The sequence below is a fragment of the Athene cunicularia genome, assembly GCF_003259725.1.
Source record: "Athene cunicularia isolate RWA chromosome 4 unlocalized genomic scaffold, athCun1 chr4_part2, whole genome shotgun sequence".
In the NCBI taxonomy this organism is placed as follows: domain Eukaryota; kingdom Metazoa; phylum Chordata; class Aves; order Strigiformes; family Strigidae; genus Athene; species Athene cunicularia.
In genome coordinates this window covers 15,173,759-15,245,847 of record NW_020799099.1, presented here as the reverse complement: position 1 = coordinate 15,245,847, position 72,089 = coordinate 15,173,759, and the positions used below count along the sequence as shown (strand labels likewise).

Sequence of the window (72,089 nt, the reverse complement as noted above, 5' to 3'; positions counted from 1 at the left end):
CCACTAATATTACCCTGGGGACTTCCTATTCATAGGGACATATATTCTGGGTCCAGATGAAGCCTTAAAGCTAAAATATTGTTATGTCCAAAATTAGAACACTGAAGAGATGAGGCTGAGATGAAAGTAACCAGTCCAAATGTCCTATGTAACAACTCAAACCAAACTTTCAGGTTAGTAGGAAAATGCGCATAGGACCAGGTTTAACAACATTATTGTAGTGGGAAATAAACAGGAAAAGTTGAAAGTGGAAGAAAAGCTCAGGGCACAGGCCAACAATCACAGATTCTTATTGTAAAGCCATTCCCATTTTAAGCATACTGAGATATACGTTACATAATATAGTATCATGCAGCTAGATGCCCACCTAATTCCTCTCAGGCTATGTTAGCATCCTCTTGCTAACTGGTTAAAGATAAACAAAATACATTAATAGTAATAGCAGTACAATGCAGTCATGGTCTAAATGAGGTCAGGTTCTGGGCTGTTCTGCTGGCTTTTGTGGTTGTCACAGTGTTACCCCTGACACACCACTGTGCCTTTTGCAGTGTCTTCCCTGTCCCCACAACTGTATCTAATTGCAGTCAGAGACCAATGAGGAAAAGAATGATCCAGGACTTTGTCTTGCATCGGCTGCTTTCTATCTAGCAGAATGGAGACCATCTCTTATTTGAGAACTCCTGGTATTCCTGGAGAAAATTGAACCAGCCATATTTAAAATTCTAAAAATCTCCAGACTTCAGGGCTGTCCTTGCTGGGTTCAGAGCACTGGCGTTTAGGCAGACCTAGCATGGGAATGAAACCATCAACATATTGACTGAAGCATATGTTTTACCTCATCTCTGAAATTGAGGATTGTAAAATTGACAGGAGACGGAGACCCATGGTGTTAAAAACGGGATACTCATGGACGCTTTGAAGAATTCAGATGTACATTTGAAAAGCCTAAAAGAACCCTAAGCTCATTATTTCCCTCTTCATCTGTAATTCCTATTGTTTATAGAGTTTTTTAATTTAGTTTTAAAAATCTTGCTACCTTATGAACATAGCTGAATCTACAGTTAACCTTTGGAAACTTTACTAGCTTCTAAATGATTTTGAATCTCAGAGATTTCCAGATGAAACACTTCATTTTTGTCACTATGTTTTCATTTTCTTGAAAGTGAGGCTGATTCTTTAAAAGTGTGGCCCAGGACTCTGGAAATCTGCATTTCTATTCTGCTCTAATACAGGTGATCTTTATGACGTTGGACAATTCATTTGATCTTTCCTTGGCCCATTTTTCCTTCTCTAAACTGAAGAAAATAATATTTCCATACTTCATAGAAGAGTTATAAGCATAAATTAATTCATATTTATGAGGTACTAAAGGGATTCTGATGAGTACCATAAAAAGGCTGACTTACAAATAAAAACCTCTCTGTGTTCTGGTTTTCCACTGATATAGCTCTTTTTCTCTGCTTCTTAAAGCAAGGACTTTTTTTTTCAGAATAATATTTTTCACTTGTGACACTTCTCGATTTTACTTCAGAACAATAAGTACTTGTACATTGCAGTTGCAGCTATTATTTTTATGCATGATATGCTATATATGAAACTTTCAGTGTCCTTTATAGCCAAACAGAACAGAATAGTTTCTTTTAAGATTTATTTTTAAAATCTGTGAAAAAGCTCCAGTCTTGCAGCTGATAAGGCTGAAGTATAGCACCTTTATACATAAAGCAGAGGGAGGATGGGAAGCAGAGAGAAGAACATCACTTATGATTGCTGTTCAGACCTAGGGAGGGTTGACTCATGGGTGAGACAGCAGAATAACATCCAGTGTGTATAAACTGTGTAAAACAGAGGTTTGTAGGGTGTCAATCCAGCTATTTTCAAACTTTGGGTGACAACCAACAAATAAACAAACCAGGCTGAAGTTTCTCAGAATAAAGCAGAGAAGACTATTCTTCTGTTCTTGACTTTTCATGGGTAAACTTTAACCACTTTTATTGGCATAAAACCCAGAAAATCTTTAGCGAAATCTATCACACAAATATTAATCCCTGCTGGTAAATTGGGCAATTGTCCACTTCTGCCCTACCTGAGGGTGGAGCTGCCCCTATGGAGAATAAGCAGTCTTGGTGTACCTGCCTTCTCCAGCTGATGAAAACTGTGCAGTGCTTGGATTGGTCCAATTTTCTCATCTCAGGGCTACAAGATGTCACTCTCACCTGGGAGCTACTTCAGCAACTCCTTATGGAAGAGCGGGCACAGATTATGTTCAGTAAGATTTAAAATATAGGGAGCAGTGTCATCTGTTTGCACTCAGTGCATTGTTATAGGATCTGACCAAACCCTACCACTGTCACGCTGGATCAGCAGAAAAGCTTGAGAAGTGTTGCCGAAATGCAAAAAGTTTATCCTGCTACCAAAACCGCAGATAATTTTAACACCAGCTTTGCAAAAAGAATTCATGCGCACGAGTTAAGTTTCTTTTGTTGACTGAATGTCCTTATTTCTCCATGTATATTTATGACACCCAAGCATTATGTAGAAATTAGCTACGCAGCACTATTTCAAAATTCACACAGGAAATGAAAGGCTTCAAAATATGCAGGAAAAAAAAATCTTCTGATTACTATGAAAAGCAGCTTTAAAACAACTTGAGAAAAGAAAGCAATTCAAAACCTTTTCCTATGCTTGAGCAGTATTAGGAATAATAGGGAGCTGCGTGACACCATTCAGACAAGACTAAGTAAACCCCTAGTCAGGGGAATTCTGTCAGCCCTCCAATTATCCTTCCCTCAGAATGACTTGGAGCTGGATGCGCAAGAACCATGGAAGAAGGAGGCATTTTAAGCCGTATACTGCCACTTGCAGGTCAAACGAAGTCCATGTCAGCTGCATACGGCAAGGATAGAAGCACACAAATCCACAGACATGTAATGCAGGGCTTCGGCGAGAGATCTGGTAAATGCACTCTGGAAGAATTTATCTGACATCCGTGAGAGAGAGAGCAAGTTTGAACAAAGCTAGCTTTGCCGCTGAGGAGCAAGCGCTTAGCAAGCACATCTCTCAGAGTGACTGGGGTTGTGTTCGGGTGACTGGCGGCACAGCAGGATGTCCCGATTTCCACAACGCGGAGATGAGTGCACAGAAACATCGGCATGCTGAGAAAGTGCTCTTGGAAGACAGAAATAACCAGTGTCACACAGCACGTGGTCAGCTTGGGACTGCGCCGCGGTGAGTCCTGGGCTTGGGGAAAGGCACACGTGTCTTTAAGCCATCTCAGTCTCTCTTCAGTGCCTCCCTGGCTCGCAGTGGCAGCCCCTGCTGCCTCAGGATAGGTCTACACCGCGCCGGGAGCAGCATTCCCCGCCGCGTGGTTGCACTGGCTTGGGTTTATGCCCCCTTCCTCCCCTCTGCCAAAGGAGAAGCCCTCATAGATTTGGCCATTGTAGGTTTGTACTCTGAGATACTTCTCGGTTAAAAAAAAAAAAAAAAAAAAAGGTGTCTGTGAGGTTACCCATGCAGAGAGTTTGACCCCTTAGCCAGAGGAAACGCAGCAGTTCAGGCTGTGGGAACCTTCTCCAGCCACCACGTCCAGAGACAGCAAGGGAGGACCAGCAGCCAGGAGGGGAAGGAGGGCAGCAGACCTGCCATCCCCAGCCCACCATGATGCCTGAAGCCTTGCAAACAGGCAGAAGGACTGGGAGGTGGCAGAGCCATGGTGACACTAGTTCGGTGTGTCCCACTTGGCACAGTCCCCAGGCTGAGGTCCAGCAGAGTTTCACCTCAGGTGGCACTTTGAAGCTGCTGGTTGCATTTGAGCAGTGCCGCCAAACTCCTGTGCTGTCCTGGGTTTGAGAAACAAAATACAGCAGTGTTGGCCTCTGGGTCTTCATCATAATTTATATTTTAAGGGAATTCATGGACTTTCTGCTGGTTTTGGAGGAGGCAGGGAGAGAAGAAAGCTGAGTTCAACACATGTAAGAGGTAGCCCTCATCTCACATCAAGGATGCATTCCTGCTGACATTTTAGATTAATAACTTGTCAATGGAGCCTGAATTACACTGCAAATATCATGTTAATGCACATCCGTATTATGCCTGCATGATTTCATCACAATAACATCCCAGCTGTAATTTGGGCTGATGTAAAAAAAATAAAAGTGGTAATAAGTGTGAGATTATGAAAATATTAATTGCTTTCCAGTTAGCAGGGTGACCACATGCTGTACCCCTTCAGTGAGGGAGGACAACCTGGGATCTGTGCTCTGGCTCATACACTGCTCTACTCTGACCCACTCAGACAAGTGAGAATTTTTTGATCATGTGGAAAGGGTGACTGAATCCTCTTCTCTTTGGTTTTTGCATGCAGGGCCATCTTATTGCACTATAGGAAAGAAATAATTGTCTACTGTTTCCATGAAGTATTTTGAATAACTGAGAAGCTAGGAAGCTTAAATAATGATATTCCCTGATTTAAGTGGAAGTGAGAAAAATGCTGTGGAGTTAATTGGTAATGGCAACTGAACATGCTCCTTGATGTAAAACTTAATTGCTGTTTTAGTAGTAGACTATACTACTGACATTTCACTCATTGACAGAGATAATAATCATTCAACTTAAGCTCAAAGTCATTACTCACTATTTTCAGATCCTTTCATTCTTGCAATTTTTGTAATTAGGGATTTTGTCTTAAGCTTCCTAGAACAGTTATAAATAGTTTATATTTGTATAGGATTCTCTCTGACAAATTTTTGTAGAATTTGCTAATTTGTACCATCAGTTAGAATCCTGCTGAAAAGGACTGAAATTATTTAAAAAGCAAATGTGCTACATGTACATGCATACAACATTAACTTGGGAACTCACAATATTGTGTATCTCCAAATTTATTTTGTTTGTTTATTATGACTGTAGTATTTATATTTCTAAGTATTTTGTCAAGTCTATATTAGCACAACAGCATCTTAGATTAAATCATATGCTGCATAGGAAATTATATTTGTAGATATTCAGTTTTAGTGGCCCAACACCCTGTGAGACAGAGAAGTCAGAGTTTCTTTTTGTTAGGTTAAACTTCACAGGATTTCTGTGCCATGAAGGGAGAGCCTGCTACTGACTAGAGAATCTGAAGTAAATGTACTCAGCACAAAATAATTTATTTATTGGGCAGATTTTGGCAGAAGCCTTCCCTGAAGCCCAAAGACACTTTGCTATAAAAATAAGCTGAACCCCCCGAAATACATTTTGATATTTCTTCATCCATGTTCAAGTCATGGCTGTTACATAGCCTCCTTTGGAGGGTTATGGAAATACTGATCTAAAGCCCCGGCTGATCTTGTCTGGGATGTGAAAGAGATGAGAACTTGAACCCAGAATTCCTCCAACCGCAGGGAAAGCTTGGAGCTGTCAATCACATCCAGGGAGGAGAAGGTTTTGTAGAAGAAATGTCAGAGGGCTTACAGCAAAGTAGAAGATTAAAGTTGAAAGTTGGACACTTTGCAGAAAGACCAGAAGATTTCCCACCCTGTTGCACTAACCCTGTTGCAGGAGGCACTCCCCGCACTCTTGGGTGCCCAATTTCTACCATTATATCTTTTCCTTCCTCATGGAGATTATGTCTGGCCCCAGCCCAGGACTGAGACAACATTTCAGTTTATTACATAGATGAGTAAAAGTTGAAATTAAAAAAAAAATGGAGGAAATACAGAGGAGACCTAACACCATGAAGTTTCAGTTTGAACTACAGAGGACAAAACCAAAACCACTATACCCCTCTTGAAAAATTGCTTAAACTCAGACTAAGATTTAAAAGCTTATGTCAGTTTTACAGTTTAAACACATGTCCAAATTACAGAAACCTAGGCCACTGACAAATAAAGATGCCAACAGCACCTGTATTAAGAAAACAAATTTGGTTCCAAAGGAAAATTTTAAAACATCAATAAAACAGGCTCCTAGTGTGAATATGCCCACAAATGAGAAATGCCTTAACCCCAGATAAATGTTTCAGAGACAATTCTTATGAATGATACGCAATTGCATGGGCACCATTTAAAGATAAAAATATAGTGGTGTAGTGTACAAATGACAAGAGCACTTAAAAGCCCTATTACCCAAGAGTGAAAGAAAAAAAAACCTGGAATTTTCCACAGATAACAGAAAGAACAGCTTAAGACAAATATAATATATTCTTGTATAGATAAGAACTAATTATTCACTTAGACTTCTAATGGCTAGAATGACGTAGCTGCATTTATTAAAGGAAAAAGTCATGGAAGGAAGGAACTTACTAAGTGTTTGGGGCCAAGAAGCAGCTTCATCCTTGTATGTATTTAATACAAAGACATTTTTCACAGTTTAGTTATTCACTTCTTGGACATTCTGAGTTAATTGTTATTTTGAAGACCACTATTATGAATGGGGAAAAATTCTGAAGAGTATAATTTTAAACAATGGAGAGTTTAAGTGAAATGATCCAGTATCTTAGTTTAGCATAGACATTGGCAAAAAAACCCACCAACAAACAAACCCTAGATCAAAACAAGAATGTTTTTCTTAAGTAGTTTAATGCCAAAGAAACATTTCTGATGCTATCACACCTACTGTATTAATAGAGCAAGGCATTTTGACAACTGTCTTTGACCTAGGCAGTTAAAGATCTCATATAAATGTTTCAAGGCAATCAGTAGAGCAGAAGTCTGGGACTATACAGGGTCATCAGTTCAGAAGGATGTGGTCCTGATTTTATTTCAAGTTTCACAAATGCATTACTTAGTACCCCAGTTACTGCTAACAGGAATGCCAATTTCAGTTGTATGACAAGAAAACCTGTAGCCTTTCTAGTTCTAGGGACAAGTCTGGAATTTCATCAAATACACCTGGAAGTTTCCAAAACCAAAGAGAACCTAACATACCTCAAAACACTGTTCTTTTTCTAAGCCAGACCCATGATGGTTGGAACCTGAACCCTGATGTTTGAACGTTTGCTTCTTCAGGCTAAATCTTGTAATTCAGTTTCTTTTTGCAGTGCAGAAGACTGTTACAGAGTGTATAATTTTCCTTCTGCATCCAGCAGGACAAGGAGACTGAGTTGCAGCGAGTGCTCCACTCTTTGCCTGACAGGGAGCCAAGTCCTCTGATTTCTTCTGTCCAGTTAACACAAGAGAACAGGTCAAAGACACAAAATCTCTCTGTGAGATGACCAGCTCCAACTCAGACCTAACAAATCCATCTGGACTTGTTCTGACTTCTGAAGAGCCCTTTGGGAGTAGCTCCATTGTGTCCCCCTAGGTTTGAGGCTATGGTCCCTCAAAGCTAGCTTTGGACCAGTGCTGCTTCATTTGATCTCTATCAAGGCTAAGCGAATAAACCCAGATGGACCTGAGCTGCTTTGCACAGTCTGATTTGCATCCAATTTATCAGTCCAAGGGTTAGCAGATGCAAGGGAGAGCTGAGTGTACTGGTACTAAATCCTGACAGGTACTCAGCATCCCCTCTCTTCTACACTGCTTTTAAGATCCCAAGTGTTTAGCCCTTTAAAGAACAGGACAATGTCCCATTTATTTTGTTCTTCTAGTTTCAAATCCTGTATTAATGCTGTACTTGCTTCTTGGCCAGCCAAATGAGACTGTGTCTATTATAACTTGATGGCTCAGAAGCCTGGGGTTTAATACTTCATATAAATTCTGGCATCACTCAATTTCCTCAACAACATGTTCTCAGAGTTGACTGAAATTCCAAGGGGGGGAAGAAGAGTATCCATACATTAATGGGATATGGGAAATGCTAGCTCTGCCTCTGACAAAGTTTCTTTAACCAGATGTAAAATATTTCTCATTAGCAAACTGAAGAGGTATACACTTCCTCTTACAGATGCAAATGCAACATTTGTATGGATCAGTAAATACTTTTCCACTCCAATGTAAACAGGCTTTACAGTTTGAATATGCCATGAATTTCAGTGATAATTATGCAAATGCCATACAATACCAAGGGAAAACAGTTTCTTAAATATTCATGGGGGAATATTTATGTTACAATTATCATAGCAAGATACATAAGATTCAAAGTGTATTGACTGTAAAATGTCTATGACAGCTCTATTCTGCATGAGTAGTAAGGAAAAACTCAGAGCCATCCTTCATAGTTGTGGCCTCCATGATTATTACAAATCATTCTTATTAATCTGTCTTCAGGGGCATGGCTGTGTAGTCCATCCACAAGAGCTCCAACAGCTAAGTATGTACTGCCATGTAGATTGCCAGAATATGTCACTATGTCACATCCGTGTATGCCATACAGGGTTCTTTGAGGACATGTTTGCTGTCATAACCTGAAGGAAAAGGCATTATCTGTGATAACAGCATTTTGCTTTTTCTGGGCTTTTCAGAGTTCTCGGAAAAATTCTCATCTCATTTGTATCACTGCAGATTAACAGCATTTACTGTCTTCAAGGGAATTTCATATCTAAAGGCCGGCTCACTGTGGAGCGTGACAAACCCCACACAGTACAAATGTTAGAAATGTCACATTTCTGTTATTGTAATAGTAGACCTTTTAGACTCACTCTTTTAGATGGTCATATGACCACCAGGTGCAGGTTGGTATTGGGCACAGCATTAACCACTTCTGCCTCTGCACTGTTGGGAAACCCAGTGTCAGACCATCTTCAACTGGCAATATTTGGGGATACACAAAAACTCTGCTCAGCCCCTTGTGACAAGGAAACTTAAGGATTCCTGGCATTTCAACAATAAAAAATAATAGTTTCTGGACTGGTCACAGTTTTTATTTTGAGGAAGGCCTGTCTGCAAGTAGTAAAGTATTCTCCATGTCACAGCAATAAGTCAAACGGAGCCATCTCCAATATCCTGAGATGGTGCTCTGAGGTAGCAATGAACCCCTTTCTTCTCAAATAACTGAACCAGGTCATCATTGTTAGCAAGAATGAGAAGAACTATGGATCCGGGCCCCAGCCTGAAGGCTAAGAGAACTCCTTAGGAATATACCAAAGTTAGCTGGCCTACGACTAACACCCACTGAAGTTTTCTGATTATGAGTGTATGAGAAAAAGCCTGTTTGTAAAATTTGTTGCAGGAATTGAATGTTTTAATAATTATTCAAACCTCTGAATCTTTTAAAAGCCTCGATAGACTTTAATAAAATTTTCTCGTTTATGTGCAAGAGGTTAATAGATGTAATAAGGAAAAGATCTCACTAAGATAAAATCCATTAGAATTGCAGAAGCAGATAAAACAAGGTAAAAAAGAGGGATGAGGTTAAAATAGTCCCTTTGTTCCAGTTTGGGGAGACTTTGCAGAGCCTTAAAGACAAAACGCTCCTGTTGTCCAGATCCTCCCTTGTCCCGGTCCTGTTAAGAGATGTTAAGGCAATATTAGACCCTGCTACCTAGAACCTCTTTCCACATACACGACAAGAACAATATTCCTTATGCCTAGTCTGAGTTTAAGACTAGTGACCTGAGGAAAAAAACTGTCTTTAAATGTTGTTAAAATTCCTCTTTGTAGGAGAAACATGCAAGTTTCAGACACACACAGCTTCCCAGGTTGATGTAGCTTTAGTATTTGTTATACAGCATTCTCTAAACAAGGTTTTCTTGTCTCTTAAAGTCGATGTGATGGTTGTCACTGAATTTTTGGCAATCTCAGAAAAAAAAAAAAAAATCAGTGACAATACACCACTAGTTATCGGCTCCTCTTTGGCTTTTTCCTAGCAAGGCCACAGTGCTGCTTGTTTCAGTGAGATCCCACTCTGAGTCCATTATTTCTGAAATACCTTCTAAAGATGTAGAAGCTGAGCAACTGCTAACAACCACTTTGAAGATAAGGAGAACGTTTTTCCCTGATGTCCCTGGAAACACAAGAATATTTACCTGTAATTTGTTCTCTGACCCTTTCATACCACTATGATCAGGTTTCCAGCTTTTTAGATTAATCCACAACTGAGGATAAGAAGCCTTGCCTCTGCACCGGGCCATTACCATAAGGAAGTGGCTGTATACTGTGAGTGATGTGAATGCAGCTCATGTGAGCCCTTAAACTGCAAAATCAGAGATCAGGAAGAAGAAAGTGGATTAACAAAGAAATAGACCCTTGCCACAGAATACTACCTACAATCCTCCTCTTTTATCTAAATTGGTCTTCACCAAAGAAAGTTGGTTAAAGGTTGTCACGCTAGGGAAAGAGTAAAAGAAATCACATAGATAGTATAATTTTTACTGCATTAATCCTGTTAATGATTATCTCCCTGCCAACTGTTGTCAGCAGCAAGCTACAGAACAGATGAATTCTCTAATTTCTGATCTGATCCCACCATTCCCTCTGTATTTCTTAGTATTGCAATAGTAGAGGTTATTCCTGAGATGAACTTCCTAAATTTACATTAAGGTTTCTATGGCTGCCTTTAAGTTTTGCAAGACAAACCTGTATTAGCAATAATACTGATCTTTAATGCAAGGATATCTAAGGAGCAGGACATACTCTGACTAAATTAAACATTATTGCATTCTTTAAACCTAGACTACATCTCTTTAAAGTAGGAAATAAGTAAATGGACTTTTCTGATATAAATCTCTACTATTTAGACAGAACAGAAAAATTTGATGCTACGAGTATCTTACTTCGCAACACATAGAAAATATCCTTCTGTATCTGTGAGTATCTCTGTATTTATTGTGCTGTAAGAGCATCTAAAGAATCTAATAAGCATTAGAACTTTAGTGTGACAACAACTGTACAAATTCAAACCTCTGCCTCCAGAAGATTTTCTTGCTACCCTTGCATTTGGATTCAGAGTTAATATGTCCCTCAGGTAGTCAACAGCTTAGGAGAGAGGACATTGCTCAAGAGGGATATAAAATACAGACAAGGGCAATGGAGTGCTCTGATCTCTTGAGGGAGCCCCCCTTTCACCTTTTACAAAAGAGCACATTCACAGCAGTACTAATAATCAGCAGCTGTCAGCTTTGTTAGCAAAAAGCAAATAGCCCCTGAACCTCTCTGGTGTTCACCTCCACCCAGAGATCTTCCTCACCTTTGGACAGTGACTGGCACCAGCAAGGAGTCTGCCCCAGCCCTGTATCAGTCACACAAGTGAATAGTACCCAGTGCTCATCTTATCCCTCAAGATCAGGTTGCCCACTTGCAGCACATGAAACCGTACCACCTCACCATAGTTAAATCCTTCTTCAGCCAAAGGAGAGCTGACAGCTGAATGAAAAGGGAAAATTTCTTGCCATTCAGCTGCATCACACTGTGACACTTTAGAAATGAGCAGTTAAGTAAGTAATTACAAATTTAAATAATAGAGAGCATCAAATGAAAATAGGTGTTGCAATTGGGCAGATATCTACCTAGGAACTTCCTATTTGAAAACCCAAGGTGAGGGTTATGTGAAGCTAAGATAATTTTCCCTTTCATATGAATCAGGAAGAACACTGTTGCAATAATTTTCCCAGAGACTAAATACGATTATAATATCCCAGCACAATTCTAAGGTAGCTGAGCACTAATAGCAGCTATCGAGTCTTTGCTGTCAAATGAGGAGAAACGCTCTTAGACACAGACACTCATGTGTGCGTATGTGGAACAAATAGCATTTTCCTTGCTCAAACCAACTTGCATACACAATGCAATTGATTGCACTTATTTGCTAACAGAAAGGTGGTAATAGAAAGAGCAATATCGTAACTAATTGTCTATCATATCAGCCTGATTACTGGTATCCAAGCTACAAATCTACAATGTGGCAAAACATCACATTACTTACAGTCACATCTGTAGGTCCCAGTCCAGTTTCCCCATGTATGTTTGTCTGACAGATTTCCAAGGAAACTTTACACATAGTTGAAGCCCTGAAATGTTGAGATATTCTACAATTTGTCCAGGCTCAAAGCAGATCTACAACTAAGCAGTTCATATAACCAAGACCTTCTGTGGGTTCATCCATCACTTTAGTCTTTAAGAATGGACAAGGTTTTCTCTAAGAATCTGTTTTTCCCAGTCACTGGGACTCTCCATAAGTTCATCAATAGAGGATCTCAATTAAACGTTAAGGTGCATAGGGTTGGTAGTCTAAACCTCGAGGCCATCGAGATATTGCCATTTATTAGCTAAAGATAAAGCTTAATTGATTGTTATTGTGAATATAGATGTGCCTAATATAGCAGTGCTGTCAGATTTGTCACTTCAGTATCTAAGATACCAAGATGGCAGTCATTAAATTTGCATGGTTATGTGTTATAACTTTTACATAGAACTCAGAAACTTACAAGCATGCTTTCAGGCAAAGTGGAGTAAACTTCAAGTATATCAGGGTGTAAGAGCTGTTGTTTCCAGAGGGGAGATGGTAAATAGAACTTTTTGTTGGAGACAGGTAAGAATCCCATTGAACAAGGAATAAGGTACTGGAACAAGGGAAATTTTAGTGGCATGGATAGCAAAATGGTAAGAGAGACTCTGAAGAATACAAAAAGTCAAGGAAGTCTAGTGTCCTTGGAAAACAGCTATTGCACTTAACTTCTAATAGTGGGAGTGATGTGAGCAGCTAGGCTCCTTTGGAAGAGCTGTCTAAGGATGGAAAATACATCCAGTCTTTCTGTTAAGGTTAGAGCTGACCTAGCTTATATTCATACTCACTGTAAGTACTAGTTATACCTTTCCTTTCTGTCTATTAAGTAGCAGACAGATGTCAAAGGCCAAGCTATTCCCAGCCGCCATGCGAGTGAGCAAATGAGGATGCACAAGAAGACTCTTCCCTCCCTTGATGCTTTTGTTCTATTTAGCTAGTCCCAGCACTGAATTCTAGAAAAAGTCCTACATCCAAGGTGGAAATGAAGCACCCAATTCAACTTTTAGGCAGGCAGCAGAGGTCAAATAAGCACCCTTTGGAACACATAGGATCTGTTTTCCTCCTCCTGCAGCTGCTGCATTTGGCTATCAAACGCACACTCCCCACAGGTCTCCTTTGAAAGGAACAATCTGTGCAGTCCTTGCAAGAGCTGAACAATTTCCTCCTTTCCAGGCCACGTTTCTAATAGAGTGCATGCCATATAGATCCCCAAAAGGTGTGTCCACATGTACAATTTAGAAGGTATATGGTCCTACTGCACCTGTGCACATTTTCTGCCTGTGGCCCTGAAGTCTTAACACACTCTAGGCCTTAAAAAGTGTTCTTTTTCCCCAGAACAGATGTCTTAGTCACTATTTATATGGTACACTCACAGAAGCTCTATGGTGCCTATGTCTTCCACATGCTTTCAACATCCTCACAACTTCCAAGGCTCCCTGATGAGACATACCTGAAAGCAGCTATTCTTTCAGCCACTTCTGCAGCCCAGCAAAAATTGCAGTGTGCATCCACACACTCTTTCAGCTCCACTGATGGTCCTGCTTTCTCAGCTGTTGTACCCAACTCTTTCTACTTATCCTGCAGTACCAAATCAAAAGCAGACTTTGTGGTGATTTCTAGATCTTCGAAGAGCACAAGACTAAAAAGAAGGAATCCTGAATTCCTATTCCTACTCTGACATGCCTCTCCTGGCTTCATTGTTGTGCCACACAAGTGGATAATCAAGGTAGTTCATTTGAAATGGGAACAATACAGTATATTAGGTAGGTGACTGCCTACCAGGTCATTCAGAACTGGCTTGAGTGTCCCTGTGCAGCTCTGTCAGTGCTTTACAATCCAATCCACCAAAAAATATCACCAAAGTGGGAATGCTAAGTTCCCAATTCACTGTGTTGTTATGAAGTTGAATCCTTCTGTAATGCTGCTCCACATATACGTCATTCAGAAATTGCTATAACTATCATACATTTTTCAAATAGTTATCAAAGTCATTTGAGCATCATACCTTTCCCTAACCTTGCTTCTTCTTATCCCTGGTGTGTGTCTCATCTTTAATTTAGATCTTGGCAGGTGGTGACTGGCTAAAGGTACTATGAATTTCTTAAGAGAGTCTCCAGCTAAGCACTTTCCTATTTGCTGCTAAACAAGCAACTTTTTTTTTTTCTTCCTTGTTTTGAAGTCATTGCTGCTGATCATGGTAATCAGCACTTTGCTATAGCTTCCCTTCATTCCTCATCAAAAAAAGTCCTCATCAGAGTCATTGTTCAAGATCTCTTGGCACTGTTAGAAACACTGAATGACTCTCCCACTCCCTTGCCCTGACACACTCTAGCCATTTCAATGCTTTGCAAGAAAAAAAGCCATTTTTGCACCTCTGTGTCAGGCTCTGAGTGCACTAACAGGCCTTTATGGCCCTGACCAGCCTTGTGTAGGACCCCCACCCACACTCCTACTCATTGGGGCCCTATTTAGGATCAGGTTGAGCTTTTACTCCCTTCAGGCTCTGTAACAGCCTGTGCCTGGCCAAGGATTCTCACACTGTGGACTGACTTCCCAACTAGACCCCAGCCCTGCCTCATCACTCTAGGCACCCATGTGGTGCCCTGGTGATCTGTCAGAAATCTCACTTTTAAGGATGAGGACTTTCCTCAAAGGATGCTAAGCTTTTGGTGTTGCAACCTTCCATTTGAGAAAAGGCAGCTCCTTCCTTGACACCAAAAGCAGCCTAGTCTGAAGTCCAAAATTGGAGCAAAGGAAATAAATAGGGTTTGAGAAAAAACTATCAGTCGTGAAACATGTTAAATATCTGTTTTGTGGCTGTGCAAAGTTTTGCAGACCTTCTATTAGAGATGGAAGAGGGAGGGAGGGAAGATTTCAATCTTAAATCTAAAATGCTTCCAGATTGAAGAAATGCTTTCAGCCATACTTACCTGTGGTCAAACTCCAAGGCTATGTTCTTATGTTCTGTTTTATTATACAATATAGCATTTTATTGTTTTGTCTTCACTTAACACTTCTTAAGAATTTGAAGATGTCATTGGTTTGCTTGTTTTTAAGTACCTTCCATAAAAATATCCAATCTCAGTAGAAGCCTTCATATGCTGAGCTGAAAGCTAACAGTAATGGGTGTGACATCTCATGATGCTGCCACACATACACTGTGGAAAAAAGTATTAATTCAAAAGTCACATTGCTGTACAGATTTTATGAGTAGTTTAAAGTATGTTGGCTCCTCTGTTTATAGTGTTAATGGGAGTTCTTGTATACTTCTGATGGAAAGTTAGGCAGTGAAGGGGCTGGACAGAGGTTAAATACTAATCCAGAAACTTTCTTGTCATCAAAATTGAAGTCTTGTAGCATCTATCTTGTACCCAGACATAGTAATACATGAGAATATCTTATAGGAGCATTGGATTTGATTTTTATCAAGAGGTTACTGTACTCAGGTCTCCTAAATTATGAATGTTTCTTTAATAACTATCAACATGCTTATGGCAAACTGATTTATTTTTTGCACTGAAACTCCCAGAATATGAAAAGTAAGCATTGTACTAATTATCATTAGCTAAACTTTAGAAAACACAGCATGTCAAGTAACTTCATTATTTCTTTAAAGCAACGAAAGAAAAGAGGTCTCACATAACTCCTATGAAATGCACATTGCCTTTGTTCACAGCACTCTTTCCTTCTACTCATTGCTAAAGTTATACTCTCATTCAGCATCATATCAGTTGGTCAAAGTGAACATGAGTATTTCTTGATTTGACATCCTTCTTCCCCCAGAAAAAAATAATCTACTTACGATAGGTCTGATTTGCTAACCCAGAGTACCAGCATGTTTTCCCAGCTTGGAGCCCAGCATTTCATAGCAAGGCAAGCTGTACTACCTGCTGTGGAGTCTGATATGAAAAGCCTGCAGACTTTTCCTGCTAACTCCTCCCTAAAGAATATGAGCTTTATCATTTTACCACGTGCCATGCAGAAAGTGCCACTAACGATAGTACTTTAGCCTTGTGCATGGAGAAGGGCTTCTAAGCATCTCCACTAAACATCTCTCTTCTGCAGGTTCTCCCTCCTGAAAGCTCATTGAAAGAAACATTAACATTGCCTACCGGAAAATACCACCTTAACAAGTACAACATAGGTATATTGTTGACCAGGACTCAAAGATTGAACAATGACAGTCATGGCCCAATGGAGTTGAGGAGAACAACTTCAGATTAGTTGTGAAAATAATGGACACAAACGTACCTCTTACCACTTTGGAAAAATGACCTCAACAGTGTCAGCAAAGTGTGAACTGTGACCTCACAGTCACGTTCTAGAAAGTACAGCCCTTCTCTTGGATGGCACCAGAATAAGTATGAAGGATCTGAACAGCTAAACTTTTGGGTGCCTGTATATTGCCTTGCCAATGAATCCTGTGTATGTCAGCAGTTTGAGCATTTTAATGGAGAAGGTTCCCTTTTCATTCCAGAGTAGTAACTTATAGCTACCAGACACAAGCAGTGGCACAGTCTCAGTCTAAGTTACATAGTAATGAAATGTTGGAGTCTGGCTGTAAAACCAGCTAGATTGTAAAAGGAAGTAGCACAGTTAACTTCATAAAAAGTTTATTTCAGAACCAGAATGACCAAGTGCACCTTAAATATTAACAATATTAAATATCTAAACTTAGAATAGGATGGCAAGCTGTTTACCTGAGTAGAAGGAGGTCATATAGATGTAGTAGAGCCTGCCCTTTTAGCTTGCTGGGTTTTTTTTAACAAAAACTATCACTGAGGGATGCACCTAAAGCACAGAAGTTAACAGTCATGTGCTGGGTAAACTCACAAACAAATTAGCATTTGAAACTTAGGTCCTTGTTCATAAAACTTTGAGGTTGCTTAGCTGAAGGTGACTTTTTAAAATCTTTCTGTAGTAATAAACATTCATATCAGTCTATTTTTTATAGCTGTTCTGCTTTCCATATGAGAACACTAATGCTATTTCTGTGTAATTTAACAACCATTAAAGCCACTCCTGATGAAAGAATAAAGTCCAACTACATGTAATGATAGAACCATTTCTAGCATTTCAAAAGATACCAGTGAATCCTAAGTAAACTATTAACCTATTTAACTAAAAGACTAATTGCAGTACTGTAGTATAGGAATCCCTCCAAAAATGAATACCCAGTTTCCATTTAAGCAACATGCTACTCTTAGAGCCAACAGCTGTGGCTACCTGTACTCAAAATACTACAAATCTGTCAGCACAAGTCTAAAACAGGACAGTACCTTGACACCATTTACATAATCAGGCATATTGATTCCAGTTCCCTCACTGCCACCTTCATACAGCTGCAGAAAGTCATCTCTTGTACTTCTAGGCATTGAAGAGAACAGAAGTGTTAAATCCATATGTCCTCAGGGCAACATGTATGGCAGGGAGCACAGTCTAGCTCTTCCACTCGAGCCTGAGTGGCTGACTAACAGAAGAGTAGATTATCTTCACAGAGAAACTTGTGTGAAGAAAGGGAAACAATACTAAATCAGGAGGAAATAATTTTATTCTCCACACCTGTTCTTCATTGGTACATGAGTGAAACATCTGTTCCTATTTATAAATGTGCAATGAAGTTGCCACAGAGTAAGACAATAGAAGCTTGTCCTCATGAGAATAGTAAAAGTACCTTTTCAAGATAGGCAGCTCAGGAAAGCAGCATGGGTTTCCACTTGCTGGAACAGGAAAGTAAATCATAATCTGATACAAAAATCCCTCAGAGCCGCATTTCCCTTTTTGCCAGGTCACTTAGCTCACAGTTTTTGGAATTTGATTATCTAAAGTATAAAAATAATCACAGTTTTGGGGACAGGCTAAAGACAGTCTGGTTCTGGCTGCTTTTATATTGATGAGAGATGGACACAAGAGGCTGCATGTGTAATGTTAGCACAAGGAAATTGAATCCGAAGTGTTATGCTGTCATTGAGTCACGCAGGTGATAAAAATAAACCAACTAAAACCAACCAGATTGCTCCATTAACTGCCTATCCAGGGAAATATTTTTACCTACATCCATCCTCCACAGCAGATATATGGAAATCTCACTCAGTCATCAGGCTCACCTTGGAAAGCAAGTTCCCTTAGCCACTACCTCCTTTGACCACTCTTTTTCCAGCCCTTTTATTCAGAGCAGTTGAGGTCATTTCCTCTGCTCCCTGGTCATTGCCTGGGTTCACCCCTTGCGTTCTGGGTGAGGTTGTAAATCCCAGCAGATCAAAGGATTTGGTACTGTATTTAAGAGACTAGTTCATGCTGTTCCCGAGGTGGGGGTGGGGGGCAGCTTTAGTGATTTTCTGCATAGAATCACTTTCTTTCCCTGTTACAGTGATTACTGACACTCTTAAAGCTGCAAACATGCTGGAAAACACACAAGAAACTGAATTTTAGAATTCTCCCCGGACAAAAGGCATTGATGGTTGAAGGTCTACTGATCCCAAAAGAGGAACGCACAGGCTTTGAGGAGACACTGTATTTAGCATTGAGAAATGAATCAGAGACTGCAGAAATGATGGTCTGTCTGAATCGAGCTAGCTCCCAAGGACTTGGTTAGCAGACAGTATGGACAGACAGTACCCCTTGTTGGGACAGACAGTATCCCACTTGGCTACTCAGAGGGGCTGTGATACAGGGCTGAACGTGAGATCAGCACCACTTGGGAGAATCGTTGTAATCCCTGCCATGCTGAGTGCTCTGCCCTGGGTGAAGCTCCAGGATTAGTGCCGAATTCTATTTTCTGGTGGAATGACAGATCCGGATATCAGAGTCCTCCTCTGAGCCCTACAGTCATCAGATAAAAGGCACCAATAAGCCATAGAGAGAATTTACTTGGACACCACTGTTGGTCATGTGCATGACCTGAAGCAACATAACAATGTTACCATCTGTGAGACTTTTTCAGTATATCACAGGAGTCAGAAAGCCTTGAGTCCTACTGTACTGCAGGGAAGGACTAGCACGACGTAAGTGCAGACACCCAGCTCAATGTGGTGATGGCAATAATTCAAATGATCACAGAAACATAACCAGAACTCGTCTTTTTGTTAAAATGAGGCTGTATTTCTGCCTGCAAGTCTAAATATAGTAGGGGTATAAGACTGGTTTTGATAGGATTCTGGGAGTGCAAAGCTGTAGCATGTAATGCATATAATCTTTCAGGATAACCTTGGAAAGCAGGTGATGACTTATCTTTTACTACTTACCTTCTTTCTTCTTTTATCTTCACAAAAATATTAAATTACAATTTTGGACTTTTTTTTTTTTTTTTTTTCCCCTGAAGATTCAGAGTTAAATTGGATGCTTAAGTTCACTAGGAAGCACTTGAAAAACTGGGCCACTTGTTTAAATGCTTCATGTGAATCTGGGAGTCTCAGCTGAATGTGTGCCAAAATATTGCCATGGGACAATAGAGAACTGCTTGTGCAGCATGTTAAACTGCAGTGAGTCTGTCTGAAGGCAAGGCTATGAACTCTGCTTTCTCTCCAGCACTAACTGTGCAGCTACGTCTTAGAGGAAAATAAGAGTTAAGACTCACCTTGGCAAAGCAGAAAAAGCCCTTTCTGTTTCTCTGTCTAGAACATTTAGAGGTTTTTTACTCAGTACTATTAAAATACCACTGTCAAAATGTTCCTCGTAGTCATAAGAATTCATTTCTATCAATCTAGCAATCTAATCAAAGTATCCCCAGAATATCAGCAATTCCAAGTATCTGCCCTGGTCTGGGATAACGGACAATTGGAATCGTAAGGAGGGAGGACTGAGGAACGAAAATAGGTTTCACTGTCCTTTTACATAAACAACTTTGTAGTTCACTACAAACACAGTATTGTTTTGAGCCTTTCTGTAACTTGTGATTAGCTTTAGCCACTTTTCCCATTTTTTCCCTCCTACATACCACGTATGAAGAGCTGAACATCTCTGTCAATAATAGAGATATTATAGACCAAACAAGATGGAAGGAAGAGTGTGGCATAGCTTGGGGAAAAAAGAGGCTGGCCCTCCAACTGGAGTAGACAGATTCATATTTTGTACAGAGATGCCTTTATGTCATAGTCAACTTGACGTACAAAAATATTTTATAAACTTAAGAAAATTATTAAGGTTGTGTCTCTGAGAGAGCTTTTTGTTGCTGTGTATCACTGTAGTAGTGTATCTTCCTCAAAAAAAAGTTATTTCCATTCTAAAAATCACATGGAACTTAAAGGTGTGAGAAGGAGTTAAGTAGACTGCACCTTGCTTTATTGTTACCCTAAGTATATGATTAGAAACAACTTTCTTTTCTTGGAAAAGTAAGATGTAATCATTGTAAAACTATGCTGAACAGTTTGTCCTTTGACTTTTTAATCTTTAGACTGACTCACCAGAATTGAAAAACACTGTTGATTGCACCACAGATATGAGTTCTGATAATTCAGCTGGCAATTGCTTTGTCTGAGAGTCCAATAAGTGCTCTTCTCAGCTGAGCAGATATTTTAATGGAATTCTTTAATTTAAAAGAACTTCATTTGAAGTCTGTGTCATTGTGAGAAGCAAGCCAACAGAATGAGACCCTGTTATGTAATATGAATTACATGTAATATGAATTACATATTTTGGATTACAAATAATCAAGATGGGTAACCCATACCTACCTGCCTACATAGCTATGCCAATCTAATTGTCCTATCACTTCATTTCATTCTCCTATTCCATTTTTTAGGGCCCTACTGTTTTTTTTGTGTCTAATACCAGCACATGCACTCTGGGCAAGGACCAAGGCTCTACTCAGTCTAAAACCATTAGGCTGCTCTTGAATGGAAGTGTATAAATAGAAAAAAGTTCCGTGACGAAGAAGCATCAAACATCCTATGTCTAAACGTTCCCCTCAGACACAGCAATAAATGTAAGCCTGCACTTCTCTGCTCTACTTCTCGGTCTCTCCGCAGTGAATGGAAACATTATTATTAACTTCAGAAGGAAACAAGAATAGCCTGAAAACAACATATACAAGTAGTAGCATTAGACAAGTAGGCATTAGGAGAGAAGCTGAAAAGTTGTCTTTTATATCCATTTTCATTTATTAGGTTTTGGTATTTTTGTGGCTCTTGGAAGGAAGTTCTTTTTAGTAAAAGATTCCTGCTAAAGTCTATCACTGGAGTTTGAGGAAAATGAAAAGAAAAAAAATTAATTAAAGTGAGAAGGGAAAGAAGCCTCTGCAGAAAATACCTGGCTGTACAACAGTATTCCATCCTGTAGCTTATCCTGTAAAATACCAATGCTTAAACATCTCCAGGGACAGCAGAAGCAGCGATCTTACAAACTTAAAAGTGAATTGGTACGTAAGATCCAATCTCATTTCATCTGATTATCAGTGGAGAAGGTCTTGGACAAGGGGTTAAAACCTTGAATTGGATCCAGATAGCCCAAGACACCATTTAATTGTTTCCCCAACTCCAAGTCTCTTTGGCTCCATTTGATGTTGGATACAAAGGATGCAACTCCTTAGCTGGTTTTAAAAGGAAGATGAAATATTGCTTTGATCATCTATAATATCTGAAATTTCTGAATTTCTTTGATTTTGCTTGTGTTGCTTTTTCTTCGATGCAATCTTTACCAAGTGCTAAATTTTGCTGGTCTGTTTCTGCTCTTGGCAACATGTACTGCTGCATAAAGCTCAAAACCCCCTGTGACTGAAGAATACAGATGTCCTCATCCTTGTGTAGAAACACCTACTGTTTTGTTTGCTGCTGCTCGTAATAAAAAGTTATTAGATATGTGGACTTACTGTTGGCCAATAAAATTTTACTTCCAGATCAGCTTGGGTTTGCTAAAATAGAATAAAATATTTTATAGTATTCTTTCTGTATGAAAACATTGGCCTGGCTGTTGCTCTGAAAACCATGACTCCCAGATAACATCAAATAAATATTAATTGTGTCAGACCCCGCCTTCTAATGTGACACCTCCTTTCAGGCAAACTTGCTAACTGGTACTCCAGTGCATATACCTCACCGCTGCTCACATACACCTGTTTGTGAAAGTGTGTGTGGTGAATGGTTTAGGAACTCGCCTGGGAAAGAATCAACTGATCCCTATCTCCTGCTCTACACAACCACTGCAGCAGCTGTTGGCAGTGGCTGTGAGGAGGTAAGGACTGAGCAAAACAGAGCTAGTCCTTGAAAGAGAGAGATATTTCATGCGGGGCAAAACAGATGAAATATATATACCAAAGACATAGCTTGTTCTATTTCCATTTTGCAAGTAAATAGATTCAGCTGGGGGGCAGGAAGAGAAGGAAGCCAGATCTATAATTGTCGACTTTCTTTCATTCCTCCAATCTCTTGATTAGTTTTCAAATGCCTTATTATAACTACAATCCTGTTTACAAAGGGGAAAAAAAATTATTTTTTTATATAATAGTCAATGAAACGTTTATGTCACTGCAATTGTTTTCTCTTTTATCAGCTTCATCACTCTGGCCAAGAAAATGAAACAGGTAACAGACTTGGAAGTAATCTAAATACGTTTTGACAGACAATTCCCCTGAGATTAAATCTCCAACTGATCAAAACTGTTTACTGTCGTTTCCTCTTTCATTAACTTGGTTTCATTTATGAGACTTCTAATGTTGGAAATCATGTGAGCAATTATTTTTCTATGATTTCTGATGCACCTTCATCAGCAAAAGACGTCATGAATTTATATAGCAGAACAGATCAGAAATATTCTGGTCCACTGTTCTGCTTCTCTGTGGCTTGCGTTAGATTCTTCATAAACAGCATCTATGGCCCCTCAGTATGAATGCCACTATGAATGAGATATACGTGAAATTAATATGAAAGGTTTTCTTCTAATCTGTGTCAAATTTACTGCCTTTTAAAGCTCTGTGAGTTTCCTTGCTATTATATTATGGGATAGGTAAACTATCTTAATCTAAGCTACCCATTAATTTTACACTGTTATCATATCCTATTGCTTTTTTTTCAGATTCTCAAGCACTTTGCTATTGACTGTTATGGAAATGCTCCCAACCCACACAGCTGTAAGAAAGCAAGATTCAGTGCCTTAATCTCTTTTAGTAATTAAAAAGACGATTGATCTTTCCATTCTGTTTGTCTTGCCAGTTAGTTTGATGCCTTATTTTATGTCCACTATATCTTTTTCAGTACGATGAGAAACCCATTACTGTAAATGAAAACATGCCTTCAGCTGAAAATACTGTTTTCCACAGTAACCTCCATTACCTGTTCAATCATGCTTGGATTTAGTACTATGACTGCATGCTGAGCAGACATCATTACTGGGCTGACTAATGCTTTGTTTTCATTTTTTCAGCCTCTGGACATCCCCCTATTTCTAAAGAAGAAAGCAGTACAAAGAAGCTTGCCCTGAAGGTTAACAGTTTCAGGCTGGGAACAGTCAAGGTAGGAAGGAGATTTTACACCTCTCCTCCATCAAAATGCTTTTATTCCCATGCCCTGCTATCTAGACATAGAAACAGATCAATATAACTGCGTACCAAATGACACAGTAGTGCTCAAGGGCAGAGGTGGCACCTCAGGGAACTGCAACTCATACCAGATAGATTAAAAGTAGTGCCCTGAATTGCAAGTGGACAGAAGAGGTCTTCTAAGGTATCCCTCTCACTCACAAAAAAAAAAGTAAAGAGTGTGGAAAGTAAGTTTTCCATTCTAAGAGGATAAAATGCCTCCAGAAGTTCATCAAGGAATTTCCCACTGAATTTCTAAACTGCAGCATTTGGTTTTCCTGTGGGCCTGCTGGTGACCCAACATATCCTAGAGGTTACACTATAAAAGCACGCTGCTTTTCTCACTTTTGCTTAGGAAGTTGTTAAACAAGATGTATGTTGAGTGACTTTGAAAAAATATCTGTATAAATTAAACTGTGTTTTGTTGATACAGTAGAACTCTCCTCAGGCACGTTTTTAAAGACAAAAAGGAAATTTCATATTGGAAGCTAGACTTTGAAGTGCAGAGCCATAAACAACTATTTTAATGACCAGTGATACCAAGAAATAGGGTACTAAAATGTAAAATTAATAAAACACATTAGAATTGGAAAGATGGAATTGTATTTGCCAGGATCCAGAGTATTCTGGTTTTGTATTAAAGGTTAATGATTAGAATGAAAGAACCCAGGTAAGCCTGTCTTGGTAGCAGTGCAGTGGAAGATTAAATGATATGATGATATGATATGATATGATATGATATGATATGATATGATATGATATGATATGATATGATATGATGAAGCAAATTAATACAGTTTAACTTGCTTTGTTTACACAAATATTATAAGAGATGGCACATTTTGAGGCACAGAATCTACATCCAGGAATTTGAAACAGGAAAAAAAGAAAGGAAGGAAATAAAGCCTCTACTAAAGGTAACTGACAGTGCTTCCTTGTGAAGAGTCTTTGAGGTAACTCCCTTCAACCTTGACCCTAGTGATAAATAAAACATCCAGCACTGACCTGCTGAGGGAATACAGCAGATCCCAGAATAGGTGGTGGGACTGCACTGCGCTTCAACCAGCGTGTTATACAAGGAGCTCGTCAGTCTGCAGCAAGTAATAATAACACAGTCCTCCCAAGGCACCACAGCTGACAGCACTCCACAGGTGGGGCCAGATTTTAAAGATCTAAATGGGGAAACAATTATGACTGAAGAAATCTTGACTGCCTTTCTCAAATCAGTTCAAAACATTTGCATTTCCAAACAACACAAACGCAAAAGTACTTGTTTTGTCGTTGAAAACTGTCATAGAAAAGATTGTGAGTCAAACAAGGACCACTGCAAGCCAGTAATTGCTAAGGCTTGTGAACTCTAGGGAATTAATGATTGCTAGAGGATGTTCAAAGCCAAAGATGGAGACAAAATCAGTCATTATAGACGTAGGAAAACACTGGACAAGGGAATTATTTCTGACACAGTTCATTTGTGACCTGGTGGAACTCCACAATTAGTTTCACATTTTTCAGATTAATGTCCTAAAATTTTTTTTGGTAGAGGGTCACAGGGGAGAAGTCTACAAGTGCAGCTCTGCAGAAAGCAGTCACTCCAGCAGATTGCTTCATGCCTTCTTTTTTTGCAATGACATATCTAACAAGGAGTGTTAGTTTAGCATAAAGAGAGCCAAATTCCTTCTGATAAAGACAGAGAGGCTCCATTTATTATCCCTAAGTCTTGTAGCAGGGGCAGCTCAGAGAACAGAAGGAAATCAGAGGTCCTTAGACTGCTGCCTTCATGTTGCCTTGGTGTCCCTGGACACAGAGAGCCAAAGACCTCCTTGGCATAGGCCCAGTAAGTGTTACATGTTATTCCAAGGAAGGACTTGGCTCAGAGAAGTTTCATTTGTTATGAGTTGCAGTGGAGGGTTTTTTCTTTTTTTTTTAAATATATTTCATTTATTTCCATGTCTTTGATGCTTTCCAGAGCAGCTCTTTTCTCATTGTCAGATTCAATTAAGAATTTCCTGGGTCTGTGTGACTTCTCCCTGAATGCCTACAGCCGGCCTGTGCTAGTGCTGATCCTGGTGGTCACTTGTGGAAATTTTATTCCATTTTCCAAACTTGAAATTGGAAATTATATTGGAAATGAATGTCTGACAATTTGCAGATAAAAATTAGTATTCATTTATATTCCTGGTAGTTGTCAGAAAAGATAACTGGATATTGCTGCTACAGGCACATACATGTCCCCACCAGCAATGTTATGACAGAGCAGGGTGACTTCATACCCCCTCCTTTTTAGGTAGCCAAAGGGACAGGGTTAAGCTAGTGTGATAATTCTGGTGCAGACTGAGAACTAAATCCTAACTTAAGGTGAAATTGCTTCAATTAAAAATCTACACCAAACAAATTCTAGCAGGTGTTTGTGTTGTCCAGGTGACCGATAAGGCTGTTTTAATCTCTTTTCAGTTTTCTAAAAAATTAAACTAAAGCAATTTAAACCCCTCCAGGCTTGGCTAGTACGAGTCTGCAGTCATGCGTGTGGTTTATGCTGGAGCAGCTTAGCGTGAGCTTTCCATATGGGGATTCATCATTTTATGCCTGTGGGGAGAGGGCAGACAAAGTATCTATACCTTGTTGATGAAGGCCATGGTGCTTTCCTTGCTGGGGAGGTAGATACTGTTCCCTGACCCTTTCTACCTGGAGACACCCAAGCAGAGAGAGCACTGGCATTGCCTTTGGGGGTTCTGCCCTCCTTTATTGCTCCTGTGTAGAGGAATTAATAGTTTCAGCCCTGTTTTATTCTTGGACATGTACACTGGGTCATTGGCAGCTAGGCAGCTTCCTAACATAGCTAGGAACAAAGCATATCTCTGATATGGGAGAGATAAGTCTGCTCATAGCTACCACTATCAGAAATATATTATATGTATTTTTGGCTGCAACTAGGCTTGAACCTCAGTTTTTATACAGACAAGATCAATGCTAGAGTTTGCATATAACTGCTCTACTGCTCTTGACTGTCAGAAGACACCAATAATCTCTGCTACTCTTTAGCTAATTCATTTGTCACTCCTCATTAGCTTGTAATGGCTTTTACTGCTAGTCTTGTTTTTAAGGCTTAGGATAAGAAATACATATATTTTTGACGTTTAGGACCAGCTTGTCCACATGTGTTTTCTAGCGCTTCCAGAAGGAGGTAATTGTTACCGGTGAAGAAATCTTCAAGTTTTTTCATAATTACAGTAAATGACCTGCTCTGCAGTCATATAAATTCAAACAGCATCTTCAGATTAAAAATGCAACAGAAAACCTCATGGCTAAGGAGAATGAAAATGGCAGTGATGTAGAAAGCATGCCTGAAATCAGGATGCATTTGATATCAGTTATGGCCTGCTCTGGCTTAAGATGTCTTATTTAAAACCTATTCTCACTCTTTTTCCATGTCCTGTCCAATCAGAACAAAAGAAAAGATGAAATGGTTTTAAATGTTAAGACCATGATCTTCAATGCTGGCTCTGTTGCTAGAAGTTAAATTCTTACTCAATCCATTAAAGGGCACTGGTTTCCCATGTCATATCTAGTTTTGATCACAGCGGAGAAATGGGAAACAATAAAAACAGACATAATGTGAAACAGATTTTTAGCTTTCTACTTGATTTTTTTTGCATTAGTTTTTCACTTTTGAAAATATCCAAGTAATAGTTAACTTGATGCTCTGCAAAAAAGACCTTTTCTTTTTTCAGTTCTTGTTGGAAAACCTTGCCTTTAAAACAGGATGCTATATAAATAGTAGCGTGCTCTAAGAGTGCTGATGTTGACTGGGTGGCTAAAGTTCCCCATGGTAGCTGGCAATATTTCAAAGGGAGATATACAGCTTGTGAGCTGATCCATTGCTGAAGAGACTGGATGAAGTCTATCCTGGAAAAGCTCCTTCACTGATTCAGTGCATTTCACTTGTAGCATGTGTTGACTGATTCTAGGGCTTAAGTCAACCCATCCAGGTGAAGATTCATCCATCTCAAAGAAAAAAATAAAAGAGAAAAGGAGGCTAAGTAGCAGAAGGTTGTTACTGATGTGAAGAGTGATGTTAATCTGTCTCCTAATAAACTAAAATGGGAAGCACGAAGCCAAACTGATGTGCTTGATTAAAAATCTACTCAAGTGGGCTCCATAAATAGAGAAAAAAGGTTAAGAGATCCAGGGACTGAGGTTTCTATTCTACACTGTTTTCCTTTAGTTCAGCATCAAACAAGGTCAAGACTACTGCTGTGTTCAGTTTCATACTGCTTAGCAACATCTTGCTTGCAGACTTAGCAAGGCCTCACTTACAATGAGTTGTCCCAAGCAGAATCAAGCTCTATTCAATTAACTTGTTTCGACAAAGTGACATATCGTGATGACATGCAGTAAATTCTAAATTAGATCTTTAGTACATAGATCATATAACTGCATATTTAGAAGTTTCCTTCACAGCAAGGGTTCACAGGCAGCACTGTAATTGTGCTGCCCAACAAGGCAATGCTATCCCAGGCTACCAGCTTGCATGCGTCGTTATGAGCAGTCTCCTGGAAAACTGACACTATGAGAGGGGGAGAGGAATTAGACGTGTTTTAAAGTCTGAAGTCAGTGATCAAAATTTATTGTTCCACTGTGCATTCTTCTGCCTCAAATTACTCGGCAAAGGTAAATGAGCCTAGAAATGAGGGGAAACAGTTGAAAAGGTCTTGAAAGATGTATATGATTTTTGCTGGATTTTTGAGACTTTGGAGATGTCATTTTACAAACTATAGGGTGGAAGTTCAAGGCAATCTTTGCTAGTAAGTGGAAAAAGTAAAAAAACCTCAAACCTCAAAAACCCAAACAGGACAGCAGGGAAAAAAAGGAAAGAGGTAGTGGCAAAGGTTGAGGGTTTGGAGCAGTTACACCTCTATCTGCAAACTCTTTCTGAAAGCTGCTGACAGAGCTTTGGCATCTGATCATCTCCTAACTGCTGATTAACATAGCACTGTTTTATATTTAACTCAGGCCAGAGCAGGAGCGGCTGGGGGTGGGGTTGTGATGCTTATAAGGGGAGCACGGCAGGAACAATGTTCTTCTGTGTCGGTTCCCTCCGTCTCCCAGCCCAGCTGTACTCCTTTTGATCATTCACATTTCCTCCAAATGCGTGTTGTCTTTAATTAATTGAGTGTCTTGTGGAAAGCGAGGTGGGGGAGACAAGCAGAGAACAGCTATAACTACACAATTAAAATACAAACCAAGTCTGCTGAGTTTACTGAATGCAACTGCTGAAGTGACTAATAAGCTTTTTTACAGCTAATGTTTTGCTGTGAGAACAGACCCAGGAGCAGAGATGGAGGGCATGGATTTTGAGGATAAGAAGTCCAAGAGATACTGCATGAAGACAAAGCATGTGGCTGTCATCTGTGGCGTCGTGGTTGTTGTAGGTCTTGCTGTGGGGCTTGGTGTAGGATTGAGCAGACCTAAACCTCAACAACCTTCAGGGGGAACAGATCAGCCAACAACCCCTCCTCCCACAGTGGATTTGGGTCCCTGTCCTCCCAAAAATGATGAGACTGGAGACTGGCAGCATTTTAGGTTACCTACTTATGTCAAGCCTGTCCACTATGATCTGGAAATGAAGCCTGAAATGGAGAGAGACATTTACACTGGGACAGTCAGTATTTCTATTGCTTTGGAAAAATCTACCAGATACCTGTGGCTCCACCTGCGAGAGACCAAGATTACAGAAATGCCCACGCTTCGGAAATCCTCAGGACAGCAGATTGCTCTGAATGACTGCTTTGGATACAAGCCACAAGAGTACATAGTGATGAAGGCAGAAACAGAGCTCTCTGTCACTAATGAAAATGATCCCTATATACTCACCCTGAAGTTTCAAGGCTGGCTGAACGGTTCCCTGGTTGGGTTTTATAGGACCACCTACAATGACAGTGGACAGATCAAGTAAAGCAGTTTTTCTTTTATTTATTAAACTTTCTTCTCTGTTTCTACTTTCTCAGGCCTGCTCTATTCCTGTTTCAGCTTCTCAGTCTTGTCTCTCACCAACTTGCTGACATTTCTGGGCTGTTCTTTAATTTTCTCATTCCCCTAAGGAAGAAGCTGTATTCAAAACCATTTGGCTGTTGACAACTGAATGTGGGCTGGAGAGATGAGGGGTTTGTTGTTATTATTCTGAAAAACTTTTTCAAACTCTACTGGTTCCAGGTTACCTTTACAAATGGCTCCCTCAGAGAGCTGGAGAGATCGAAGCTGGGTTTTATCTCTGTGGTACAATAAATAGCATATAGCTCTCACCACTCTCTCCTATCACTCTACAAGGTAACAGTTGCATTGTAAAATGCTCTTGTGATAGTTTTCCTGACATCATGCCTCCTTGATGTTATAAACCTGAGGACTATCCAAACCAGAACTTCCCTATCCCTCCTGCAGCTGATATAAATTATGAATAGGAAAGTCCAAACGATAAAGGTTATCTTTGACTTGGACTTTTTGTGCTCTAGCTCTTCCTTTTTAATATATGAATAGTTATTGAAAGATTATAAAGCCTCTGACAGTTCACTTAACCCATTCAATTTCCTAGGTTTTCTTGCACTACTTCAGGGTGGAAGCTTGAAGAAGCCATTGCCCACTGCTCAGAGGCATTTCTTTGCAGTTAACATATATAGAGAGGACACTCATCCATTTTCCAATATTTATGTTTCTGAAGTGACTCATTCCAGCCTTTACGTCTAGAAGATAAACTTGGCTAGATTTTTCTAAGACCCTGTAACAGGAACATGGAGACAAACACTGGTGTGTTTTCATGGCACTTGTTTGCCCTTCTGGGAAAATGGTGACATGAGTGAGAGTCACATCAGCTCCTTTCAGCAGCTGACACGCAATGCCAAGAGTAGCAGCGGTGGCAGGCACCAGCAGCAGAAAATCCATAAAGCAGAGGAAAAAGCAAGCATGATTTTTCATATTTAAACATAGTTATCTGATCTGGGAAGAAGCCATGTAAAGAACAGCTCGAACCCCAGCCAAGCTTTTTCCCTTATGTTTACCTCTATCTACCCCCTCAGTATTACTCTGACTTGGAGGGTGTTTTGGTTTTATACTTTGAGCATCTGACATCCCCAGAGCAGTTTTAAAGTGTAACCTTTTAGCATCTTTCTAAGCTGAGATGTATTAATTCCTTTCTATTGGTGAAGGATACCTAGATATTAAATGAGTCGCCTCAGGTCTCCTGAGTCACAGAGCAGGAGAGGTGAGTGCCCATCCCTCACATTCAGACACTGTAGGTAGACAAGGACCAAACATCTGACGTCAGAAAGAAAGGAGAGCTTCATAAGCTAGAGAAAGTATAAAATGTTAGCTCACTTTGAGAGGGTTCCTACTTCTTGATTTGTATGATGGAAGCTACAGTTGCAAGGATGATCCTAGCCAGCAGTCTGAAAACATTCAATGCAGATAGGAACTTGAGCATGTGAGTTTGTTGGGCTTGAGGGGGGCTCTAGTAAGAATGAGTGAATGGTGATTTCTGAAATGCTTTTCATGTGATTAAGTTTGGGCAGATTGTTTGTGGGGATGGAAGAGGCAATGTACGTGACAGTGATAAGTACAGCCTTCAAACAAAAGCAACCACCAGCCAAGTGGTGCTGCAACCACCAGCCAAGTTGTTGCTATGCATCGTGAGAGTAGGTGATAGGATGGGGTGAGGAAGGATGGTGAAGGAAGGGGTTTATCACTTATTAAAACTGCATTTTCCCTAGCTTTCTACTCAAAAATAATGCTGACCGTAATTAGCTTTTTAATTTCACCTTTGGCTGATGCAGACATCACCCTTGGATAATTTCAACCCAAATAGTTCCTTTTTTGTCATGTTGTAAGTAAATACAAATTAGATCAGGTAATAGCAAAAGTCAAGCAAGTCTATTTATAGCAGATATTAGAGAGAAGGGGGCTGAGGTGAAAATGAGAGCCAACATGTAATTGACCGACTTCGCCATCCCTTCTGGGCAGTGTTAGAAGCAGTGGGACCTTTTGAGAGAATTAATAACACTGGAAAGTCAGCTTCCAGGGCTGAGCTGCTCCCCAGCTGTCTATCTGCACAGGCAAAGGTTTGCCAAAGCATTGCTATAATGTCTTTTGTTTACAAACTGGGCACACGTCCAGGCTCTGCTGTTGCTTAGTTTCAAATCTCCCACCACATTTTGTGGAAAACAGGTAGACATGTGCTGAACATGCCTCTAAGTCTAGGATCTTTGGGAGGCTTAGGGAAAAGCACGCCTCATTTGGGAATCCTGTTCAGACAGATCACACAATCCCCGTCAGGACAAAGGTGCTTTTGGACATGCCCAGAAGCATATCTTGAGATACCTTGGGAACACAACTATTTAAACTGACATGCGCGTGCAAGTAGGGAGCAGGAAAGCAGAAACTGAGAATGCAGATTTTAGACATAGACTTGCCTAGATCCTCCTGTGGGTGCCTGAATCCAGCTGTAATCACTGAAGTCCTTTGGTAAAACTGCTCCTCCCTCTGTGCATTTTATTTCCCTGTTGATGAAAGGGGAATGGCAGTCCTTCCCTACTTTGCATGATGCAGTGAGCATAAGCACATTTCAATTGTGTTATTTTCAGGTATTAGGAAAAATAGCGCAAGAGTCCTTGCCTGGTGTAATAGGGTTTTTTGACTCATTAGTTCCTCTCAAGGAATGTGCTAAACCCCCCCTTTTATTTTCTCCTTAATATTACAGATAACACAAACATGTCACAGCAGCTGGTTTTGATTTTGCTTTACTATTAGTGACAAGGTATGACTTCCCTTTTATAGGAATTCTCTCTGTCTCCTGTAAGAGAGCAAGAGGCTTGTAAAAGATACCCAGCTGGGCACATCTCTAACAGGGAGACTTGCATTTAGGTTTTATTGTTTAGGAAAATGCAAAATAATCTTTAGTGTACAGAATTAGCACTCCTCAGAAGCAGCAATGAATCTGAATTTAGGGAAAGACTAGAAGAAAAATGCTTTAATTAGTTCAAGAGGAAGGGTTTTTACACTAACCCCCTGTGCTTTGGGGGGAAAAAAAAAAAAAAGAAAAAAAATTAAAAAGGAGGAAATTCATCATGGTTCTAAATGCAGCAGTTTTCTTTTCGGAAAAACAGCTGGATGCAGTCTCAGCCAGATCTTCACTTCTTATTACTATGATACTTACAGCTGTCACCTCTAGTTCACATTTAAAGGTTCACACAGCAACAACAAGTAGAAGCAGAAGTCACCAAGCCGTGAAGAAAATCTTATCTAAAAACTACATTATACATTTTGAAAAGAAATGACAACATTTCATGTTTCTAATGCCACTTCTATGCATGCCATGGCCTGGCGCTCCCATCATCTGCCCCATAGGAATGGTAGTGCTAAGGTTTTGCACTGCTGATGTCTGTCTGCCTCCACAAATATATGAGCATAGATGGATTATCACCTTATAAATCAACAGAGATATCACAGTGTTATCAGTCTGTAGGAACAAGATATAAATGTGTCAAAATATAGAGCCAATTTTTTAAGCAATAGCTGTGAAGCATTGCCCTGGGGACTTGAAGTTAACTTAATTGTGAAATAGCTTTCAAATCCTACAAAAAGTAGAGAGTGACATCAGACAATTTAACAAGCAAAAGAAGCTGTGTTGAGCCTGAAGTTATGTTAAGGTGAATGTTCATTATGCTTTCTGCCCATGAACTTCTGCGTTACTATTCCAATGAACATGAATGGTAAGAACTCAGACATATTACCTCCATCAGGTTTGTAAATGACCCTTGCTGCTACAAGCTCCTAATGACCAGCTTAGTATTTAACCATCACAGGAAAATGCCAAGGGCAACAGAAACACTGAAAAATTGGTTGTCAAGTGAGTTTGTAGGATTGCTGCAGATCTGTAATTTATGATGTACTCTTTTAATTACTTTTTGGAAAGAAAAACTACCTTAATATAGTTGGAGCAGCTGTAGAAGTGTTGTCAGAAAATGCTCAACATTCCAGATTAATTGAAGAAGCATCTGTGATCCCTTTCACCATCAATCACTGGAGAAAATGTTCTGTCACTGTATGGTACATTAATGGTGGAGCCCAATGTCACTGTGAGAAGCAAGCACATGATATGAATGTTCACAACCTTCACCTTATTTTCTGACATGACCCCTATTGTCTAGCTTCTCCAGTAGCTTTTGCATAGCTGACATGACTTTCTGAACCCCCCAACATGGCTAGCATAGCATCAGTTATGTGCTGGGATGTTCACATGAACTTTCCATGCTTTCTCCAGCAGTTTCTTTAATGGAGTCAGGGGACCATAGCAGAGCCACTGAAAAAACTCTATGTGGTAACTGCAGAAAAAGAAATACACAAGCAGGATGTTATTTTTAGGGGCACTTACACAATTCCAAGGTGTCTTCTCAGGAGATGTTCATGACTCCAACCCCAAGACATGCTCTAGTAGGTAAAAAACACATGGAGTGACTTAAGTAAACATCCCTATACCAGGACCTTAATTTCCTTTCAGATGATAATACCAGTAGTTTATTTTAGGCACATAAGCCATCATCATCAGGAAGGTGAGCAAAATTTTTACCATCCATGAGGGGTCATTCCTGTCTTATTGCCTGGGTCCTAATAATATTTGATGATACACAAATGGCTTTAGCTTTTGCTCTGAAACATAGAGGATGTTGATGACAGATTTCAAGGTATACTTGTTACACATGCCTATACGATGCCAGCTTGTGCATTTCTGACACCACCTACTTTTATGAATGGACAAATGCTGACAAATATTTGTCGTTGACTTTAGTTTGTGAAATTGCCAAAAAAATATGCTTTAAAATTGCAGATAAGATTTAAAAGGTGTATAATGAAAGCTTGCCAATGTGTTGTTTGTTTAAGGAGCATTGCAGCTACTGATCATGAACCAACAGATGCACGGAAATCATTTCCTTGCTTTGATGAACCCAACAAAAAGGCAACTTACAACATATCTATCATCCATCAAGATGAGTACCAAGCACTTTCAAACATGCCAGTACAGGTATGTATTTCCCAACTCTGCTGCCTAAATGGAATGGTTCTGTAAAGCCACCAGAAAGATAGCAATAGATTGCAAGGTCCTTGCACGTTCACAGAATCTACCACCCAGAAACTGTAAAGCTAATGGTTAATAAATATGCCATAAAACAGGATTGGTTGGTTGATTAGGACTCCCAGTGGTCCACCAGCACACAACATGACAATACAGAGCCAAATCCTAAGCAGAAAAGAAACGTCTCTTCTGTCTTTAGCTAGCTGGCCCTCTATTCAGATATTCTAGATGAGCATCACCTACTAATTATAAATAGGCAATGGAAGGTTCTTCAGTCAAACCAGATGAACTCTGAGCAGGAATACTTTGGAAGACAGCTGCTTCCCAGATGGGAAGTCTAAAATAATCACTGAAACTACATAACGTTCCAAAGTGAAGGTCTGCTGATCATTATATAGTGGCAAAGGGTCTTGCTAACAAGTCTAGGATTCTTCTTCTTAATAATACATGATCTGAAATCCCATCTGTCAGCGCATGGGTGTGTACACTTGTCAGTCCAACATGACTGTAATTTCCTAAATAACCTATTTCTGGACCTGGTGGGTCAAATTCCAAATTTTGTATGAAATTCAGTGGCATCAATTATCTACCTCTGAGCCGTCTGGAAGAAGCTTGAATGTCTTTCAGCTGAGAAAGTTTCTAATGAATAGTTTAACTGCATGTGTATTCCAATGTATATTTTCTAATGAATGTGTTCTGAAGTGGGGGATAAAGTGACAAGATTTTTAAAAAAGAAGAAAAAATTAAAAAGAGCTTCCAGCCTCCAGGCTTTTGACATTTACATCTTCGCAATCATTCCTCCACCCAGAAAACAAAGGTCCGCTTTACCGTGTACTATTTTGTTTAGAGTCCCCCAGAACCTTAACTATCCCCTAGCAATGCAGCTGAGAGAACTATTACCAATCTGATACAGTTGCCTCCCAGACACTTTGCAAATTTAAAGCTCTGACCTATTGTTATTAAAAACATTTCTATGATACCTAAAAGAGCATCAGGCACTTTGATGAACAACACATGAAAGAAGAACGTTTGCTGTACCTTTCCTCACAGACCTCAGTTAAGTGAGGGTACCAGCAATGAAGGTGAAGGGATGAGACTAGATGTTATCAAGATTCAGTGGGTTTTGACATTTACTTTACACCTTTACACATGGACCTTGCCTCCATTATGGACATAGAAAAATAAGCATTCAAAGGGCTAGCTGCAGCTTGTTAATTAATTTGCTAAAATCCAAGTACAGGCAGGGAAATGTAGATTATGCTGGGCTTGTGCTCAGGTTTGAGCACAGATGATAGCAGGGCACTTTTTCATCTGGTGTGCTCAGGTCAGTAGCACTGTTCTTAGTAGTGAAAGATCTTTGGGAAATCTTTTCAAGGGATGGAAAAGTAATAGTTTGTTAATGCAAGGCATATTGTGCATTACACATCCTGTAGTAGTTTTGGTGCTGTGGAGCTTTATAATCAACCTGGTAAAATCAGAAACTTATACACTTCATTTGCATTTTTCACTGGAGTGATTATTTTTTTAAATTCTTTTCCACTGAAGTTCTGACTTTGTTGAAAGAACAAAAGATATCAAAATAGAATCAAATAATGGAAAAGTAGATTGTGAATATCTCTCTGAAAAGGAGTCTGTGAATATATCTATGAAAAGGCTTTTTTTGCTCACAGACTCATATTACCTGTAACATTCACTATCTCTATTTATATTGACAAATCTCATGAAGTATTGTATCTCTAGTAGAAGGTTAGTGTCTTTTGTATGCTTTTTGCTTTTGTCTTATTTAAGTTAGTCATCCAGTCAGAAGCACAAAAGCTATCAGACAAGCAATAGTAGATAATAAATAGCAGAAATAAATATTTAGAGGATGAATCACATACAACAGGTTGAAGGTTTGGTCAGACAATTCAGCTGAGAGTTAATGACATTTGGGAAAATCAAGAATTTTATTAATTTACAAAATAAAAACTATGATCAGCACTAAAGCTTATGTACATTTAAACAACCCACCAATTAGCAGTGCTAATCTGTATCTGAATGAGTTACGGATAGATCCATTAGACTGATCTTTATTTTAAGTAATATCTCTGCAATCCCTGACTCCTTCATGATGCATGTATTTAAGAAAGGGGAGAATCCAGTCTCTTCTCTGATCTGTCCAAAGTGATGTATTTTATGCAACTATTCCAAGAACAAAACACACTAGCATGCACTGGAAAACTCCTGTTGGCAAAATTCCTGTGCGTGTGAATGATTTCAAGTCCTTGATGGAAATTAGAACCAGGTAAACTTAGTTAGCACAGAAAAACAAAGTCCCATTTCATGTATTGCAGAAAAAAACATTTCATCTGTTCTCATGCCATCAGCAATGGGATGCCAAAAGAGGTGAACTTGGAGAGGTGATTTATCATTCCTATGTAGTTGCAGCCTTCATAGAAATATTGTACCCTCTTCTGCATGTGTCTGCAATTCCAAAAATCAAATTAATTGTTTCTCCATTTCTGCAGAAAACTGTACAGCTGGGCAATGGCTGGACTCGGACAACTTTTGAGAAGTCAGTTCCCATGAGCACTTACTTGGTATGCTTTGCAGTGCACCAGTTTCAGTGGGTAGAGACAATCTCTGCTAGTGGAAAACCTGTAAGTCCTGTTGAGCCTGGACATGGTTCAGATGACAGATGTACTGTGTTTTGCTTTTTTTGTGTTTGGTTTGGCTTTGTTTTGGGTTGGGTTTTTTTGTTTTTTTTTTTTTTTTTAATGAAACATCTTTTTATAATACAAACAGGAACATATTTTTCCCCTTCCTATGGCCTATTTTATGCAGCCTATTTTATCAGATTAGGCAGTCACAGTACTCCCTCTGACCTTGACTACATATGGTGTTTTGCAGTCCTTTCCTGGCTCCCGTCTTGGTGAGGTCCCAGTCAGTATCTCTCATACAGACACATGGGTGAGGAAGGACTATTTCTCCAACCTCATCCCTGACTTGAAGCCCAGAGTCTGAGGGGATGTACAAGTCCAGGGGTACAAGAGATTCACAGACCATGAATACAAATGCTTTACCATTTTCTGTGGGTTAAAAGGTGTGAAACTATTCCTATTTACAGTCATGGGAGACATAAAACTACAATGCTATGTGCCAGTATTTATTGAGTCTAATATTCTTTATTTAACAACAGTGGTTAAAAGGGACTGCCCAGTGTAAGTTCTTTACAAATAAGTGTGGAAGTGATAGTACCTGCTTAAGCAGCTGGATATTAGTAGAGACCATAATGAACAGAGTATGTAACTCCTTTATTTCAATGCAACAAGCATCAGAACAATCCAGTTCTCACTTATATTCAAATCTCCTGAAGGTGCAGCTGTGCAAGCATAAGGAGATCACAAGACATTATGTTGAATCACAACCTGAAATCCTATATACAATTTGCCCCTCAACATGAACTCCTCATTTAGCCTAAACCTAGTCAGGAATGCTCAGTCCACTGTTAATTTTCATCTGAGACAGAAGGTAACCCCAGGGCTGTATGCTCTTGCCGCTTCCCCTTCCTTTCTCCTTAGGGGTGTATCACATGGTCTTGTAGTTCAGCTGAGCTGGCAGCACTTTCCTCCTCTTCTGGAGGCAGTGACACCAATGGACAGGGAATCTAGAGCAAACCTGCAGCCAGACTATTGTTCCCCTAGCAGGTAACCTCTTCCCGAGTTTCCTTATCCAAAAAAGCTCAGACAATCCTTCCCTACTGAAGGCTGTCCACTGATGTGAAAATCTGCCTTGTATCAGTCTTCAAGGTTCTTAGTAAAGACATCCTGGCATAGCACTGTGCTTGAGGCCTCCCTCCTCTACGCCCTCGCTAGCATCATGCTGTACATTTATATTATATCTTACTGTAACTAAGGCTAAATTACACTTAACCAAGCAATTGGAGCCTCGTTTGAGATAGCAATGCAGTAGTGTGTGTGTGTGTGTGTGTGTGTGTGTGTGTGTAAGCAGGGGTATTCAGTGTCAGTACAGAGGTTGCCTGAAGAAACATCTTCTAACTCAGGTCTTGGTTACTACATATTTTATTAACACTATTCACTAAACAATAACTGAGGACTTGCCTTGACTAAAAGACTTGGTTTTTAAGTGAGGTTAAAATCATAACCATTTCCTTTCTCTTAGCATGGACATAGTTTTACCAATATAACATATATGTGTCAGATTTTTTTTAATTAAAGGAGCCATATAAACTCTGTCACTAAAAATTACCTTTTCCTAAAGAAAACTAAACTATCTTTAATCAGATATTTAGAATGTCCTTCTTCTAACCAAACAGTTCTTTTCCAAAATGTTTGAAGCCCAGCTGAGCAATGAGGTATTTAAATTCACCAGTTGCTGAAAAGAACATTCCATAGTTTGCTGTATAAATTGCTAGCAATAAATCCCTCATCCAACAGAAAGTATCCATGTGATCCATATATTGCTTTCATAAACAACAGCAACAGCATGCAGCTCACATGACACGGTAAATTATTTAAAATCTCTGCTGTTCTCTCTGAAAGCTATCACCCTAACAAAGACTTTAATGGAATCAATGGTGGGAAATGTGGCTACAGCTGGAAACAACGCTCCTGAGCTGATTACCTGTCAGGTACCATATGCCCTGTTTAGAAAATCACAGAGGAGATCATACAAATTAAACCCAAAGTAAGTTCCAGTGCATGCTGAAGGTTTTGGAAACCATTAATATGGATCAGCTAGGGGACCGAAGACTGCTAAATTGGGTAAAGAGCTTACTGAAGTGGAAATTGCAGACTGTAATTGCAAACTGACCCTGAGGGAAATCCCCTGGCTGGAATGGATTCCCAATTGAATTTCATAAGCTTTTTTTGGTTTTGTTTTTTCATTCCAGCTTTATTTCTGACCACTTTCCCATCCTCCCCTCTCGTTGGAGGAAGTGTGATTTCATGGTATTGAAATCGATGTGTTGTCAGGCTCCAAGAGGGCTCCTAGAGTAGGCTAGCCCCTTTGCTCAGTTTGGATCCTAAACTGCTGGCTGTAAGACGACATCGAGGAGTAAACAAGCCACACCAACACAATCAGAAGAATGTGGCCCATTCATAAGAGACACAGAGCCTGCAAAATGAGATGGATCAGTTTTCCTAAAGCCAGAAACTTCACTCCCTATAAAGATCTCTTACTTCCCACGCAGGAGATTTTCACTGACGGTGAAGAGAACAGTTTACAGCTCCTTCCAGTTGACACACCAGTGCTATGGCTCTGCTTTGGGGCAGAGATCTGTGTGAGCTTTGGGACAAAGAGATTGAGGGAAAGACCCTCAAAAGACTCCATAAATTCTGCACTCAAACTTCGTCTTCACGATGTGCAGATAACATCCCAAAAGGCTTTTTCAAGGTGTAGGCCTCTTCATCATGGTTGCGGATGCCATAAGGACTCTAGTCCTCCAGGGCCTGAGGTTTTATATTGCTTGACAGTAATAGTCAAAACAGTCCCAGGCACCAAGCTGCAGGGATGGAAAGGTCAGCACTCAACACACCATTTTTTGCATTCAAGGAAAAAGCATGCTTAGATATGCAAGGGGATCACAGAGATGGTCACTCATTGCACACAGGGCTAGCAAACGTGCCAGTTTTCCTGGACTTGCCTGGTGGGAAAAGAGAGATGATTTTTGTCTGGGATATCCAGAGGCACAGCAGTCCAGGCTGTATGGCCTGAGGTCCTGGGCAAACAGCCACTTGACCTGCATGGGCCAGCATGTCCAGGAGGAGTTACAGATCTGGTAAACACACTGTCTTCAGAGGGTCCGAGATCTTCAAACATACAAAGGACAAGAGGAAATTATGATGATAATAGGTTGGAAAGGTAGGAAGATATTGAAAAAAATAAGGTGTTATGGACTTCAGACACATTTCAGGACAGATGGACTCCTAAAAATTGTTCTGGTGGGATCAGTTCAGACCCATGAACTGCTTGGAACAACTGGATTCCTTTTGATTGTGCTTACCCAGGCTTCCATCTTGAGAAAACCAGTCCTTGAAGAAGGAGGGGCCAGCATGCACCCAGGCTCCAAGCTCCTGCTCCAAGCTTGGCCAGTGTGAGCTTCTTGGGTCTTGCCAGTTTTACAATTTACGCATACTGTGGAAAGTGCACAGATTATGTTGATTTGGTCTCTCTTATGTACAACATTTGAATACCTTTGTTGAATAAATGTGTTAGGAAACAGAATTCAGTGTTCAGGTCAGTCTCTTAGAGAAAACACCTGCAGTGTTATAGGTATATGTGTTAAATGACTTTTCAGTGCTTGCCATCTCCTAATTTCTTTTAACTGAAGACTGCTCTAATTGTCTCCCTGTATTTTACAGCTGAGAGTTTACGCCCAGCCACTGCAAATACACACGGCAGAATATGCAGCAAATGTAACAAAAATTGTATTTGACTTCTTTGAAGAGTACTTTGGTTTGAACTATTCTCTTCCAAAACTAGGTGATTATTCATACTTACATTTCTCATTTTGTTAATTCACTGTCATAGTTATGTTTCTCCTACAGGTCTCTGTGCTTTGGTGGAAAACAGCATGAAAGGATTGGGTTGCTAACCAATGATACTATGTCACAATGTTTTAAAACTGTACCCATGTAGTTCAGATGTTCTTGATGGTGTCATGATGGGAGAGTTGGTCTCAACAGTTTAGTTACCAGTTCTCACAGTTCAGTTTGCTGAACTGAAGCACTGGTCCTGGCATGGTTATTTTAAAGTGTCTTGTGGAAAATCAGTGGAAGCATTGGTGTCATCAACAAAGGAACACCATGAGCTAAAATAGAGCCAGAAGAATTTTGAGAAAAATACGTACCACTTCCATGGGAACTTCTGGACAAAAGTCAGCAGTGAGATAAGTGAAGATGTAAACTGCCAGAGAGTATGTCATACCATTTATTAACCTTAGTGCAAAGTGGGTGTGTATCCACTTCTTAGAAAGATGAATGTGGTCCAGCATATAATTTGTAGTTTTTACTGCTGGACTAAATAAATAGCCAGAGCTAAACAAGAGTGGACACACTATCAGATTTTGCCCATGGTTACAAAACAAGCAAAGAAAAAGTAGTGCAGCTGGGCATCCTTTAGATTGGACTAATCTGGATTGTGGATCTGATCTGTGCAGTTTGAACGAAGAAAGTTGGGAATGTAATCAGAGTTTTGGAAATGTCCCCTCCTAAATCCTCCAAAGAGGTAATTCTGTTAGGTTCATGAACTTAAAAGGATGGAAAAATATTAACTACAAACAAATTAAGGCAATGTAATGGGGAATTAAATGTGGAAGTTAATGGGGAAAAATCCCAAACTTTGAAGATGATTAACAATGTTATGCAGACCTTTTATTGGCTATTCGTACATGCATCTATCAGGCTAACCTGTATTACATCATCTGAGTTTACTGTAAATAACCGTTTGCATTTCAGTGACAACTGAATTAGGGAAATGAGTACAAAATGTTGTTCTTCCACACACTAGTCCCCAGTAAGATTGGGACTATATCTCACCTACACTTCAAATTCAAACTTTCATTTCCATAGAATCCTGATGACTTTGCCATGTCAGTGTATGGATAGGGTCCGTGCTACAGGGTGGACTGGTAACCCCGGATCAGTAGTATCAGAGGATAGTTGCTCTTTTAGATTTTACACTGTTTTTCTCAGAATGTCTATTTGTTGGATCACAAATCTTGGCTTACTATGTTGTTCCCTCAGTATTAGAAGTTATCTGGATCAAACGTGATGAATCAAATATGTTTCTGCATATATTGTATTTCACGTTGATTTAAGACTTCTGGCATTGCCATTCTCCTTGTGATCCTCATTTTGACTGTCACTGAAGCCCTTGCCAGACTATCAGCTTTGATTCTGTAATCAAGTTGTTTACATTAAAATAAGTAATCCCCATTTTCTGTTAGGGTGGAGTGAGGGTTGTTTGTTCTATTCAGTTTGAAATCTATCTACTTTTTCACTAACCCACATAGAAAGGCTGTGGTCATTATTTGGAGAAGAAAATGTCAGTCCAATTGAGTTTGCAATTCTCATTTATTGATTACTGACCGTAAATGAGTGACCCCCACAAATTGCCAGGAGTAGAAGCAGATGTTGTTCATTGCATGGGGGATTTACTTCAGTTAACATGTCAATAAATATTTTTAATACAGCAGTGGGACAAACAATGACATGCCTCATTATGTTACAGATAGTTTCAGGAGGTTTACTGCCTCCAGCACATCCCCAGACAATACTATTAATTTCTAGACCCCAAATTAAGTAATGTATGATATGCACACTCCCAGGAGGATGCATAGCATCACCTCGCAGGATGGATCCTCAGCTAGTGCAACTGATCCTAGCTCTATTAATCTCAGCAGAGCCAGGGTGCTTGCTATCAGCTGCTGTAGGCCAGTTCCCTGCTGCTTAAACACAGATTATAGACTGCAGTCTACAGCAGTAAAATAGAACCACAAATGGTAAACCGAACAGGCCGTGAATACACAGAAAGAGGACGAGCTAAGTGGCTTAAAGGATACAGTGGTAATCATGTTCTCTTTCTTTCAATATAGATAAAATAGCTATTCCAGATTTTGGGACGGGTGCTATGGAGAACTGGGGGCTGATCACATACAGAGAAACAAACCTGCTGTATGATCCAGACGAGTCGGCCACTTCCAACAAACAGAGAGTAGCTGCTGTGATAGCCCATGAGCTCGTTCATCAGGTACATTTTAGGACACGATTCATTTTTACAAGTGTTTCAAATGTCTGGTTGCAACATTTTAATCTTGAAAATACTGTCATTAACTCTGTCTCGGGATCTTCTACATGTGCTCACAATTTGGTTGCAAAATACCATGTTAAAACTGTTCCCTGTTAGAGCTTTAAAGTACCATCACTACTGCCTTTTAAATTTTCTCAGGAAGCTAGATGCTTGGGTCCAGACTGTGAGCCAACTTATGAAAATCTGTCGAAATATCTTAAAGGAAGTAATTTGTGTGTGCAGATGTCTCTTTTGGGCAAGCAAATAGGGAAAACTATATACTGTGGAGGCTGTCTGAAAACATATCCTTACAAGCACAAATCATCAAATCAAGAGGCAGAAGCTAAAAATATTTTTAGTGGCACATGAATTATTATCAATCTCCCCAGTAATATGCAATTTTATAATAAAAGTGACGTTTTAACACAAGGCAAGGCCTGAATTCCTATTTAAACCCCCAAATTATGGTAATTTTCATCTGGCAACAGGAAGAAAAGTGAACAAATGAATGTTCTATGTGGAGATATGAGATACTGAAATGTACATTTACCATTTAACTAACACTACATCTTTCAATGTTTATAATTGTAGTGGTTTGGAAATATTGTGACCATGGACTGGTGGGATGACTTGTGGTTAAATGAAGGATTTGCCAGCTATTTTGAGTTCCTGGGAGTAAATGCTACAGAACCAGACTGGCAAATGGTAATTATTTCTGTCTTTTGGAGGGTTGGTGGGGCTGGGAGGAGCATTTTGGAAGGGAGTAAAAATTAGACGAGGACGATGAAGACCTATTTATAGAAAACTAACACAGTGCAGCGCAACATAAAGAAAAAGTTGGTTTAAGCTTTTCCACCTACTTATGCTCTGAAACTAGTCAAAGTAAACTTTGTAAAGTTTTAGTCTGCAGGGAAGAGGCATACTTTTTTAACAAGTGAGTCAAGTGTTTGGTTGTAATTATGGCAAATAATACCTAGGTGGATTCTGGACAGAGCCTTAGCAATTTTGCGAGGTTGTTTAAAGATCTAACCCTGGAATATGGAGATTCCCCGTTGTTTGTTTAGTTGGGCTGTAGTGGTTCTTCAAGGGACTTGTCTTAGGATCCTTATCTGGCCTGGTGAGGGTTGGGAACCTGGGCCTGTCTCCAGAGCTTAGGCTATCCATCAAGATAAATATCAGATCCCCCATTCATCTGCTGCCAGCATTTTAAGAGTCATTTCAAATGATCCAACTCAGACAATCTCTACTTGCAGCATGAAAATGGTTAGTGATAGTGGACAGCCCACAGCTCTAACTGTGCAGCAAAACCAACTCCAGTCACTTTAAGGGGGTCTCAGACAAAGAGGGTAGCCTTAAATATGCATTATCCTCTGAGGAATAACAGTGCACGAATAAAGGGAGGTTTCTTGCTTTCTCGTTCCTCCCCTCCCAAACAGATGTGATGGCACATAGCATGCATATTTCCCCCAGCTGTCCAGATGTAATGAGATTCTCGCTACTAGAAAATTTATAACATGCCAGAAGAAGGAAGCAAGATAGGTTTTGCATAGGTTGAGCCCATTGTCAAAATATACAAGCTCCCGAGCCTAGTGACTTTAGAAGCAGGCAGTGCCTACTCGGTACTTCCCCTGCCTCACTCCCTGCTCCCTATAAATATCTCTTCTCATCTGCATTACATGAAGCTGAGAAGAAAATAATTCCTGGGTCACTTTTTTTACACTTTGAAGTAGAAGATCTGTTGTGCTAGCTACATGAGAAAAATGTTAAGTACGAGCCTAAAAAAGACTTTTTGTATGTAGATACCATGGTTTTTAAGAGCTAGAGCCATGTCAGTGTTATCATCCTAGTGAGTATTAGAAGAAAACTAAATAGAAATTTAGTCTTTTTTTGTCAGTATTGATCAAGAAGTAAGAGAATTTTGACTGCAGGCTACTTTTAGAAAACTTTAAAAAACTATAAACTTTGGGATGGGGAACACTGCCCCCTTTCCTCCCTCCTTCCCTTCCTCCCTCCTTCCTTACCTCCCTCCTTCCCTTCCTCCCCAGCTCCATTTTTGCAAGAGAAGCCCATAATGTTTTGCAGATATTGTCACACTGCTGAAATTGGTTTTTTTTTTTTTTTTTTTTGCCTACTGCGGGGGTTTTTGTGTTATGTTACACACGGGAAAACAGGACTTGCAAAAGGCAATTTATCTTAGTTAAGGAAAAAATTTATCCCTCCCCTCTCAGACATAAAGCAAGAGTTTGCAAGCCCTTCATTAGTGGTAGTGAAATTTCATTCCATTTCCAACTTTCTCCCCCTAGAGAAGCTGCAATTCAAGCTACTTATTTTGTGAAGTTACATGTATAGTTCTGCCTTTGTTCCTATTCTAAAATCTTTGCTTTCTCAGATTGAACAGGTTTTAATTGATGATGTGCTTCCTGTAATGAAGGATGACTCTTTGCTCTCTTCCCACCCAATTGTGGTCGATGTGTCATCTCCAGCTGAAATCACCTCTGTGTTTGATGGGATATCCTACAGCAAGGTAGGATATCCTCCTGTTGTGACTTCAGATGCAAAGAAAGTGAAGGCTTGGGAGAGGAGATAAAAGTCATAGGAGCTTGTAATCATAACTCCTAACCCACTTTGGATCTTTTTTGTGTGCCTGTGTGTATCTTTTTTCTGGGACATTCCCAACTGTTGTCAGCGATGATTCAGTCAAAAGCAACTGTGAGAGGAGCAGTGCAGCCAGAGCCTCAGTCAGCCACTGTGCACCATGCAAACCTGCTCACAGCGTGCAAAGGTGCAGGGAAATCACAGCATCAGCAGCTTCTGCCACTAGAGTTGTCAGTTTTAAAATTATCCTAAACTTAATACTAAGCACATCCCTCTCCCATCACCTCATGTGCTGATGCAGCCCAGTTATGTCAAGCCTCATAATCTAATGCAAGGGCAGATGATGCAAGAGCAGATGTCTACCTGTCCTCTCTTGCTTCCCCATCACACCTTTGGGGCAGTGTAACTTCTATTTTGAGGAAGAAAGGCAGGGAACCAAGCAGTGAAAATGGGAAAATAACCCTGGGTCTGCCTGAGCAGCCAGGATGCTGGTGCTGTCCAGCTGCTCTCGTGACCAAGGCGCACGCAGGCCCTCCTTCAGCCCATGGCCTTTGGTAGTACTAGCTGTGTGGGGCAGCAGCGAGGAGCTCAGCACTTGCGGAAAAGTGCTTTGAGGTCCAGAGCATTAGAGAGGCTAGCAGCCAAGCTGAGGGTCACCACTTTGCTGTGGGCAGCAGGATCCAGGCTAGCAGGCTGAAGCTGGCTCATCTCCCTCCATAACAGTTATAGCCAAAGACATTTTGTCCCTAAACAGTCCTTAGACATGGAACAAAGCAGGTCTCCCACAGGCTCCCTGGTATCTAAACAGGGAGTCCCTTGACTCAAACACCCTACACTGTTGCTTCTAGTTATTTTTTTCGGGGCATTAAGAGACAAGTCTGAAGAAGCACAGGAGGAGCTCTGTGAGGATTCATCTCACTCTCTCCTCAACCAGCCATCTCCCATGATGTTGCTTCTGACCCTGATACACCTTTTTTGTTGACAGTTTCTTGTATGATTCTGTCAGTGTTTCCTATCTGATGCCATGACAAGTTTCCACTGAACACACAAAATCCACCACTATTAAATCCTACTTGTTGCTTTCCCTCCAAGCTCCCATTACCAGCTAAACATAAAGTATGTATTGCATTGACTTTAGCTTTAGCTGTGCTAGTCTGTAGCCATAGATATTATTTTTATTAGCTAGACTTGATCCTCCACTTCCATCAGTTTTCTGTTTTCAATTTTTAAATCCTGTATCCAACAATATGACCAGTATTTATTGCATCATAAATGCCTCACAGTCAAATCATAAACCATGTGAAAACCTACATTGTGTAACACTGTTCTTAAATCAAACTAACAAAAGTCAAGAAACGTACAGTTAAATCAAATACTCTGGACCAAAATGTATTTTAGTGGCCAGATAAGCAAGAGACATACTTTTGCATGGTCTGAAAAAACAATGGAGAAAAAAAATCCTAGCTTTTACTCATCTATTTGTGCCTAGATAATTGCTACATGAACTCATTTTTTTTAAGCAAAAACACTTGAGGACTTGTGCATTGTTTGGGAACAGTCTGCCTGGGATATAATTTGGCTTAGGATATAATTTGGCTTGAATGAGAAAGTCTTCGTGTAGATTTAGCTCAAATTACTATTGGTATTTATACATAAATGCGTGACAAAATTAACTTGTTCCTTTTTTACTTCATTTTGGCCTGTCTTTTGCATTTTTCTTATAAAAACAATCTCCTCATGATAATATTCATCACTAAACAAATAAAGCATCATTTGGAATGCTCTCTGCTAGTTTTACCAGAGAAATTACAAGGTTTATGCAGTTCTAAAATTCTAATGAATTGCGTAAGGGTCTGTGGAATCATTGTGGTGTGTTCTGTAAGGGAGCCACTAGCTGCTGTATGATCAGTAGGGCATTATGTGCCTAGGAAAGCTGTACTAGAGTTGGTGACTATACAATTAATGTATACAACTTTTAAAATCTGCTCTTAAGAATTAATTGCATCTCACCCCATTTCCAGTTTAATCCTCTCTCTTAGCTTGAAAGAATCTATTAAAATAACAATGAGATTTTTTTCATCTTTCAAGTTCAAACATCGATTACCTGTTCAGAAAACAGATACTTGTTAAGTTCTGCTAGAAATTTGCTCTTGGAACCCCCACATCTTTAGAACCTCCCAGCTAAAGACGTTTAGGATTAAAAATTCCATATATCTGCTACATACAATCTTGTCATATACTTGGCAATTACTACAACTTTCTAGGAGAAAATATGGAGGTGTTGATAAAAAACTTCCTTCCTCCCCCATCCTCACCAGACAAGGTCAGCTATTCAAATCAAGGTCACTTTCCTGAAACTCCCCAAGTAGTTGAAAAAAAAAAGAAGAGTTATTAAAACACTGGAGTTTCTATAACCAGTGATTTTGCTAGGATGAGTTTTTCTCAAATGCACTCCATCATGGCCTGTAGAGAAATGACAAGAGTAGTGGGAAGAGACTGAAACGCAGTGGTAGAAGACGCAAGGGGCTAACTATACATTGCAATTTAAAGCAAAAGAAATCTCCACTGTTCCCAAGTGCATGCACAAGTGCATATTTCTATTTGGACTTTTAATATAAATGGGAGGGTACTGTCTATGAGAGGTGGTATCAGATAAGAAGTGGCTGATAGTCCAAGCTGAGGAACTGAGGTAGCCTAGTGCATACACATGGCCTTATGATCACCATTAATCATAAGCAGCATTATAATTACCACCAATAGATATCTGTTCTAAATTTTACTGAATCATTTTTGGACATATTTCATGGCAAACACATTAAATTACTGTATCAGAAAAGAGTCAGCTGCGGGCCACCTTGACTCTGCCACAATAGCCTGGAAATCAGTTTGAGGCATATCTGTTCAAACAGTCCCTCTGTCGTGCGTCGTGCAGTCAAGTTGTTATTCTCAGACACATAAATAGGGGAGACAGGATTTACAGAGAATTCAGATAACATTCTTGTTTTCATAGGACAACTGGATTTTTAAACCATTCATAGCATTAGGCTCTCAGCTGCCCTTTGATTTAGTTCAGAAAATGAAAACATGCTAATCCTAAAATTGTATTTTGAGATTTAGATTGGGTTTGCACTGCTTTTGTTTTTCATCATTTTGTGCCCACTCTGTTCTGTGTTCCACATGATTCTTCTACTTCCCAATACTGTTTTCCCTTTGTTTCTTTCTTCTTCCATGGTCCTAATTGGGTTTTTTTCTGTGACACCCAAGTAACTTCTCTGATCCCAATTCTACTCTGCTTCAGAGGCCAAAGCTCTTACAACAATCCTCAACAAAGCTCATTCTGAATCCTGAGATGCCATCCCCAACATGTAAAGCCCCAGACTTGCAGCATTTCTGGAGTTCCCTACCTGTTGGGCATTCAGCCAAAGTCACTTCCTCTCTCAGGCTGTGCTGATGGACAGAGCTGGTTCCCCAGCTGCCCTCCTCCCTCTCCTGTTCAAAATGAAACAGGGAGCCCTGCTCACACAGACTGGTAGAGTGGCAGCACAGAAACTCCCAGCAACAGGGCTCGGAAGCCCTTCTGCTGGCACTTGGAAACAGGCATCTGATCACAGCTAAAGACCAGCTCTCACATTCCAGAATTAAGCTCAGGCAGGCAGGCATGCCATGCCATGAAGGAATCAGAAAAAACACTTCCTTAGTCAGCTGGATAGTTTCTATTTTTGCTTTACAAAATATTCATTCACACGTGGCTTTTTGGATGAACAGAAACTCAGTGTTAGAGCAGCGTGGAATGACTTTCTACCCTTTCCCTTTGTCCTCAGGGTGCATCAATCCTCAGAATGCTTCGAGACTGGATTACACCAGAACTCTTCAAAAAAGGCTGTCAGGTAAGAGTGGCACCAAAACATGCCAGAAATGCAGCCCATCCTCATGTGACAGTAGCAAAGGCATTATTCAAAAAGTGAATGTCAGAGATCTTGGTATTAGTAGCAAAAGTATTTAATGCATTTCAGTACTGAGTGGACAATGTCAAGGGGAAGAAGTTCTGTGCTCCCACACAAGCAGGAATGTGAACTGCATTAAGATTTGATAGTCTGCCAGTAAGGACCTAAATTCATGACGGCTTTTAGTGGAGAAACCTCCTCCACCCCACTGCTATCAGTTAGGATACGCTCATTCAGCTGTAAAGTATGTCTGCGGCTTCATACACTCATGATCTTCCAACCCATCCAAGCCCGCTATGCAGGGACACTCTCACAGGCATAAGTTCATCTGTGCCCTGATGCAGGGGCACCCAGCCCTAGAGAGCTGAAGTAACAGGGAGCAAGTAGAAAATGGAGATATTGCACACTTCATAGTTCTTTCTTGAGGAGGAAAAAACGTGGTGCTACAAAATCATGGAAAGAAAAAATGGAAGAAAGGAGCTCTCCCAGAAAGAGGAAGGTTATCTGTCATCTGAACTGACATCTCTGAAGTTACAGCAGAGGTTTACCACATTTGTTCTTACCTCCCTCCCTCCTGGAGAGCACGTTTATGGGCTGCTACAAGCCAGTTGTGTATTTCTTTATTTTTCCTTTCATATATTCAATCAGGACAGTTCCACAAGATGGGAAAATACAGACACCTTGTCCGCAAGAGACTAATTAATACTTTCCCTCTACTCAGAGCCTTCAAGAACATTAAAGTAGGGAGCTGTGCCTAACAGTGAAACAAACAGCACCATCTACTGACTAAACATCACCAGGATCCAGATAACAGGGTAGGAAAGCACTCGCTAAGCAGCCAGGTGAGACACAGGACAGGAATAGTGTTTAGGAGTTGCAAACACTTAGCTGAATGCATTTATTCCTTGTAATAGTCATTTTGATCACCACTTAGAGGTAACTGGACTTTCCTACCTCCCTTCTGAGTCCACAATCAGTGAATGAAATCTTCTGAAATAGCTTCCTCCTTCTAAACGACCTCTTACATTAGACAGAAATTTGCAACATGTTATGCTGGTGTCCATTCAAAAAAAAAAACAAAAAACAAAGAACTCTTCAGATACAAATTAATTTCATACTAGCAAGTCACACTGGAATATTCTGACTTTTAGCATTACAGGATGCTTTAGAAAGCAAAGCAACTTCACCAGCTGAAGACTCATCCATTTAACCTATTACCCACAATACTACTGCCCATGGATAGATGCTATGCACAACTGATCTGTACTCTCTGTATCTCTGTACAATTGAATATGTGTACTGTTTTCATAGGCAAAGAAGAAAGACCTGGTAGTATTTTCACACTCTTCTCTCTCTAGGCATATTTGAAGAAACACCATTTCCAGAATGCCAAGACACAACAATTTTGGGAAGCTCTGGAAGAGGTATGTTTTGCAGCCACCCAAACACTTGCTAATAAATGTTTTATGTTTCACCCAGTGATTTCAGTTTCCCAAACTTTTTATATTCTGCAGCTCTTCTGTCAGTAAGACATCATAAACTAGGAAGCCTCTCAGTATATTCCAATGCATCTTATTTCTAGCAAATATATATTATTTCTTCATTTTTTGGCATAAGACTGTGGGAGTGGAATAAGAAACAAGAAATGAGGCCTTGCTAACAAATGACCTGCTACTGAAACATTCCTCTCACAACTCAAACTTGTTTCATGGGTGAAAACACCCCTCATCCACCATACACACGCACCCCATACTCTCCCTTTTCTCTAACCAGATTCAGCTGTTCGAAAGGTCTCAACAGTTTCCATTCCCAAGTAATTTTGGTGTTTATGTCCATCTCTAGCTTCTGAGTCACAGTTGGGTCATTCTCTGTGCCACCATTTTCTAATCTTTCCTGTTTCTTTCCATCTTTCCATCTATCTCATTACCTCCAAAAGCCCATCTGCATACTACCAGGTACTTTCCCTGATGGTATTTCCTTTTCTTCCACCACTGTGGACACTCACACAGCCCAAAGTTCCCATCTTCTCCTTAGTCCCAGACTTCTTCCTGCCCAGCAGGACTTCTCGCTCTCTGGTGCTCTGCATCTTCACATCATCTACCTTGTTGGAAGATGGAAACAGTGACCCTAGCTCCCTTTCCTCACAGATGGCATCCTGGGGAGGCAATCACAGCTTTATCTTCAGTCTCTAGGACAGAAGCTCATGGTCTGCAGTGGATCAAAATTTACATTAGTGCAGCTGCTGGTGGTTAATACTGGCTCCTCTTTCACATTCAAAACAGAGCATACTGCAAGGAGACTTCTGGCTTTGAAGTCTCTTTCTGTCCTGTTCAATTATTTCCTCATAGAAAATGGAGAGATCTTAGAGCATGCAAGGGGCCTCAAAGGTTCCTCAGTATTTCTTGTCCATGTTATTGGCCAGACTCCTGACCACATACTTCTCATTTCTTCTATCTACGTTCAAGTTTCCATCTCACTCCTTCTTTCAGTGACAGGCACCATAAAAGGTTTTAATGGAATATTTTTTGTACTGAACATGCTCTTTCCTCTGTCCCTTTCTGCTCTTCTTTCTCTCAGTATCAGAGATTTTTTTTTTTAATTCTTTGTTCTGAATTTGCTTTTTTACGGCAACCTTCTCCCACCATTCATAGGCAAGTAACAAACCTGTGAAGGAAGTAATGGACACATGGACTAGGCAGATGGGCTACCCTGTTTTGGAGATGGGAGGTAATTCAGTATTCACACAGAAACGTTTTCTCTTGGATCCCAGTGCAAATGCTTCTCATCCTCCTTCTGATCTTGGGTAAGTTCCTGCTGTAAATGTTTATCCAAAACAGGTAGAAATACTGTACAGATACTCTCTCCAACTGACATACATGTAGGCAGTGGTTATACTCATTCTTGCTAAACTTTCAGCATTTTTTATGAAAAGAAACCAGGAGGAAGTTAGATACAAATATTTCAAGTTTAGGACAGCATAAGCCCTTTGTCTCAGGGTTTCTTTCTCAAACACAGCAGAGTAAAATTGGACAGATTCTCTCAGAATATCTTATTTTCACACACAGCTCAAATGATTGCAAGTCATCTGTTGAATCACTGCAAATTATAGTCTGCCTGATTAAGGAAAACTGCCATAAAATTGTCCAGAAATCAGTTACCACGATCCAAGTACTTTATACCACCATAATTTATTTCTTTTCCTGTATGGTATAGGATCTATAATACATCACAGGGTCTTCACATACAATACAGGGTCTTCTCTACGTGTCTTAAAAGCATGAATTACTGTGAAATAGTCATGTATTAATGTTAATCCTCATCAAGAGCTGTTTTTTTTGTATTTAACTCAGGATGGTATTGTCTAATTTTACCCATCTAAAAGGTAGCAATCTAGTCAAAGTTAGTCAACTTGAGCTCTTATGTGGCCAGCCAGACAGCTGCAGTCATCCTACCCTATTCAAGACAGGTGTAATACTGTATAGAAACATATTTGTTAATTAATAGATGACTAACCTGAGGGAAGATGAACCTTACCTGTGGGTTGGTGGACCTGCACAGAAAAATGGCTCAGCTGGACCATGTTATTAACCAGTTGGATAACTGTTCAGAGCTGGCATTGTGTACACTCTTAGCCAGCCCCAATTTTGAGGCAATACAACTTGCTAACATTTAAGTGAAAGAGATTAAAATTAACCCATATTAGGAAGATTTTGTTCCTTGAATTAGTCCAATCAACTAAACCAGTAAAACTTGCCTATGTGAACCAGAAGTAAATCTACCCAAATGCAATTTGCTATTAGCTTCTACTAGTTGTTTTGATACAAAGAGCAAGAACAAGTAGAAAATTAAGAAACAATTGTGGCCACTTTATTTCTTTCTGATTACAAAGAAAAAACTTGAGGAATGAGAAGGCCCATGGTATTGACAGTTTTGGATACCTATCAAAAGAGCTGGGAAGAGGTAATTAACTGTGTTTGCAATGTTGTATTTCTCTCAACATAAGCAGAAACGTTTGCAGGCTTTTGAACTCTAGCTGCAACTCTAGCTGCAAACTACAGCACTGTGCCATCTGAAGGCTGGTGTTACAGACTTGTCAGGCAAAAATACTTCTCTGTATTAAAAATTTTTACTTATTGCACCATTCTCTGAAGTAGCAGTCTTGGGAATCCTACATTTGTTTCACTTCAAGAGTTACAGGACATTGCCATTTGTCATTTCTTGAGTAGAAATCCCATCACTGTTCCAACCTTAACCTGTCAAGAAGCTGAGCTGTGCACTGCCCCTGCTATTCCAAAAGCGAGAGGGAAGTTTGTTTCTGAGTATGTTTTTATAAATTACTTAAAAATAAAATGTAGTAATATATACTATAATGCTGATATTATCTATCCTGGGACAGATACTTTTCCCTTGCCTAAAAGCCAATCCACTCCTCCTTCAACCCTTGCAGATGGGGATGAGGAAGGTCCTAAAGAGATCCTACCCAAGATGGGACTGGCATATTTCACGTCTGGGTGCAGGGTTTTGATTTAAGCAGTGAAAACTCCAGTCTTGTGCATGCTTTATTCTCTGAACTCTGCAGGGATAGTTTCCTGAGCTGCCTGCTTGTTTCAAGCTTGTTTGGCTTGAAAGAGTCCTTTCCTGCATGCTGGCACTCAAAAGAAATGGAATTTCAAAAACCTATGCTCTTAAAATACTGCTGCTGGGCAAATATGTAGCTACAGCATAGCATGTCAAGGAACACGTCCTCAGTGCACAGTTAACAGGACACAGCTATTGTATCTTATGCTTAGGAAAAGTATTTATGTATGTAATCTCAGGAACATATAAAGAAACTAAATAAAATCTCCCTCATTAAATACATTTACAAAAATAGGTTTGGGATTTAAAACAAACAAACAAAAAAAGTATTTTATGGTCTTTCTCTTGGAGAAACACTATACTGGGGCTTCTGGGTAAAAAATAACCTTTCCAATTTCCATGGCAGTACACTCCATAAGAGAACCAGTAAAATCTAGAAGTCTATAAATCTCCACAAATAAGATATTTTTGTTTAGCAGATAACAATAGCCATTCTTTCTTCCTTGGAGGCAGCAGGAGACAGCATAGCCTTCATTTTGGTGTTTTATGGAAGTTAATGACCATTCACTTAATCCAGGGTTGTAAAGATGACTCTGGTTTTCCTGTAGCACTTGTCACCTGAAGGTTCAAGATGAAAGATGAAAATGTCCCTGGGATGGACTGAAATATGCTTACATGGAATAGCAGTTGACTGCTCAAAACAGCTTAATAATTTTAGAAGCCCTATGCAGGTGGTTGAGCAGGTACGCTCACAGCATGCTCTGCCATCCTTCCCAGACTGCATAGTCATGGTCCTGGTCAGACTGTGCCATGGCTCCCTTCCAGCCCAAATGTCTCAGCCTTGCCCTGAGCATGCCCTGGTCTGAGGAGCCTGCACCTACCCACTGAATGTATTCAAGGAATTGAGGAGCAAGAGGTAAGGTCATGTTTAGCTCCTAGTGCTTTATAATAGAGGAATTAGGGTTATCTTGGAGAATAGGCTGGAAAAGGCGACAGGTCCTACTGACTTTATCACAGTGGTTGCTTAAGCTCTTTCAGTTTTCCCATCTTTAAAAATGGTTTCATGATACTTAAACCACTTATTTCAAGTCAGCATTGCAAAGATTAATCAGTGTCTGCACAAAGCCCTAGACACATCAACATTAATGCTGACACCAACCATCCACATATAACCATCTTTTACTAAATTCATTTCTTTGTACCCTGCTTAGATTATTATCTGACATGAAGATACTGTTTATCAGGGCTGCATGTTCCAGAGCTGTGGTATTAAGCTACACCGAATAGCACAATGGAAATTCAGTCATGAATGATTATGTGTAATTATTAACTTCTCCAAGTAAACCAAGTAACCAAGATGTGACGACTACATTCAGAAGTACATGGCTCTAGCAGTTCCACTGATTTAAAAAAAAAGAAAAGAAAAGAAAAAAAAAATCAAATAAATTGTGCATCTTTCAGGCTTAACTTTAGGCACATGATTATCACGATACTGTATCAACTCAGCGAATACATCAACATCAGACACTGGACAAAATCTTACTCTATTCCCTTGTTAGGTCCACCAGATGCATTTTGAGAACTATTGATAAATACAAAGTATTAAGACAAGCTACTGCTATTCACCATCTCTAGAGCATGAACATGCTCATACATTTCATGCTTTTAATTTGCTTTTCAGGGAATATAACTGCCCCAGTCGTACCACATCAGTATCTGATATTTTGTTGCCTGAATAGAGTATCATAGCACAGAAACATCTTCACAAAGTAAAGAACAGCTATTGGTACAATGCTGTGCTTTGTTACAAGGGATATTTGGTAAATGTGTATGTACATAAACACAAGGTTTGCTTTGTAAAACAAAAGATACACTGGAGTTTTATTGTTAGCATTTGGTTTCAAATATTATTTGATTCTCTTTCTCTTTAAATAATTTCAGTTACAGATGGAATATACCAGTGAAATGGAGACTTGGGAATTCAATAAATTATACTTTCTACAATATGTCAGATTCTGAAGGTAAACTTCGCTTTCTCTTTTAAGAGTAGTGAATGGATAAAGCTTTTCAATGTCAACAATAAATGAATTACAGAATTAACTTTCATGCTTTTCAGTTCTCAGATCTGGGCATCAGCACACAGATTATTTGGGCTAAAGTTAGCAGTCTGCAATAAGATTATTATTTCCCCTATACACCATTATATCAATTTAGGGTCAATTCAGTAAAGTGCTTAAGCATGTATTTGAATCCAGTCTTATTCAAGGAAGCATCTAAGCATACTCTTAATTGTAATATACTAAAATCAGTGGGAGCCAGATATGCCCTTTGTCAAGTCCAAGAGAAGAGGTGAAGTGGGAGGCTGATGAACACATGTGTGGTATGATAAACTGACAATTTGAGTTCAGTTAAAGAACTACAAATGATTAAACATGTTTTCTAATGTTTATTTCAGAAATGGGGAAATGCCTAAATGGATATTTTTGATCAGTGGTCTATTGCACAGTAAAATCTGAATTCTCATTCTACAACTCTAATGGTCAAAAATGGGGAAAAATAAGAAAAAATTACAGATTTTTTTATTTTTTATATTTAATCACACATTGGAATTTCAGAAATATCACAATCAGCTCTTCTCTTGTTGTACTTGTCTGAATGTTACCTGTTTAAAATGTAATTTATCTTTTGTTCTGCTTTTTCTAGTTTTAACCTGGTTTCTTTTAGTATCCATTCAAAAGCAAACAGAAGTCTTGTGTCATGATACAAATCAGAGATAAACACAATAAAATTTTCCTTCTCTGACTTCCACATGACATTATGGTAGGCTGCAAGTGGATACTAACTTGACGGAGCCTGAAACGGCATTATTAGATACTTACTTCTACATCTGTAAAAATCTTGCTTAGTAGGGCCACAGCAACTACAGGGAAAAAAATGCCCTTTGAAATAACTTGTATGGGTCATCCAAACAAAAAAGTGCTTTTAACTCCAGCCACCCTCAAACCACTTCTTCAAAGAGGCAATAGGAAAACTTTTAACTAGCAGCACCAACAGGACTAGGCCAAGCTTCTGAGAAACATTTGTCAAGGATTCATTTTAAATGGGAAATTCCTTAAATATGAGTGCTTGATTGAAGTCTCAGACTATTTGGTAATTCCTTTATGTATAGCTACAAAAACTGAATCGAGAAGTGTACAAGGAAGAAAAACTTTTAAAAATTTGTTGAAATAAACTGAAAAATGAAACAAACAGAGGATAAAATAGTAATCACAAGGGTGAAAAACCTGTTAAAAGAGATATTTGCAAAAACTGTTTCTTTGCAATTTTTACTTTTTACAATTACACTAATTTTCACCATCCTCATTCTAATCACAGTGATCTCCATTTTAAATTTAACAAACTAGCTGCCCCAAGTAATTACCACAATTCACTATTCTAAGACAAGTGCTGGCATTCATTGGAGTCTATAATAACTCAACTTTACTCACAGACATTTAAAAAATAAATTAATAAAATTAAGGTTAATAAAATTAAAACCAAATATTCCTTTTGGAGTCAAGGAATCTCCAGTGAGTTCTGTGTCTTATAAAATGCACAAACCAATCACTGTTTGTTTGTTTTGCAGGAATTACAATAGCATTGCCTCCTAATAGTTTTGTGAACATTAATCCAGACCACATTGGATTCTATCGGGTGAATTATGATAGTCAAAACTGGGCCAGGTTAAGCACTCTTCTGGTCAGCAACCATAAAGTGAGTGTCATAACATTAACCAGTCTTGTGGGTCTCTTATGGAGGTCTTCAGAGGCTTTTTTTTTTTTTTCTGCAAATAATCTATATATTTTTAATCACTCTTATTCTCTTTTCACACAGGATTTTTCAGCTGCTGACCGTGCAGGGATTTTGGATGATGCCTTTTCTTTAGCAAGGTACACTAATTCTCTGCAGAGATCTCAACACTAGTTTTTCAGTTTCCATTGCCTATTAATTAGAATTAACTCAACTCAGGTGGTTGAAAGGAAATTTCTGAATGTGTTACAAGTCTTAATTGTTTATTGGCTCATGTTATCCTCCAAAAGGGCAAATTCAAGTATGCACTGGCAACTTGCAGTACCAATGCAGTCAAGAGAAATGCTCCCCTTCAGTTCAGTGACAGAAAAAAAAAGAGGTCTTTAGTTGCACAGGTCTTAGAAAGGGGTGGTTTTACCATATGAGTAACAATAATAGAAGCACTCCAGAAAAAGTTAGGTGTCCAGAAGAGCAGAGGCATGTCTACAATGCACAGAATGGCATTAGGAAGTTACCACCTCAGCTATCTTGCTTAGAAACTCACTTGGAAACTTCTAGCTCTTGTACTCAGCCATGCTGACACAGATAAACTTTAGGTGACCTTCTGTGTCAGCCTGTAAGAATGAATCTCCTCAGCCTTTCAGGATGTCTCCAGAGTTAACAAATCCTTTTTGTGTGACAGGAGTTAATGTAGTCCGTTGAGGGCTACCCACTTCTGGGCACACTGGGCTGCTGCACAAAGCGAGCAGCCTCCTCATGGCAGTGAGAGCTCCTGCAGCTAGGCATTGATCAACAGTGATCCTATCCTCCATGGTCTCTTTGGAAAACACCTCCCAAGTTACATTCCAGACTATTTTCACCCTCACAAAATTTATTATTTCAGACCTTCTAAAATAAATAGTGTTTTAATAACTTTAAAGAAGCAAGTTCTTCAAAATCTTTAAAATAACAGAAGTTATGTTTTTTTCCTTCCACAGACCTGGACTCGTGAATTACTCTGTTCCCCTGGAGCTCACAAAATACCTAAAAAATGAAACAGACTATTTACCTTGGCATAGAGTTATATCATCTGTAACTTACCTCGCAAACATGCTTGAAGATGATACAAATCTTTATCCCCGGTTTCAGGTGATGAAGTGAAAAAACACATTCCTGCATGGGAGCACTGAATCTGACAGTTCAGGATCTGTAACACCAATAATCTTGAAGTTCAAGTGATTTTCAATGTTACTGAGCTATCAGGATTTACCTTCTGCTACTGTACTCTTAAAAAAAGTACTGAAAACTGCTTAGTACTGATCTCTGAGTTGCCTGGACTCTCAGTTCAGGACTATGCACTTGGAGGAAAGAAATTATGCCTAATTATTCTTATAATCCATCACCATAAGTCACAGTACAGACATTTGTTAGTCAAGGCTGTCCTGCATCCATTAAAGAAGTATGTATAGGGCAGCAAAATCTCTGACACCCGTCCTCAGCACAAAGGATGGCTATGTCTCAGTGTGGCAGTGAGCAGGTTTGTAGTTGACCTAACATACTGAACACAATTTAAGGGTCACCAAAATAAGTATGTCCTGAACTCAGCATTATCTCTGGAAAACAGTTGTGGCAGTGTGTCCTTGCTGTACCCCAACCATCATTAGGGAGCACAGACAAGGCTGGAGAGAAGCAGGTTGCTTTTGTCCTACCTGCACATCAGTACTGCAAGCATTCAGATTTGGCATGCTGGGGTGATCTGGAGAGTTTATGCGTGTGTGTGTTTTGTGTTACTTTCTGTTTAAGAGATGATAGTTCTAAGAAAATCAAAGAAGAATAAACTATGAACACAAATACATTATTTAAAGAAATCTACACAAGTAACCAACCCCCTTTTTCTACCTCAGGAATATTTTCGCTACCAGGTAAAACCCATTGTGGATCAGCTGAACTGGAATGATTCTGGAGGCCATTTGGAGAGGTTGAGCAATCTTTTTTTTTTTTTTTCCTTCTCATATTACTGATGGATTCAAAGAATGCTGAGCAGTAGAAAAGTATCTATCTCTCTCTCTCTCTCTTTTAAAGGCTTCTTCGTGCATCTGTTCTAGACTTTGCCTGCAGTATGGATGACACAGAATCTTTGAACAATGCTTCTCAACTATTTGAGCAATGGTTACAAGGAAAAATGTGAGTACTCATGGTTTTTGTGGCTAGTAAAGAACACAGCATGTGACTTGGTCACAAATCTCAAGCAGAAAGTGGGAAGAATATTCCCGTACTCTTTCTTTATTTTAGTATTCCTGCAAATCTCCGACTCCTAGTATATCGCTATGGGATGCAGAACTCAGGCAATGAGTCATCATGGACTTACATGTTCAAGAAATACCAAGAAACCTCATTAGCACAAGAAAAAGAAAAGCTGCTGTATGGCCTGGCATCGGTGAAGAACACCACCCTTTTGGACAGGTGATTTAAACACACAAAGAATTTTTTTTTCCCTACAAAAGCAACTGGTCACCATTTGCTCATTCCCCTGTCCTCTCTCCTGTCCTGTCATTTTTGTCAGGATACAGCATGAGGAATGCAACACATTTTCAAGACCAGTTATCTAACATCCCCCTCTGAGATTGCACTATAGTAGAAAAAAAACCTTGCTCCTTTAGTGGAAAGATACTGAACACATGGTAGTGATTGCACACAATCAACAGCCTTCATCTCTTCCAACAGTGCCTTCACCCTGGGTAATTTGAGCTGCCTAATAGTTAAGCATCAGGAGAAAATTAGTCGTCTATGTTTCTTCTACAATCACTGAAGGGAGGCAGAACCTCCAGTGTGCTGTTTATTCCAGACCAGGAAAGGGACTTAAAATCAATGGGAAGAATTGCTTTTGGGTGTTGCCAGTCACCCTCCAATGGCTACAGAGGGAGTTTGCTTAGATAGATGTCTACCTTCTAAGTAGCCAAAATTAGGCAAACAACCTTGAGCAATTGCTACTAACAGTCCTATGAAGGCATCTGTGTGAAGTCACAATGCTCCCTGAAGTGCTGTACAGAGGTACTTGAGCTAGAACCAGAAATGATCTATTCATGCATCCATGGCAGTGATGAGGAGTCTGGATACTGCCCCAGGCTGGCCCAGATGTCAGACTGGGTGAGCATCTCCCTGGGCTGCTGCTCTGTGTAGACACACCAGCTGCTTTAAGCTTACCTGATAACATTGCATGTAGATGTATCATGTAGCACAGATGCAAACATCTTCATCAGGGCCATTCACCACTTTGTTGGAGCCCTATCTAGAGATCATAAGATGGAGCAGTCTCTTCCTGGAAGAGTTCCAAGTTTAAACAAGATGAAACAAGGAATTATAGGAGGTTCCGGATGAGTAAATAAGAAAGTAATTGAAATAGTTGTAGGAGGCAACTGTATTCCTAAATTCTTGTGACCACAACAGCCATAATCTAAAACCATTCAATAACTAATCACTGACATGATTAAGACATGAATTATTTAACGAGATCAGCCTATAATTTCAGAAAATAAAATAATTCCCCCTAAAGCAGGGAGAACTTGTCTCTTAATTTACTATTAAAATAACAAGGAAGGAGAAAAGAGCAGATTGAGAAAATTGTCCCTTACATATAGGAAAAAAGAAGACAATCCTTAACCTCAGTTTAACGCTGTTCTTCTGCAGCAGCTGCTGTGAAGCCGTGACCACACTACTCATCTCCCTGAAAATGTGTGTGCTGAGGGATCCCTCCACACTGTCAGTCAAAGCATTCATGATGTAACTGAAGTATAATTGCAGCACTTGCAGGCATGCTATGCCCAAATGAATTTCAATTTTGTGTGGATAAGAGTTTCAGAACAGCAAAGATTTCAGTGTGAGCAAGCCACCTCCATGTGTATTCATGGTCCCTAAAAAAAGTCGCTATAGCCTGGAATACTACTTTTTTGGTACTTGGCTACCCAGACAGACTGGACTACTGACTGATCCAATCTTGTTTTCACTACTTGGTTAAAAAATAGGAATAATAATGGGCTTTGGCTATTTTCAAGTAACTTAGAGACATAAACCCTACTTACTTTTTAAAGAGATGCCTAACTGCTTGATTTCTTTCAATACAATTATCTCTTGACACAATTATCAACAAATACTTACGTTTTACGTCAGTGTACTTCACCTTTAAAATGTTGTATACAAAAGTAATAGTCCTGTTTGGAAATGGGCTGTAGGCTGTGGTAGCAAATACTTGAGAAATATAGACATTAGCATTGCATTATTTCTCATCATCATCAGTTAAGTCTACATTGAAAATATTAACTTATTTGCTTTCCATTGCCTTTCATGAAAGGCTTTTATTGATTCTTATGGTATTTCCCTTAGGTATCTGAAATATATTTACAACACCAGCCTCATCAAAAGCCAAGATGTGTTCACAGTCCTGAGATACATCTCGTATAACACTTATGGGAAAACAATGGCCTGGGACTGGATACGACTTAACTGGCAGTACTTAGTTGACAGGTACACTACTGAACTCATTGGAAACTTTAGGTTTACACCCATCTGTATATCTTGTTATATGCCATGCTTTTCTAGATTTTCACTATACAGCTATAATCACTGGCCTTTGCATAATGAAAACTGGAAGCGTATTCAAGACAATCATATCCATCTGCTGTGAAAAACTGCTTTGCTTCTAACTTGAAAATCATTCTTTCCCTAAATGATCACTACCAATAAATAGTGATTAAAAAGCATAGAAAGTTCTACCAAGGCCATAGAAATCTAGTTATTGCATGGAAATTAGTCAGTCATGTCTCCACTCTATTTATTTCATAACAAGAAGAGAGCTGACAGAATTTTTTTTTAATTCCTTCTAGTGGTAACAGCAAGCAGCAGACATAACAGACAAGCAGTGGAAGCAACAGCGAACTTTTTAGCTTTTCTCCTCCCTATTTGAGTGACTTCTATCCTTCTCCTTTCTAAGTGCTTGGTGAGGGCACAAAAGCAAAGCACACCCACAAGCCTAGAGCTCTGAACTGGACAGCATTTGTATTGCTGAGCAGCAATATACCTAATTTCCAGCATAAGACAATGTCATTAACTAAAAAAAAAAAAAAAAAAATTCACCAGAAGAGATCACTCCATTAGTAAATGTATTTGAGAACAGCACAGATACTGCATAGGAGTACTATTTTTCAAGTATTTCCAAAAGTGCTGAAATCTGAGTGCATCTATTTTATTGTAGCACAGTTAGAAGTTCAAGCTTCAGATAACTACCTGTGCCTTTTCTAACAGTTTTGCGTCAAACATCATTTATTAAATTGTTTTTCTAGATTCACTATCAATGACAGAAACCTTGGACGAATAGTAACTATTACCCAAAACTTCAACACTGAGCTCCAGCTTTGGCAGGTATGGTGACAGCACTTCTCTTGGTTCTAAGTCAATATATTTAACAATCTACTGGCCAGGAAACTTGACCTTTAAGACTCTAAATGTGTAAAGCAGTATGAGTTACTGAAAAAAAATCAATACCAGCGTTACTAGCTTGAGCTTAAATATCTCTCCCTGCAAATACTGCCCTTGACCAGGTACCTGTAAAAAGCAGCGTTATTTCCTTCATGTCCACTCTTTTTTCTCTCTTTTCCAGATGGAAAATTTCTTTGAGAAATATCCTAATGCTGGGGCAGGAGAATTGCCCAGGAGTCAGTCAATTGAGCAGGTGAAGAACAACATTGAATGGCTAAAAGTAAACAAGGAGGAAATACGAATGTGGATAGAAGCACAGACAGGCCCTTAAGGTCTTTGCTAAAAATACCAGGCACTCACTCTGGGCACTCAGAACCTCAGAGATATTTAACAATGTGGATTTCTCACCTAGGTACCTTAGAGGACCAAGACCTAATACTTTTTCTACGCTCAGGAGACCACTGTCAGAGCAATGTTTGTGTAGTTGCTGATCCCAGATCCTGCAAGCACTTGTGTGCAGGAATAGATTTATATTTTGAGATTAATTTGCCTGAACAAACAGGACAAATGCTTAAAATTACTCGGCAGAAGTGATGGCAGAACTGGGGTCATCACTGATCAAGCTGGTCTCACTCCTGCATACCACTCTGAAAATCTACTTCTTGGTTTGCACAGAAGTATACCTAGTACACTCAGGGATTCTTTTCCAAGTGCACCTCAATAGGAGCTTTCTCCTGAACGAAAGGGAATTAAGCAGTAATTTTAACATTGTCTGAAAATCATCCCCTATATTTATAGGTGTAAAAGCTCCACATTTGGGATTTAGCTTTGCATTCTGATACTACAGAAGGACCAGTTAAGATTCCCTCTCCGTTGATTTTTGAAGTTTAACTACCAGTACACAAGGGATCAATATTATCAGCTTCTTTCTCAATCTTACTAGTTGGGATTCTGTAGTGTGGGGTAGGGGTTGTTTTGGTTATTTTTGTTTTATTTCTAAATCTTCTCAAAAGAAGAACTTGTGGCAGCCATTACTGCAAACAAGACATATGATAGTTACTGTCTCTTAGGGAAAAATAAAATTTTAAAATCTAACTGAAAATCTCAGTCTCTTTCTAGTGGTAAAACTGCCTGGCATATAGAAAAACAGCTGTTATGCATCCCAGCTGTGCTGTACATATATCTTCAGTGACTTTTAAGGGGGAAAATCTATTATCTCCTCTGAGAAAATACCAAAAAAAATGGCAAATTCAGGCAGAGGGGGCAGATGAGTCCCACTGTTGCTATTCAGTCTACTGCAGAAGTACAGGCAGCAAAAGAATGACTCTTATTCTCAAATCTTTCTGCCAGTATGATGCTGGAGAAGGCAGCAGGGCTGCTCTGAGTACCTCTCCCAAGCTGGGAGTTGGAGTGCCTTGGAGTTTGCAGGTTTCCATGTGCTGTGTCCTGGCACCATACAGGAAGCAGATGTAAGCATCAGCCCCATCCTTCTTGCCTTCTCTTTGGTCTCCTGAGTGGAAAGGCGCAGGAGAAGTGAACCAGATAGATCCAGTCCTTGTGTGGATGTCCTGGGAGTAGGACCACAGAGCACCTCACAGTAGGGAGCCCTGGGAAAGATTAGGCTCAGCTGTTGGGGAACACTGCAGCAGGATGGGAGGACTGAAGCATGGAAAACCACTTCTGTTCCCTTCATCCTGCAATGCTATTCAAAGGGAATTCTAGAGATGTTGAGGAGTAGAATCTAATGTACAGAAATCCTGGGGTACAGGCTCTGCCTGCCTCTGGGTCTTGGTACAGCACAGAGGGCTCCAGAGAAGCCCTTTACGCCCCTCCTCCAGGAGATTCAGGGCTGGTACAGTTCTGAGCCTCTCCCTAGATACCCAGATAGCTGCAACAAGCCCAGACAAATCTGGTGACCAAGTCAGTTGTCCTGTCAAAGGAAAATGTTAGTCATTTGCCTCCTGCAAACAAAACATGACAGGATTTTGACTTAAGAGTGGTTACAACTTGCTACAGATACTGGCTGCTCTTTAAGGTAAAGAGGTGGCAAAGGGCCAGGCAATTTCTTCCAGTTTTCCTTCTTGCTCAGATTCACACACAGAGGACAGTGAAAGTGAAGCAGCTGCCCACACCCAAACTACCAGCAGTTCAGCACACAGGGAGCAGGCTGTTCTTGGGCAGCTGCCTGCTCAGTATGACACATGCCAACTTGCCTTCATGATTTTACAGTTTTGATGAGTGGACTGAAGGAGCAGAAGCCAAACAACTCTCTTGGTTTTGAGGTCACGAACTGGTTTGGTAGCACCACAGTAGTACTATCAGTGTGCTCTATCACTGTGACTATACCATAGTATGATCAGCTCAGAAAAGTTTTCTGTGCACTGATGGTGCTGCATGTTTTAATTGTAATTTTTAACTCCATCTGGCCATGATGTGTAACAATGCAAAACTGATGTGATGTTCAAGCACATAGCTCAGCTGTCTTCCCTTTCAGAGAAGACAATGAAATTTGGCAGAAAGAACTAATTCTCTATCTATTCATACATTTCTCCCACAATCTGTTCTAGAAAGGAAAGTATGAGTACTATGGGAATAGTACAAGATTAAGTAGTTTCTTTAAGAGATTTCTATCCTTTGTTACATGTAGCCCCTACTACCACTGAGTGGGATCAGGCTAGCCAATGTTGTTGGCTACAGTATTAGGTTTTCATCAAGGAAAACATAACAAATAATCGAGATTTTCAATGGTGCTGGAAATCTTAGCAAAAGCAGCCTTCATCCAAACCACACAGACATAACACTGTTCAAGACAAGGCACATATTGGTAGCACTGTGTATCACTGTAGTAGAAAAAAATAAGAAAGGTCAAGCAGAGAGAGACAACAGGAGAATACCACTGAGGCAAAGAGAGAGTAAGAAGCCAAGGACAAGCCTGAACAACTACTGAGCTCATGACCCTGAGTGAATGGAGGAGAGAAGGAGATTTAAATAGTGAACCAAGCAACTGACACCTGTCATTTGATTCTCACTCTATTCAGGAAGATGGGACCCTTTGCAGATTTTGTGCCTCGGTCATACTGGATCACAGAGACAGTTGACTAGTGTTTGGATGCTTTTGTTTTTTACAGAAAGGTTTCTACACAGATCTTAAGCAGGTAGGTGAACATGGAAGTAAATCCAGAAGACCTCGAAGAAGGCTGTTTTTATGGTAGGGTAAAGGTTCTGTCAATTTTAAATAATGTTCTCTAGATTATGTAGCGCTCTTGCTACCTTTAAATGGTTCATGGAGAATGTACTGCATGGCATGTGTCTCTTTCAGACTGTTTGTCCTAGACGGATAACAAATCTGGTACATGCTAAATCTTTCGGTCAGGAACTAGTGCATTTACAAATGGTCTGTGATAAGCTTAAGAATGCCAATTTGAAACTGAATCCAAAGAAATGTGAACTGTTTTAAAAAGAGATAATTTTCCCTTGGTCATTTGATCAGCAAGGAAGGAATTTCCACTGATAAAGCCAAGTGAGGGAGTGCAGAACCGGCTGGCCCCTTAGATCCACACAGCTTTTTGAGGCTCTGCTGTTCCTGCTGTACCACAGCAAAAGCTATTGCACGCAGTGAAGTAGAGAAACACTTTGAGTAATCGAAGTGCAATGTGGTGGAGTTAAAGAGGGGCCACCTGTGACTGCTGTAGTGTTGCCTTACACCAGCTCTGCAAATCCTTATATCAGCCACAGCTGTGCGTCCTGTAGAGCCTGAGCTCGTGGGCCCCAGGAGGCTGTAAGCCTGATAGGCACATGAAAATGCTTTATCTTGATGATTCAGGTAAAGAAACAACTGAAAACATTGTATTACTGCACAGAACAAAAAATGAATAGCACCAATGCAAATACCAAAGTGTCTACAACTCCCCAGCTGAGTCAGTTTCTCAAACATCAGTTAAGATCTCTACAAAGTATGCAGACATTTAAAAAAAAAAATAAAAAAGTACCATATACATATGGTATGCCTCACTGTTGAAATAGGACGTGACTAGGAAGTATCCCTTCAGTCTCCCCACAATGACCAGTGCCGTGTCTCAGCTACTATCATTTTGGGTGATGGCATCTTCCAGCAGCTTTTGGGACTCAAGGTGAAAGGGAAGAGCTAGCTTGTGATGGGCACTGGAGAGAGTAGCTAAACAGGGTCAGAAGGATAGGTCCTTATCCTGCTGCTAGCAGCAGCAATACCATACTTGCAGATTCAAACTTCATCTTGCGTTATATTATCCAATTCTGAAAGTTAGTTAAGCAAGGTTGTGTTTGCTTTCCCAAGGTATTCCAACTTCACATTCACACCTATGGCAGCTGAATGTATGCCTGTATGTGGAAAACAGGTACAGAAAGATATAGCTATATGAGACTAAGGAAATGTTCTCCAGCTCACAGGTACTACAGTGGTTCATATGACTGCCCAGATATCTGAACTTTTCCAAGATGCACTTCAGAAAAAAAATGCAAATTTATAAAAGCATCTGAAATGTATTTGGTTCAGGTAAGCCTGAGACCTTCTGACTTCCCAGAATATATTCTAAAGAGCTGTGAAGGAAGAGCAAATCCTGAAAAATATGACCATGACATAGTATCTGAGAGACACCATTCTTAAGCAGCGCTCACTAATTGTTTCAGTAATCCCTCACCCACAGAAAATCTTTCCATATCAACTGCTCTTCTTTAAAAATTGATGTCCAAGAGACTGCTGTCAAGCTGACATCTGCTTGGTGGTAGTTTAATGATGCTGAAACAATGTGTGATTATGGTCTCAAGAATGAGGCAGTCAGGGAAAGGAAGAAATCCAGGCATGAGAGAGAAATGGAACCTAATTCTTCAAAAGGAAGCCTGGGGATACAGGGTCATTATTCTTAGTAAGAATCAAAAGTTAATTTTAAATAGATGTTGCAGTCATATATGTGATATCTACCATACAACCTTCACTCTAGTTTTCCCTTTAGAGATGGATGAAATGGCCAGGTCACCTCTAAATATCCTTTCCAGCACTTCTGAATTTTTAAAATTGTTTGCCATGAGCAAGAGACTGGTCACTGATATGGTTTCCTCGAAGGAGTGCAAGACCAAGTGCAGATCATGAGTTTCTGCCATTCCAGAGTTCCCATTATGTATTGCCTGCTGTCAAATGCATTCATGCACCCCAGGTTAGCAAAGAAGCCTCTCCACCAGGACCTGTATACCACAGAGCTAGAGAGCTACCTGCAGCTGCTCTGCAACTTTGGGGTATTTTTTATGTCTTTGACAAAGAGGGAGCCTGAAACCAAACAACTGCAGGGTGCTCTCTGGAGGATAGTTAACATAGCTATTAGCCAGAGCAAAAGTTGCACATTATGGCAAAAAAGGTGTTAAGCTGTTATGAGCCAGAAGAATTGCTGTGGCAGTCTAAGGAGCAGATTTTCCAGGTGTCTGGTGGACAGCCAAAACCTGATTTGATTCATTTATTTTAACAAATACTCACTTTCAGCAAACTGAAATTACGGCCCACCCAGGTTCATTAAGCAATTTCAGCTGGAGAAAACACTATGGACCTGAAGTTACAAAATCACTGACAAAAAGTCATCACTCTCCCTTTTTCTTGGGCTAGAGCACTTGCGAAGAAAGCAAGCAGCTCAAGGCTCAGTTCTTCCTCTTCCACAGAAGTGCAGAAGCGCATGTGAACTGTTCCACATGACTGTACTGAGCCTGGTCTTCCAGATTCTCCTGTGGTACTTAAATAATAACTAGGATCAAAAGCAAATTAGTATCTTTCTAGTTTAGTGCTTCACATGAGCACCTGAGAACACAGGACCCTTATATTTTATTATTAGTCTAAGTAAAGATGTATGTATTCAACAGAGGCTGCTAATAAGCTCAGATCTGCATTAATAGGCCCTAAATAATTAGAAATGTAGAGGAGCACCATTCAGTAGTACAGTGGTTTAAGCAATAGCCTCAAAGGGCAGGCGTGTGGTTTAAAATTCTCTCCAGCAGAAACAATAATTCACCAAGTCTTCCACCTCCCACACAAGGTCTCCAACCACTGCATGTAAGGGGCGTTCCTCTCCTCCAGGACTCTTGTAAATGCAGCCCTTCTTTTACTTTACCACCTTAAGGACTTCAAACCAAAAGTCTCAGTCCTGTGAAAGGGAACATTTCTGTGTCAGGCGAGACAAGATTTCAGCTTTTCATTTCCTCAGCAGAAAACAAAGCTTCATTCAAGCTGCACAGACTCACTGCCCTCCTCCTTAGTTCAGGAGAAAAACAAACAAACAAAAATGTTCTCCCCCAGCGACTGCCCCGAAATAACATGACTGTTGGCTTCACATATGGGCTGCTGAGCTCCCCGGCCAGACTGCAACAGAGGAAAGACAAGCTCCAGGCACAAAAGCGAACCAGTGCAAACTAGGAGGTGAACTGGAGCAAACTACACCCTCAGGTATTGCCCTAGCCACAAAACAGAAGCACACAATTGCATAATTTGAGAAAGGCTGATGCAAGCAGGGACTGGTTTTAATGAACACTGAGTCAGTCACCACATATTACAAAAACGGAACAACCAGCAGAGCCAACAATGCATAATTAGCATTGATACAACACAACCGAGGGGAAGGTCAGCTATGGCTAAGATCAGATTGCAGGAGGGGGAAATCAGGTACAATGCCAAAGAGCATGTCTTGGCTGGCACTGGAGTGGCCCAGTCAGAAAAGTCAGGGCTAGGACGAAGGACGTTATTCATGCAAGCATGAAGCTAGGTTAATGTGCCAATACAGCACCTTCTGCTCTGCTCTGCACCCTGGCCAGACCGCTCCCCACGTCCCCTACTCATGTCTGCAGATGAATGGCTAAAAGAGAACAGGGCAGGGCAAGAAATGTTTGGCCATTTCGAAAGAACAGAGAACACCTCATTTGGCTGAAACAAACTGCTCATTTGATCTAATGGATGGGTGGGTCTACTCAAGAAAAAGACATTTCTGGTGTACCTTCTGTGCTGTCCAAACGAACATGGAAACAATGTGCAGGACAGGGAAATAGAGAGGTAGTTAAATTGCCAAAGCAAGTTGACATGCATGTCCTAGCAACACAAATAGCTTGTGTTTTGTTTATTTAAACACACCTGGTTTAGATGTTAACAGTTCTGCACAAAATATTTAACAGTTCTGAACAAAATATTGAAGATATTTTTATTATTTTAGCTAGGACTCCTTACATAGGAGATGAATACAATCTATCAAAGACAAATCAGATAGGGAAGATTAAGGATAGAAAACAGCAAGCTTCAGAAAACATATTGGTGAATTATCATTCAGTTTTTACTATGAGAAATGTATTAGTCCAAAAACACGTTCAAAGAAAACATAAATTTCCTACTATAATTAGGAGCTATTGCTCAAATACTTCTTAAAATGCAGCTCAAAACGTTTGATCTATTTTCTGTGTGCACTAGTAAAAAAAAAAAAAAAAAAAAAAAAAACTGCCCGTGATCATGCCGGGTAACTCGCTGCGCTCAGCAAAATGCTGAGGGGCCATGGCAGGACCCACGCTACAGTCGAGTACAAGCTCTTGCTGCCAGAGGTGTGGCAGGGAATGGCAGGGCCGGTGCTGCAGAGTCGCGTCCCCCCAGAGGCAGTCTGCCCCTCAGGCCTGCCAGTAGTCTGCAACAAAGCCCTCAACATTTCCAAAATGGGCTTGTGTTTGGTTTTTTTAATCCATTGCTTTTGGGAGTCATATGTTCTTTTATTCCTCGCTGAAAAGAAGTTAGGAAATATTTGTTTAAGAACCTTAGCACCTGCCTTTAAGTCACTACTTCATTTATAGAACAAATCATCCACTGCTGCCTGTGGCAGCTGCTCCCCTGCAGACATGGGTCTGCTCAGACCTCCAGAGAACTGCTTTGGCCACAAGCTTTGCTTACAGAAAATGGACCCAGGCTCACAGTCATGACTGTGTCTCTAGCCTCAAGGATTCAGTGACACTTTCATGGTGTTAAAAAGGGAGGCTGGAGAGCAAGAGTGAGGCCAGGAAATGGTGTCTCAGGCAGGACAGCAGCCAGGAGTTGGGCACCTGTCCCCTCAGCATGGAAGGGCAGCATCTAGCACAGGCAGTGCAGGCCCCCTCTCCCTCAGGCAGGCCAGGAGGAGAAGCCAGTGGAGGGACAGGCCTCCCTTTGCACGGGCTATGGTGAACAAAGCCTTGTGCCCAGAGGTGGGGCAAAGTTCCCTCAAAGAGAAATGAGTGTTTGGAGCACAATCCCTGTATTCAGGCATGTCTCCTGCCTCCCCTCACACCTACCTGCTCCGGTGAGGTGACCTTGCTCTTACACAGTCCGAGGGGACTGAGACATCTTCCAGAGACTCATCTCACACTAGTCGAGCCGCCATTTTTCTTTTAAAGTAAAAAGCCTCTCCCTGAGAGCACAGGCTGGGGCTTGGCC

At 40.0% G+C, this 72,089-nt stretch overlaps 1 protein-coding gene across 1 annotated transcript; it reads left to right on the top strand.

Annotated features, from left to right (window-relative positions):
• The first annotated feature begins 28,570 nt into the window (after nt 1-28,570).
• On the top strand, nt 28,571-64,698 carry ENPEP (glutamyl aminopeptidase). The gene is made up of 20 exons (XM_026847843.1): nt 28,571-29,320; nt 34,295-34,436; nt 36,995-37,126; nt 40,850-40,970; nt 43,084-43,238; nt 43,869-43,982; nt 45,667-45,801; nt 49,694-49,759; nt 51,175-51,240; nt 52,468-52,619; nt 56,336-56,415; nt 58,020-58,147; nt 58,268-58,323; nt 59,161-59,311; nt 60,067-60,140; nt 60,245-60,346; nt 60,455-60,625; nt 62,543-62,683; nt 63,499-63,577; nt 63,816-64,698. The coding sequence occupies exons 1-20, from the start codon at nt 28,707-28,709 to the stop codon at nt 63,963-63,965; spliced, it is 2,829 nt and encodes a 942-aa protein (XP_026703644.1). The 5' UTR covers nt 28,571-28,706; the 3' UTR covers nt 63,966-64,698.
• The last annotated feature ends 7,391 nt before the right edge of the window (nt 64,699-72,089 follow it).

Coding starts and splice junctions, on each gene's coding strand:
- ENPEP (XM_026847843.1), top strand. CDS start 28,707: ATGGAGGGCATGGATTTTGAGGATAAGAAGTCCAAGAGATACTGCATG. Junction 40,971..43,083: donor CTATTCTCTTCCAAAACTAG/GTGATTATTCAT, acceptor CTTTCAATATAG/ATAAAATAGCTATTCCAGAT. Junction 45,802..49,693: donor ATGGGATATCCTACAGCAAG/GTAGGATATCCT, acceptor CTTTGTCCTCAG/GGTGCATCAATCCTCAGAAT.